General features: G+C 34.7%; 2 protein-coding genes across 2 annotated transcripts; one reads left to right on the top strand and one right to left on the bottom strand.

Moving 5' to 3' along the window:
* Positions 1–26,092: 26,092 nt before the first annotated feature.
* Positions 26,093–26,807, bottom strand: LOC120172070. The gene is made up of 2 exons (XM_039179639.1): positions 26,454–26,807; positions 26,093–26,344 (listed from the first exon to the last, which is right to left on the bottom strand). The coding sequence occupies exons 1-2, from the start codon at positions 26,805–26,807 to the stop codon at positions 26,093–26,095; spliced, it is 606 nt and encodes a 201-aa protein (XP_039035570.1).
* Positions 26,808–53,839: 27,032 nt separating this feature from the next.
* On the top strand, positions 53,840–57,002 carry LOC120172003. The gene is made up of 4 exons (XM_039179588.1): positions 53,840–54,311; positions 55,577–55,813; positions 55,957–56,174; positions 56,524–57,002. Exons 1-4 carry the CDS (start codon positions 54,018–54,020, stop codon positions 56,699–56,701), a joined length of 927 nt encoding a protein of 308 aa, XP_039035519.1. The 5' UTR covers positions 53,840–54,017; the 3' UTR covers positions 56,702–57,002.
* The last annotated feature ends 15,087 nt before the right edge of the window (positions 57,003–72,089 follow it).

Below are 72,089 nucleotides of genomic sequence, written 5' to 3'. Positions count from 1 at the left end.
AGGGAAATCTTGAAAAGTAAATAAATTCGTGTTCAAGATGTATCTTCTCGTTTAACGAGTTTGCTTAATCTCGAAGTGGACAAATATATGTTATAAAATTATCGTTAAAGTAACCTTAGTTACTGATTTTGTTTCAAAATATTAATTCTGTCTGATAATAAAATAAAAAATAAAGTATAAATGATTCTTTATCTATGAATTTTCTTCCATATGTGGTTGTTGCATATAGTAGAGAAATTAAAGAGTTAATGTGATTCTTTCTATGTTATGGTATTATTGGAGAATATTATTATGGTAAGATTTTGCTCATAAAAGTAAATGAAAGCATTAATCACGATATTATTACTATGGTATTATTACCATATAACTTTTGGCTTTTAATATGGAATATTAAATATGGCATAAATAAAGAATATCATTAGTATTGATAATTAATATTAAATGTTATAATAATTATTGATCGTGTTTTAGAAATACTATAAATTTTATTATCGTACTATAATTTCTTTTGAGAAATTTTGTAGCTATAAACGGATTCGGAGTTTAGTCCAAAGCTATTGATTTTTGAGTTGCTAAAAGTAAAATAAAATGATTAATTCTTTTTTATTATTGAGTTGCCAAAAATAAAATTAAAGTATTAATTCCTTATGATTATTTAGTTTTCAAAAGTAAAATCAAATGAATAATTTCTTTTTTATTATTGAGTTGTCAAAAGTAAAATCAAAGGTGAAGACACTAAAATTTTGTTCTTATATTATATTTTTATATATATTTTTCCCCTTTCTCAGGCCCAAATCCAACAGATGGCCAAGACCGTGGAACTCTAACCTAGTCAGCTAGGGTTTCCCAAACCCTAGCAGTTTCAGCCGCCTCTCACCAGCGCCGCCTCTCCAAGCCTCACGAGTCCTCATGTCTCACGCCTTCCACTCAAGAGTCTAAGGAGTCGTGCGAATCCTCGCCACCCACGCTTCTCTTGGCCGGTTTTCTCGCTGCCGTGAACTCCTCAACAAGCAAACAACACGTCGACAAACGTGGATGCATGAAACACAAACACAGAGCATTAGTTTTTTACTAGGATTTGAAATCCTAAAATAGGATTTTCCTTTGATATAAATAACATGTAATCAGTACCATTGTAAGGGGGTCGGAAAATACGAAATACAAGCAGAAGATCACTAGCAATTTTGAGCGAAAATGAAGCTTTTCTTTTTGCAAAATTTCGAAAGAACAAAAGGTAAAGTTCTTACCTTTTGATGGTTATCTTGCATGCTCGTTCATTTGCTTCTCTTTCTTTTCTTATTTTTTACTCAAAATACGCTAAACACGCCGATGAACAGGGGAGGTTTTCGAAATTTTTGAACCCAGATTTACACCCCGAGGCTTTGTTTTTGAGAAAACTATTTAGATTTTCAAAACGAGGGCACCGAGAACTCTTAGAAAAATGAAAACTTTTTTGATTTTGCCGCCGATGATGGCGGCCGGTGAGGCGGCGTGGTGCCGGATTCTGAGCTCACATGAATCCCACGACGGCGTGTACATCTTTTTTGATGAACACTTGAGAGGAAACAAAAAAATGGGAAGTGTCTCTGGCTCGCGAGGGAGGAAAAAAACTCAATTCCTTTTGATTTCGACCCTCAATCAGGGTTTTCTTTCAATTCAGTCCCTTTTTTGGATTTTAATTTTAATTTTTTTTCCTATTACATTATAATATTCATATATATTTTATAGTATTTTTTTTCTTTATTTTTACATATATGTGTCATTAGTATTTTATTAATTTTATTTATATGTTATATTATATATGTATGTATACATGTATTTTATTACTTTTTTATATTCTTTTTATCTCTTATTATTTGATTTATTTTTCTGAATTTTTATTCATTTATCTTTGTTTTCTTTATGTATCTTATTCTATTTTGTCTTTATTTTTCACTTCAGTTTCACTATCTCAATGTTAATCGTGTTGAATGTTCCCCCCCCCCTTTCATTTTATATGTTGTTAGTTATATATATATTCTTTTTTCCTTATTGCACTTTCTTTATTTTTTTTTATTTTCGTCACCTTTGTTTTTCTAACACTTTTCTTGATTCTTTAAGAGTACGTTTTCAAAAATGGCTAAAGGTGAGTAATTTGGATCGTCATTTTACCTTTTAATTTAAATTTAAATTTTCTTAATTTAAGACAACTGGAAATTACGTAGTACCGAAAGGGCAGTTCAAGGGTGCTAATCATTCCTTGACTGTATTCGACTCCCGAATCCGACATATCTTTGGTAAGACGCAGATCAAGTAAGAAATAAGGTATCCGATTAACCTATTTATTTTTAAATAAATAATCGGTGGCGACTCCAATCATATTTTTCAAGTCGAAGCCCAATTCTGGGGCCCAACCGAAAGACGGTTGCGACAGCTTGGCGACTCCGCTGGGGACCAGGTAAGTAAGTCAGGCTAAAGTAATTTCCAGTTGTCTTTTTAATGAAAGTGGTAAGTTTAAATTTTAAGGTAACATTTCGATCCTTATTGCTTACTTTTGATTATATTTTTCCCGAGTAAATAGTTGACTGACCGTTTTCTAATGATTTCAGCTTCCCGAACTTTTTTCATCTAAGGCTCTAAACCTGAGCTCCGAACTCGTTTTAAGTGGGGGTGAAAGCGACGCATTCGTGTGAATTTATTCACCGCATATGCCTAGCAAGTAACCTTCGGGATTCATATACCTTATGTCTTCGTGTGAATTTATTCTCCGCATAGACATAAGGGAATGTGTCCTCTCGAGTTTAACTTAGTCCACACAAGCCTGTGATGGGTTTAGGACTAAGGGTCTGGCAAGCCCAAGGGGGCACCAGCAAGGAGAACTCGGGTACCATTTTTTAGAACCTAAACCGGGAGATTTCGAAGAAATAGAGCCTACCTCAAAACCACATTCCAAAACCTAGGACATTTTTTTTCCTAACCATTTGATTTTCCTTATGTTTTTTTTTCTTGCCATTTATTTTTTGTTATTTTTATTTATTTCTATTTATTCTTATTTTACTAACTGTTTGCCTTTGTGTTTGTTTTTTGGCATTTGCATCATAACAAGAGGTCATTGATCCCTAAAAGGTGTTTGTTATACAAAATAATCTGAATTAATGGATAAAGGTGTTGTAATACAAGAGATTAAAAACCCTGAGGTACGACTATGGTCCGAGAAGACTCAGAAAGAAAAGGGAGACATTCTTCAAGGAAGCTATGTGTCAGAACTGGTTAGCTACGCCTCTATTAGCCTGAACCAGAATGACGTGCAAGAGCTTCAGGACATCTGGGGCAGTTGGAAGAATGATCAGAAACAGAAGTTCAGCCAACGATACGGTGACATTGCATTATTGCTTCATATCAAGTTTGATGAGCCTTTGATCAGAGCCTTGGTTCAGTTCTGGAACCCGGGATACAGTTGCTTCACTTTTAATTATGAGGACATGGTACCCACCATTGAGGAGTATACTACATTGTTGCACTGTGAAAATATCAGACTGGAGCGAGCTTATATTAAACACATCAAGAGTCAGCCTTTCAAGATTGCACTAGCCAAGGTTGCCGGGGTTGACGAAAGATGGGTAACAGACCAAACTCGATGTAAAGGCAATGGGGAAGGAATTGCCTAGCTTCATATCAAGCAACTGATGAAGGACCATCCCGATGAGTGGAAGGCAATAGACCTATTTGCATTGGGTCTGTATGGTCTGATTATATTCCCGAAGACTTTGGGATACATTGATGCTGCTGTGGTGGAACTATTTGAGCAACTCCCGAAACGAGTCAACCCAGCACCGACCATCTTAGCTGAGACTTTCCGATCTCTCAATCATTATAGAAGAACTGGTGGAGGAAGGTTCACAGGGTGTGTCCAGCTACTCCAAGTCTGGATTCACATCCACTTTTGGAAGACTAATGGGGTTGTCTACCGCCGATTCAGCACTACCTATTCACCATTGGAAGAGTTCATCACTATGAAATGGCATGAATGCGCTTCAAAGAAAAAATGGATGAAGGTCTTTACGCATCTTTAGGACCAGGATATTACCGGGAGAGCCCCTTGGTTGTTCCTCAGTGACGTTCTTTTTTGATGTGGGGATTCCGACACTATGACCTTACTTGGACTTTGGGGTGTAGTTAGGTATGCTCCATTATTAGCACTTAGACAGTATGGGGCACGTCAGTTTGTCCCAGCAACATACGGATTATCTACATCAGAGTTTGTGTATCACGGTGACAGTTATAAGAAGAAGATCAAAGAGATAGCTGAGTCATGGAAGAAAGTATCCCGGATGGATGTTGTGGCTGCTAAAGACATGTTCACGCTAGACTATTTAGAGTGGCGAAGATTGCGGAAAAATGACAATACCCCGGTACCAGACTGTGAGGACACACGGACCATGGAGGAGCATCTCAGGCATGTCCCTTATGAACTTGAGATAGCTAAGGCGGAGTTTGAAGTTGTGAAAAATGAGTTAAAGAAGAAGGTCAGAGAGCTTGAAGCCGAGTGCTACCAGTGGAAGCTAGATGCCGACTCTCAAAAAGATCGAGCAGATAAACTGGAAAGAGAGCAGAAAAGAGTCCGTTTTGAGCTCGAAGATTTAAGAAAGGGGTATCAAGATACTGTCAAGGATAACTCCAAGTTGAAAGTGTCCTCTGAGTACTGGAAAGATAAAGCCCATAGCCTGAAAAGAAAATTCGAGGGGACTGATGAGAGAACTTGGAAGGAATAGATGAAGACTACCCAAAGACGCTTAGCAGACAGTCAGCATCAAAACCAACGCTTGAGAATCCGAATGGCTGATATGGAGAAACAACATGAGAAAGATGGTAAAACAATAGCTGAGTTAAAAGCTATTGTAGATGGAATCAAAAAGCAAGCGAACCAGCTTCAAATAGTGCCCTTCGACGGAGGTTTGCAATGGCGTTTCCGTTGGGAGCAAGCGCAACAAAGGGTGAAGGCCAGAGACGCAGTCATCCAAGACTTCCTGGATCAAGTAAAGAAGGCAGCTCGCCATCTACATGGCCTGGCAAGGGAAGCTGGAGTGGTTCGACAAGGTATACAACTAGTGACAGATGAAGGAAGAAGACTTGTCAACTTACTAGAAGCTGTTCGGGGTTTAGAGGATTTAGTCCGAATGTACCTTTGATTGTTTTTTATGTCTCTTACAAGATAAAACATTTTTGTCTAAATAAAGATTATTTATAATAATGAACACTTTTCTGGATCAGTGCCTCTAAATCGCATACATCATACATTGCATACTTTGCATTATATATATATATATATATTATATTTTCCATGTTTTTACATTCATATTAACTAAATGAACATGTCTCAGAAAGGGAAAGAGCAAACACCAAGCTTACCGCCGCAAGCATTGAATACGCATCACCCGCACAATACCCTAGCAAAGAAAAGACAAATGGAGGCCAGAATGGAAACAATCGAGGAGAACATGGCAAGTCTATAAAAAGAACTAGAAGATAAGATGGCTCAAAACAGTCAGAACACTCTGGAGTCCATCAAGAAAAACCAGGAGTCCTTGGTCGACCAAATAGTGGCCATGTTATTAGGTTTACAGCAAACTAGTGCAGTAGGGGGAAGTCCCTCTGAAGGGGTAACCATATCGCCAACCCCACAGGTGGTTATTTCACCCGAGATCTTACCCAGACCACAAGAGAATTCTTCTGCTGTCAAAGGAAAAGTATCATCTGCCGTAAGGATGCAAACTTCCAAAACCAATCTTGATAATCATCCAGATGATTACAATATCCCGGATTTCAATAAAGATGACAAAGCGAAAAAGGTGGAAGAGAAGATAAGGATGTTAGAAGATCAAATGAAGATGATCCAAGGGGATTATGATTATTATGGAGTAGATGCAAGGGAACTGAGCCTGGTTCCAGATTTGGTGCTTCCGCCAAAGTTTAAAGTTCTTGAGTTTGAGAAGTTTGATGGGAACAGCTGCCCATCAACCCATATTACTATGTTCTGTCGAAAAATGACAGGATATGGAGGGAGTGACCAACTCCTGATCCACTTCTTTCAGGAGAGCCTGTCCGGTTTAGCTATCCGGTGGTACAACCAACTCAGCCAAACTCATATCAAGACATGGAAAGACTTAGCCAAATCTTTCCTGGAACAAATATAAGTATATCAATGATATGAGACCAGACCGGGTTATGCTACAAAACTTGGAGAAGAAACACAACGAGAGTTTCCGACAATATGCACAACGATGGAGGGATTTGTCTGTGCAGGTTCATCCACCATTGGATGAAAAGGAAACTAGAAAGTTGTTTGTACAAACCCTGAAGGCACCTTACTTCGGGCACCTGGTGGCAATTACATATGGAGGTTTCTCGGATTTAGTCATGGATGGTGAAATGATCGAGTTGGCCATTAAACAAGGAAAAATTGAGGGAGGAGACTCCAGTAAAAAACCTTCAATGAAAAACAAAGACCGAGAGATCAACAATGTCAACACTTATAATGTCAACAAGGGTGTTACGGTCTTAAGCTCAAAAACCACTGCAACTGTACCGTCTGGTACTTCTACCCAAGCTCAAAGAGAACCAAGAAGAGAAAGGGAGCAGTTATATCACATTCCCATAACGTACAAAGAGTTATACCAATAGCTCTTCGACACTCACGCGGTGTCGCCTTACCCAATGGATCCGATGAAGCCCTCGTATCCGAGATGGTATGACGAAAACGCTCACTGCGAATATTATGGTGATGTGCAGGGGCATTCTATTAAAAATTGTCTCGCATTCAAGAGGCTTGTACAACGAATGCAGAACAAAAATTGGATCACTTTCGACTCTGAAACACCAAACATCGCCCAAAATCCCTTGCCTAATCATCCCGAGACCGGAATCAATGAAGTCACAACGGAAGATAGTAGGAGAATCAAAAACCAGTGTTTCAGGAATCAAAGCTCCTTTGGCTTGGGTATGGAACCAAATGGTAAAGGCATGGATTCTTGCACCCCAGTCATATGCAGTAAAGAATGAAGGTGGTAACTATTGTTGTTACCACAACGAAGAGGGGCATAAAGTGCAAGAATGCTCCGAATTCAAGACGTTAGTCCAGCTCATGATGGACCAGAAAGAATTGGAGTTTTACGAAGAAGTTCAGGATTCCCCAGAAGCAGACATTTACGCTACCGAGGGATCATCAGACAAAAGACTCGGGATGGGTAGTCCTTTGATCATTACCCCTAAGGCAAAGATGATAACAATAATACCACAAAAAAGAGTGGTGATCACGGCACCTCGACCTTTTCAATACAAGGATAATCGACAAGTGCCATGGAGGTACGAATGCCAGGTGAGCACTTCCAAAGAATGTGACAGCAAGGTGGGGTAGAGATTACTGGAGCCCTTCAAGGAAGATGTGTTGGCTATCAATGAACCTATAAGGGAGGAAGAAGCTAAAGAATTCCTCAAATTTCTGAAGCACAGTGAGTACGGTATTGTAGAACAACTCCACAGCTTGCCAACACGCACTTCAATGTTGGCACTTTTATTAAGCTGAAAAGCACATCAGGAGGCACTGTTGAAAGTACTGAATCAAACATTTGTTCCACAAGATATACCAGTCAGCAAGATGGATCGACTGGTAAATAATATTCAAGCTGATAATCTCATCTCGTTTTCAGATGATGAGATTCCATCCGGAGGAAGAGGCCGAACGAAGGCATTACGCATCACTACCTACTGCAAGGGGCATGCTCTGCCAAGCGTATTTATTGACAACGACTCAGCTCTGAACGTAATGCCTTTAGTCACTTTGAAAAGGCTACCAATAGATGCCTCTCATATGAGAGCCTGCCAAAATGTGGTCCGAGCATTTGACGGAACCAAGAGAGAGGTAATTGGCAAGATCGAGATGCCGTTAACCATCGGACCAGCCACCTACAACATTGAGTTTCTGGTGATGGATATTATGCCTTCTTATAACAGTCTTTTGGGAAGGCCATGGATTCACCAAGCTGGTGCAGTACCATCCACACTGCACCAAAAGGTTAAATTCGTTATTGACGGGGCCTTAGTAATTATCAATGCTGAGGAAGACATTGTGGCAAGTGTGACCACAGAGGCCCCATACATCGAGGTAGATGAGGAGGCGGTGGAATGTTCATTCCGCTCATTGGAATTTGTGAATGCCACCTTTGTGGCAGAAGGGAGAACGATTCCTAGACCCCGGCTTTCCCGATGTACCAGAATGAAGATCATGCAAACATTGGGATAAGGTGCAAAGAATGGAAAAGGGTTTGGGAAGTTTCTGCAAGGGAGGATTGATCCGGTCCTTCCTATTTCAAAGCCAGACGGATTTGGGCTTGGCTTTCAGCCCAGCTACCATCAGAAGAGAAAAGAAGTTCAGAAGAACAGAGAGAGAAGACTATCCAGGTTGACTGGAAGTGAACTTCAATGGGAACCCATGACATTCCCGCCTCTCTGCCACACGTTCAAGTCAGGTGGTTATGTATTTGAGACCACTTTGTCAGAGTTAGAAGCGGATTTGGAAGATTTAAGCATCAATGCCATAACTACTGGAAATGCTGATGACACAGTTAGATCTGGGATATGCCCTCTACCACCTGGGTTCGTGCCTAGCCGTTGGTCGGTCGAAGAACTACCTGTGGTTTACAAGAGTCTTTCAGAGTAATATTCGAACTATCCCTATTTGCCTATACCCGGGGCATTAGGTGATCTTTTGTAAGGGTTAATAAATATTAGGTTCAAGTCCAATAAAAGATTCATTTTTTTCCTCTTTTCATGGCAAACAAATTTTCCTTTTTTTGCTTTTGAATTCATTATTCCGATACCTCATTTCTACTTTCCCTCGAATTTAATTCTTGACTATTTCGCGTGGGATATTTTCCTCTCACACAGGCACATTTACCCTTCTTTCAGATCCTCAGATAACAATAATGTAGGCACTAATGATCCTGATCTGGAGGTGGATTTTGAATCGGCTATTTGTCTCGGGGAATTTGATGAATGCAACACTGAAGAGGAATGCATCTTGCCTACCGAATTGTTGAGAATGGTAGAAAAAGAGGATAAGCAAATACTGCCTCATAAAGAGACAATCGAAATTTTGAATATGGGTACTGAGGAAGACCGAAAGGAGGTTAAAATCGGCACAACTCTTTCGACAGAAGCAAGACACAACCTGATAGTCTTACTTCAGGAGTACAGAGAGGTGTTCGCTTGGTCATATCAAGACATGCCGGGATTAGACACAGATATGGTAGTCCACAAATTTCCTATCAAACCATAATGTAAACTAGTGCAGCAGAAACTGAGAAGAATGCGACCAGAAATGCTCCTTAAGATCAAAGAAGAAGTCAAGAAATAATTTGATGCCGGTTTTCTTCAAGTGGCCAAATACCCGGAGTGGGTGGCCAACATAGTACCCGTGCCAAAGAAGGATGGGAAAGTACGCATGTGTGTCGATTACCGGGACCTTAACAAGGCAAGTCCCAAGGACAACTTTCCTCTGCCACACATAGACACTCTGGTGGACAATACAGCCGAGAACAACTACTTTTCATTCATGGATGGATTTTCGGGGTACAATCAGATCAAGATGCATCCTGAAGACATGGAGAAAACCACTTTTGTCACAATGTGGGGAACGTTCTGTTACAAAGTGATGCCTTTTGGATTAAAATACGCTGGGGCAACATATCAGAGAGCCATAGTGACCCTGTTCCACGATATGATGCACAAAGAAATCGAGGTTTATATCGACGACATGATTGTCAAGGCATAGATCGAAAATGAACATGTCGAGCACTTGAGAAAGCTCTTCCAGAGGTTGAGAAAATTCCAGCTTCGACTGAATCCTAGTAAGTGTACTTTTGGGGTAACATCCGGGAAACTGTTAGGCTTCGTGGTCAGCAGAAAAGGCATTGAGGTTGATCCTGACAAAGTTAAGGCTATCCAGAATCTACCTCTACCTCGAACACAAAAGGAGGTATGAGGTTTTCTGGGCAGGTTGAATTACATAGCTCGATTTATATCTCAGTTGACCGATAAGTGTGATCCAATCTTTCGACTTCTCCGAAAGAACAACCCTGGGGCATAGGATGAAAACTGTCAGATTACGTTCAAGAAGGTGAAAGAGTACTTATCTCATACTCCTATCTTAATGTCCCCCATCCTAGGCAAACCTCTGTTCTTGTACCTATCCATATTTGAGAACTCAATGGGGTGTGTCCTGGGTCAACATGACGAGTTTGGAAGAAAAGAAAGAGCCATCTACTATCTGAGCAAGAAGTTCACTGATTGCGAGGTCAGATATCCTCCTATTGAGAAAGTTTGTTGTGCTTTAGTCTGGGATACAAAAAGACTCCGACAATACATGTTATATCACACCACGTGGTTAATTTCCAAGTTAGATCCGTTAAAATACATGATGGGTGTACCTGCTCTATCTGGAAGGTTAGACCGATGGCAGATGTTATTGTTTGAATTTGACATTGAGTACGTAAGCCAGAAAGCCATAAAAGGAAGTGCCATATCGGATTTCTTAGCAAGCAGAACCAACGAGAATTATGAGCCACTAGACTTTGATTTCCCATACGAGGACTTGATGGCTTTATCTTTAGAAGAAACAGATACTTCAACAGACAGTTCCTGGAGAATGTACTTTGATGGGACATCCAATGCATTAGGACATGGTATCGGGGTAATATTGATCTCTCCAGGAGGGAGTCACTACCCATTTACCAGCAGACTGAACTTCGACTGTACCAACAACATGGCAGAATACGAAGCTTGTGTCTTGGGAATTCGAGCTGCACTGGGGCAAAATATAAAGACCCTACGGGTATACGGAGATTCAGCATTAGTAATCTATCAGCTCCGTGGAGAATGGGAAACCAAAGATATAAAACTGATAGAATATCGGAAGCTAATATTGGATCTGCTCGAAGAATTCGATGAAGTCACTTTCCACTATGTGCCAAGAGAGGAAAATCAGATGGCTGACACTTTGGCTACCTTGGCAGCCGCATTCAAAGTTGACACGGAGTCTGAAATGATGCCAATTGACATGAAGTCGTATGAGTATCCGGCTCATTGCTACCAGATTGAAGAAGTAAAGGACACTAAGCCTTAGTATTACGATATTTTGCAGTATATCAAGCATCGAAGTTACCCAGAGGAGGCCACTGAAACAGATAAAAGAACCATTAGAAGGATGTCAGTTGGATACGTCCTTGACGATATGGTCTTGTACAAGAAAAGCCATAATCAAGTTCTGTTAAGGTGCGCCGATGCTGAAGAGGCAAAAATGATAATGGAAGAAGTACATGACGGGGTTTGCGGAGCACATGCAAATGGACACATGATGTCGAGACAAATAATGAGAAGCAGATATTTCTGGTCCACACTGGAAAGTGATTGCATCAACTATGCTAGAAGATGTCATAAATGTCAGATTTACGGAGATAAAATAAATGTTCCACCACATCCGCTTCATGTCATGATGTCACCATGGCCTTTCTCTATGTGGGGCATGGATGTTATTGGACAAATCCATCCGAAGGCTTAGAATGGTCATCGTTTCATCCTTGTAGCCATCGATTATTTCACTAAGTGGGTAGAGGTTGCTTCCTATATTAATGTCACTCAATCTGTTATCTGTAAGTTTTTGAAGAAAGAGATCATATGTCGATATGGTTTACCTGAAAGAATCATTACCGATAATGCTACAAACTTGAATAATAAAATGATGAAGGTTGCTTGTGAGCAATTCAACATAAAGCATCACAACTCTACTACCTACAGACCAAAGATGAATGGTGCAGTAGAAGCAGCAAACAAAAACATCAAAAAGATAGTGGAGAAAATGACCGAGACCTACAAGGATTGGCATGAGAAGTTACCTTTCGCCTTGTTCTCTTACCGAACCTCAGTACGAACCTCGACTGAGGCAACTCCATTTTCACTGGCTTATGGAATGGAAGCGGTGCTGCCCATTGAAGTAGAAATTCCGTCACTATGGGTCCTGACAGAAGTCAAACTGGATGATGCAGAATGGACCCAATCTAGATACGATCAGTTTAATTTGATAGATGAAAAAAGACTGAAAGCCATTCCGTGGTCAAATCTATCAAAAATGAATGATTCGAGCACATGACAAGAAGGTACGAACGAGAATATTTCGTGAAGGAGATCTGGTGCTAAAGAGAATTTTGCCAGTTCAGAAAGATTTCCGAGGAAAATGGACGCCAAATTGGGAAGGACCCTATGTCGTGAAAAAGGCCTTTTCCGGAGGGGCCCTTGTCTTGGCTGAAATGGACGGACCTGACCTGCCACATCCCATCAACTCAGATGCAGTTAAGAAATACTTCGCTTAGGATGAAAACCTGAGAGGGCGTCCTAAGTCAGGAAAAAAGGAAAAATATTTAGGGTGAAAACCCGAAAGGGAGCCCTAGATAGAAAAAAGAAAAAGAGCAAAAAGGTGGGTTCAAGATGAAAACCCACAAAGGGCATCTTGCAACCCAGGATGGGTCCAAGTTGAAAACCCGAAAGGGCGATTTGGATAATTCAAGAAATCCAGACAGTTGAAACTCCCCGACATCTGAATTTTCCGCATACTCAACAAGTCGGAGAAAGGTTGCACTCTCCTGAAGATCGTCGCATTTTTCAAAGATCCTTTGGCAAAGGCTGTATTCAAGGTCACCTAACGGCTTTTTAGCTCAGAAGTGCCCACATTATTGAAATCTAAGACATTCATTTACACCTCATCACTTCTTCATCTTCCGAAATGTTTGTCATGTATTATTTGTTCTTTTTTCCTCATGAATAAAAAACCATCCTTTTCTTTACACCAATTCCTTTTGAGCCTCTTGGATTGAGCTTAAACTTAATGATTTATTTACTTTTGCAAAAGATATTTGCATATTACTGTACAAAGGTTCATTGAAAAGTAAAGGTACTCGGAAGCCGATCAAGGCTCATGCATTTAATTGAGATGGTCGAGAAGCATTTCCCATATCAAGGATAAAAAACGAACATCAGATTGGAACATTTGAAGAATTCAAGATCATGGATCGAAACCTCATGATTCCATAATCAAGATTTCTAGACAGGCCTTAGCTAGAGTCAAAATCAACTTCGCAGCGAAGGATATCTAGCTCGAAGCCAAACACCCACGATTTCAACTCCACGACGGAGGATATTGTGCCACTCAAGATAACACAAGTTCAACTTCACAACGAAGGGACGGCTGGTCGTCAACGAATAATTTTCCAATTTTAGAGCCGATTTTAACTCCACGACGGAGGATATCGTGCTACCCGAGACAACACAAGTTCAACTTCACAACGAAGGGATAGTTGGTTGTCAATGAACAATTTTCCAATTTCAAAGCCAAAGATATTGGAATCAAGACAGCACAAGCTCAACTTCACAGCGAAGGGGCGGCTGACTGTCAACAAACAATTTCGAAGCCAATCTCAACTTCACAGCGAAGGATATTGGACTCGAGACAACACAAGTTCAACTTCACAACGAAGGGACGACTGGTTGTCAACAACAATTTCCTAGTTTCAGGATCAATTTCAACTTCACAGCGAAGGATATTGGACCCAAGACAGCACAAGCTCAACTTAACAGCGAAGGGGCGACTGACTGTCGAAAAACAATTTCGGAGCCAATCTCAACTCCACGGCGAAAGATATTGGACTCGAGACAACACAAGTTCAACTTCACAACGAAGGGACGGCTGGTTGTCAACAAACAATTTCCCGATTCTAGAGCCAATTTCAACTTCATGACGGAGGATATTGGCCTCGGAACAACGTAACTTACATTGGATTTCAACTTCACAACGAAGGATATCCAGTTCTCATACACAACTTCATAGATAGACCCAACTTCACGACGAAGGAGTCGTCTGTAATACGGCAACACCGAAGTCTTCAAGTCGAGTTTCAGCTTCACAACGAAGTATCTTTGGCTAGAAGACAATCCATGAGTTACTTCCAATACTCCGAGTTCGATTTCAACTTCATGACGGAGGATTTCGTATTCAGAATTTTCCAGTTTGACTCAACCTCACGACGAGGGAGTTATTTCAGGATTCAATCCAAATCAACGAATCAGTCTTAATATCGGATTTCAACTCTATGACAGAGGACATTCGATAAGGACGAAATTTGTGTCTTTTAATCTTTGCTCTATTTTCGTTACACGATAATGAGCAAAGAGGGGCAGCTGAAGACACTAAATTTTTGTTCTTCATTATTTATATTATATAATATATATTTATATTATAAATTTTATTATATATTCAGCTATATAATATATACATATTATTTACATTTTTTTCCTCTTCTCTTTTTAGGCCCAAATCCAACAGATGGCCCAAGACCCGTGGAACTCTAACCTATGTCAGCTAGGGTTTCCCAAACCCTAGCAGTTTTAGCCGCCTCTCACCAGCGCCACCTCTCCAAGCCTCACGAGTCCTCATGTCTCACGCCTTCCACTCAAGAGTCCAAGCAGTCGTGCAAATCCTCGCCACCCACGCTTCTCTTGGCCGGTTTTTTCGTCGACGTGAACTCCTCAACAAGCAAACAACACGTCGACAAACGTGGATGCATGAAACACAAACACAGAGCATTAGTTTTTTACTAGGATTTGAAATCCTAAAATAGGATTTTCCTTTGCTATAAATAATATGTAATCAGTACCATTGTAAGGGGGTCGGAAAATACGAAATACAAGCAGAAGATCACTAGCAATTTTGAGCGAAAATGAAGCTTTTCTTTTTGCAAAATTTCGAAAGAACAAAAGGTAATGTTCTTACCTTTTGATGGTTATCTTGCATGCTCGTTCATTTGCTTCTCTTTCTTTTCTTATTTTTTACTCAAAATACGCTAAACACGCCGATGAACAGGGGAGGTTTTCAAAATTTTCGAACCCAGATTTACACCCCGAGGCTTTGTTTTTTAGAAAACTATTTAGATTTTCAAAACGAGGGCACCGAGAACTCTTAGAAAAATGAAAACTTTTTTGATTTTGCCGTCGATGACGGCGGCAGGCGCCGGTCAACGGCGGCCGGCGAGGCGGCGCGGTGTCGGATTCTGGGCTCACATGAATCCCACGACGGCATGTACATCCTTTTGGATGAACACTTGAGAGGAAACAAAGAAATGGGAAGGGTCTCTGGCTCGTGAGGGAGGAAAAATGAGAGACAAAACAAATTTTTGGGTTAAATACCAAACCCAGCGGTGACCCGCGTATCGACCCGACCCGGGGAGGATCCACGCGTTTTCGTCAAAAATAGGGGAAACTACGTTTTTGGTCCTCACGTTTTTTTTAAACTCAATTTGATGCCTATTTCAGATTTTAAACTCAATTTCCTTTTGATTTCGACCCTCAATCAGGGTTTTCTTTTAATTCAGTCCTTTTTTCGGATTTTAATTTTAATTTTTTTTCCTATTACATTATAATATTCATATATATTTTATAGTATTTTTTTCTTTATTTTTACATATATGTGTCATTAGTATTTTATTTATTTTATTTATATGTTATATTATATATGTAAGTATACATGTATTTTATTACTTTTTTTATATTCTTTTTATCTCTTATTATTTGATTTATTTTTCCGAATTTTTATTCATTTATCTTTGTTTTCTTTATGTATCTTATTCTATTTTGTCTTTATTTTTCACTTCAGTTTCACTATCTCAATGTTAATCGTGTTGAATGTTTCCCCCCCCCCCTTTCATTTTATATGTTGTTAGTTATATATATATTCTTTTTTCCTTATTGCACTTTCTTTATTTTTTTTTATTTTCGTCACCTTTGTTTTTCTAACGCTTTTCTTGATTCTTTAAGAGTACGTTTTCAAAAATGGCTAAAGGTGAGTAATTTGGATCGTCATTTTACCTTTTAATTTAAATTTAAATTTTCTTAATTTAAGACAACTGGAAATTACGTAGTGTTAATCCTTCATTGACTGTAATCGACTCCCGAATCCGACATATCTTTGGTAAGACGCAGATCATGTAAGAAATAAGGTATCCGATTAACCTATTTATTTTTAAATAAATAATCGGTGGCGACTCCAATCACATTTTTCAAGTCGAAGCCTAATTCCGGGGCCCAACCGAAAGACGGTTGCGACAAAAGGATTAATTCTTTTTTATTATTGAGTTGTCAAAAGTAAAATAAAATGATTAGTTCCTTTTGATTATTGTGTTGCCAAAAGTAAAAACAAAAGATTAATTTCTTAGGATTATTGGGTTATAAAAATTAATATCAAAATATTAATTCCTTTCTATTATTGTGTTGCGAAAACTAAAATCAAATAATTTGTTTATTTTGATTATTGGATTACAAAAATTAAAATAAAAAAATTAGTTCCTTTTAATTATTGGGTTGCTAAAATTAAAGAATTAATTTTTTTATTTATGTTTGTTAAATATAATCGAGTTGCCGTTATATATATTTTTTAAACTAAAAACGTAACTGCAAAGCTCTACAGTCTTCCACCATGTTCATACATTTCATTTATTGCTAAAGCTAATCGACTGTTGTGTTTAAGAAGAGTATGAACAAAATAAAACATCTTCGTATTAGTGGAAAAATACCAAAAACTAAATATACGAAATCAAAACTAGACGAAGAAGAAGAAACATGTGCACATGTTTTCTTTATGTTCATCATGATTCTTGAGAATTCCTCAAATTTTTGTTGCATCGCTAAGCACCTCAGTCTAAAATATGGGGCAAGCCTTGTTGATGCTATGCCATCTGGTGCCACATCTGACATGGTAGAAATGTTTGCAAGGAAGGCTAATCTGTCTCTCACCTCTTTTATATTCCATTTGGCAAATTACACGCGTCTCTCACCTAAGTCTAACACATGGGGAAAACCTTGTTGATGCTAAACACCTCAGTTTAACGATATATATGTTTTAGGTTTTAGTGCTATTAATCTCATCATTTAACAAAATATATAAAATAGATTGTTAATTTACTTTTTTGAAATTAAATGATTCTATTTTGTAAAAGGAAATAAATTGTTAAATTTATTTTCTTAAGAATCTTGAATAAAGAAATAAATTATTGAATTTATTTTCTTATGAATTTTAAATGATTATATTGTATAAAAGGAAATAAATCTTTGAATTTGATTTTTTTGGATAATTTGGTTTTTATTACCCAAAAGAAGGAACAATAACGAACTACAATAAGTACAAACTACCGCGAGTTAATAAAAAACCAGGCTCCTGATGTCAACCTAGGTAGCGACCATAACAAAACAATTAGCCAAATTAAACAAAGGCAGAAGTAAGAAGGCAAAACAAGAAAGAACGGCTAGGCAGGCCACCACTTTACAAACACTACCAGAACTAGCCAAGTTCCATTCCATGCAAAGCTGCAGATTAATGCTGTCAGCCTTGTTAATATTGCAGCCACTTATCCTATCACCAACAGATCTTCTGATACTATCAAAAATATTATCAGCATACCGAGAACAGCCTCTAAAGCGCCTGAAATTTCGTTCTTCCCATACAAAGTATAAAAGGCTAATCCAAGCTAGTTTCAAAATACTAACTAGCAAAGATTCACCCCTGAAATTGGATGCTGCCCAATCCAGAAAATCACTCCAACACAAATTCCTGTGGGGGATTCTGTAGGTCTGCAGGATCTTTCTCTAAATACCACTCACAAAAGAACAGTCATTGAAGAGATGGTTCCTGTCTTCTAACTCAATATTTCATAGGTCACAAAGCCCATTCAATTCCATTAGCATGTTGAGGAGCCTGTTCTTGGTTGGAAGTCTATTCAAAACAGTCATCCAAGCAATAATTGACATACTTGGAACATGTACGGGAAACCAGATTAGGTGCTCCCATCTGACCTTCTCCCTCTTGTCTCTTAGCTTCTCCCACACCCATTTACTTTTAACTATGCTCCAGTTCACCACACTACCAAATAAATCTGCAGCTTCATTTTTAAGTTTAAAGAGTTTCCTCAAGATCCAACTGAGCTGAGGCTTGGGAATGGCTTCCCAAAAAATAGTCCCCTTCAGAGCATATTCATTGATCCAGGCCACCCAAAGTGACCCTGCGTTTTCTAAAATGTTCCTGATCAGCAAGAAACAACACACTTTGTTCCAACAGCTGAGGCTCTTTAAACCCAAACCCCCATCTGATTTTAACCAACACATTTACAACCAACTAACTCTAGCCCCCTAGCGGGGATGTCTCCCCCTTCTAAAAAAACCTCATACAAAGCTGCTCAACCTGTTTAATGACCTCATTTGGCAAAACCAACTGCCTACACCAGTAATTAGGATATTAAAAATCACAGATTGAATAAGTTGCAGTCTACCACCATAACTCAGCCTCAACTTAGACCACATGCATAGCTTGCTTTTTATCTTGTCTATTAAAGGAAGACAATCCTTAGCAGATAATTTTCTAGTGACTAGAGGCACTCAAAGATACCTGACAAGAAATCTTCCCAATTTGAAACCAGTAACTGCTTGCACCCTACTCAAAATATCATTATGCACCCCAAAAGCAAATAATTTGGATTTACCAACGTTCAGATGAAGGCCAGACAGCTCATAGAAAACCCCTAAAACTCCAACAACACCCAAAATGGAGCTCTCATCCCCATGGCAGAAAATAAGCAAATCATCAGCAAAACTAAGGTGGGTGAGAGAGACACGTTTGCATTTAGGGTGGAACCGAATTAGACCATTCTTAGCAGCAACATTTAGCAAATGGGACGGAACATTCATAACTAGGATAAAAAGATATAGGGATAGTGGGTTACCCTGTCTGATCCCCCTTCTCCCTTTAAAAAGCCCACTAAACTCCCATTAAAAGTAACAGAGAATCTTGCACTAGTGGCACAAGCCCTGATCCAAGCTCTAAAAACCTCAGGAAGCCCCAGGGCAGCAAGAACTTTCATCAAAAATCCTAACAAATAGAGTCAAAAGCCTTCCTAAGGTCAACCTTAATAGCACATCTAGGAGACAATGACCTGCGAGAGTAGCCCTTAACTATTTCCTGAGCTAACAGGGTATTGTCTACAATGCTACGACCCTTAATAAAAGCAGACTGATTAGGCAAAATCATGTCTGGAAAAAAAATCTAGCCAAGCGGTTAACAATGATGCCAGTAATAGTTTTATAAACAACCGAGCAGCAGGAAATAGGGAGAAAAATCCTTAGCCATACCTGCATTGGGAGTCTTAGGCACTAGAACAATGGTTGTAGCATTAAAGGCAGGCAGCAAGAAACCAATCTGGAAAAACTCTTTAATGGCAGCCAAGAAATCCACTTGAATAATATCCCAGGCCACCTTGAAGAAATAAGCAGTATATCCATCAGGCCATGGACTCTTCTCATTCCCTTGTTTAAACACGGAGACTTTGATTTCCTCATTAGAGACCTCCTTCACTAAGGAGACGGCAATATCACAAGAGATTTCGTACCACAGAAGTCCCTTAATAACATCCACATCACAGCTTTTGACACCCGAGTCTTCAACGCCAAGTAACTAAGTATAGAACCTAACCATCTCAGGAGACATGGCTTCAAAAGTATCCAGCCTGGAACCATCCTCAGCATAAAGCAATCTGACAATACTTTTCTTTGTCTTCCTCATTACATCAGAATGAAAGAATTTAGTGTTTCTATCATCCTCTTTAAGCCAATGGATTTTGGCTTTCTGCTTGTAGAAGGAAGCTTCAGCCACCTCAAGTTCATGAAGCTCATTATGGAGGGTCTTCTCAACATCAATGTAGCAGCCAGCGTATGAAAGGTTAGCAAGCTGAACTTGCTCGAGCTGGTCCCTCTTTTAATCTCAACTTTAGACTTTTCATCTTAGCAAAAAGTCTGCACATAACAGTGCCAGGGACTTCAGTCTACCAAGACTCCTTAACAACATTCATGAACTCCCCATGCCTAGCCCAACAGTTGAAAAACTTGAAGGGCTTGGGTCTATTAGCATGATTTTCCTTAAAGAAGGATAACAAAGCAAGGCAGTGATCCGAAACCCCTTGAGTTTTAAATTCAACAAATGAACTAGGGAAGTCTTTAAACCACCTAGGGTTAATAAAGACTCTATCTAACTTGCGGGCTAAAAAATTCCCCTCTTACCTATTGGACCAAGTAAATAAAGGTCCCGACAAAAGGGTGATCAGTGAGCTCCAAAGAAGACAAGCAATTCCTGGGTGCCTCCATATCAACATTGTCATAGGGGCCTAACCTCTCTGAATCAGAACTCTCAACAACATGGGAAAAATGTTGAAATCATATCCAATAAGCCAAGATGACTCCCCCACCATACTTTCCACCTCATTCAACTGCCTCCAAAGATGCAGCCTTTCAGTACCAGAATTATTACCATAAACAGCTGTAATGACACATCTATGACCACTAACCTCACCAACTATGGACAAAGACTGATCAAATGCTTTCAAAATAGAAAAAATTAGACCTATCCCTCAAAAATCCAAAGCCTGCCATTTTCAAAATGTTCATGATTTGAGTAACTATCCCACTCCAAAAAATAACAACCAGTAACTCTATTCATATTAGCAAACCTCACCCTAGTTTCCATAAGGCAGATAACATCAACATTGAGCTTACCAAGCCTCAAGAACACCTGTTTTTGTTTCAGAGGGCAATTGAACCCCCTGCTTTTTAAATCGTTGAATTTATTTTATTATGAATATTATATGATTTTATTTTGTAAAAAGAAATAAATAATTGAATTTATTTTCTTGAAAATCTTGAACGATTCTATTTTAAAAAAGGAAAAAAATCGTTGAATTTATTTTTATATTTTGTAAAAGGAAATAAATCGTTAGATTTATTTTCCTATTTTATAAAATAAAATAAATCTTTGAATTTATTTTCCTAAAAATTTTAATTATTATGGTTTGTAAAAAGAAATAAATCATTAGATTTATTTTCCTATTTTGTAAAGAAAATAAATCGTTAAATTTATTTTCCTGAGAGTCTCACATGATTCTTGTTTGTAAAAGGAAATAAATTGTTACTTCTCATAACTTACTATCGATGACTTCTGTGTATCATTCTCTTCATGTTTTCTCTTTCTAAATTTAGCCGGGAATTACGTTACTGTCTATATGCAGAGATTTTTACACAGAGACTTATTTGCAGGGATTACTTCCCATTACAGACGCACGTATGAAAACTGCATATGATGACTGTTCAACTATGTATTTATTAATTTATTTATTTATACATGCATTGGATTTTTATCTTTATTTTTTAATTTTTCTGACTGCCGGAGGTCTTCTACGGAAGTTGTTCTCAACCGGGCATTGGGGGCAGCCTACTACCCTACCTCCCCCTTACCCCCTTACCCCATTGCTTATGGGAATAGGGTTTTGTTGTTGTTGTTGTTGGATTTATTTTCCTGTTTTATGAAAGGAAATAAATCATTGAATTTATTTTCTTATTTTAAAAAAGGAAAAAAATCGTTGAATTTAGTTTCCTATTTTGTAAAAGGAAATAAATCATTGGATTTATTTTTCACTATTTATTTCACTATTTTGTAAAAGAAAATAAATTATTGAATTTATTTTCCTAAGAATCTCAAATGATTTTGGTTTGTAAAAGGAAATAAATCATTTGATATATTTTCAGGATTTGTATAAGTAAATAAATTATCAAATTTATTTTCTTGATAATCTTATACGATTATGGGTTGTAAAAGAAAATAAATCGTTGGATTTATTTTTATTTTATTTTTTGTAAAAGAAAATAAATCATTAAATTTTTTTGGAAAATTAATTATAATTATACTTTAAAAATTAATAAATTAATAAATTTATTTTCTTGATAATCAAGTATGATTTTTTTGTGAGAAAGAAATAAATTGTTAAATTTATTTTTTTTGAAAATCTTAGTATATTTGTAAAGTGAGATCTTGAAAGAAAAATTTGTTTTAGAAGTTTAATTTTGACGTTTTAATTGGGTTATTTGATCTACTTTTACAAAAAAAATATTTTATTATCTTCATTAATGATAGTAAAAAGTATTGACATATATTTACTAAGGAGCAAAACTGAAGCTATAGAGAAATTTCTTCTCTATAAACCCAAAGTTGAAAACCAGCTTAATGAAAACATTAAGAAGGTAAAAATGATTATGATAGTGAATAAGTTGATCCATTAATTGTCAATATTGTGATATTATTGATAAAGTGACACCATCATATTCTCCTAAATTAAATGGAGTAGCAAAGCGGAAGAATTAAATATTAAAATAAAATGATAAATATAATGCTAAGAACTTCTGGGTTATCACAGAACATGTGGGGAAATTATTTTTCAGCTAATTAACTTTTAAATAAGGTTCTCCGAAAAGGAAAATGACAAGTATGAGTTATAGAAAGCTAGAAAACTTTTCTACAATTACTTAAAAATGTGGGGTGTCTTGTAAAGATAATGATCTCAATATCAAAGGAAATGAAAATAAATCTCAAATCGGTGGATCGTGAGAGAATTGAGATATCTTAGATATACTCAAGATTATAGATTGCATTATTCCATAAGAATACTCCGATGCTAGTTGAATATAAAATGTTTAAGATATCAAAGGCACAAATGAATGTGTTTCACATTGAAAAGAGGATTCATGTCACAAAAATCCTCAAGAAAATTGATATAACCAGATTTATGATAAAATTAGAGTTTGTAGCTCTAAAGAAGTCTGGAGAATAAGCTAAATGACTTTAGAATTTCTTGAATTTCTTTAGTTGAGTTTAGGAGATTAGAGAAACATTCATCACAAATAAGAAATAAATAATGGCTGATATGATGACGTTGACGAATACCACGATTCAGAGTAAAAGAATAACCAACATTGTCGTTTAAAATAACAGAGTAAGAGACAGTTCTCACACAAGACATCACAAGAGCAACGAATCAGACAGGAAATCCCAATCTCAGCTTCATTTTCTTAATAAATAGCTATTCAACACGATCATATGCCTTGCTCAAATTATGTTTTAAGGCAAAAGACCCATATCTTCCAAATTTCTTCTTTTTCAAAGAGTACAAATATTCATAAGCTATGAGAATGTTATCAGTGATTTGTCGACCTTGAAGAAAGGCTCATTGGACTTCGTCAATGTAAGCTTCCAGTCCAACTCAAAGTCTATTGGCTATCACTTTGGCGACAATTTTATATCAAATGTTGCATAGACTTATTGGCTAAAACTAGGACATAGTGCATGGATTAAGAACCTAAGGTTGAGAACAATATTTGTCCCCTTTATAGGAGTCATATCAAGAGTTCCATTCAACGCTTCTAAACATAAGCTTGTAACCTCACGCCCTATCACATGCCAATACTTATGAAAGAAAAATGCTGGAAATTCATCTTTTCCAGACGCCTTTAAAGGAGTCACTCCTTTTACCGCTTCAATGACTTCCTCGGATTTAAATCCAGATTCAATAATTCTCAAGGATTCCATTATTATTGAGGAGTGAACAATTGCCCATAAAACACCAATAACTATGGCAATCCTTTTTTTGGACAATCAATTTCATTACCCAAGAAAGCAGAAATATGCTACAAGAATACCAATCCTTACAAACAGTGTCACACGCTAGCTGGGAGATCTCTGTGAATCAGTAAAATAAAATAGAACTACCACCCGATTAAAGCAAAAGACTACAAAGAAACAGAGGAGTAAAGAATCCACAACTATGAAATACCCCAACTATCACAGAGGGTAGCGTTCCTAAAGTCAATTCTGTTAATAGGTCAACCATCCAACCGAATCTGAATATCATCTTTAATGTCCTCCAAGATAGCATTCATCGGTTTAGCCATTCCACCTACAACCTGTTATTCCTTTCTTTCCAGATGGCATACACGTAGCTCGTCAATGCAAGCTTAAACACTCTCGTAATGAGGGATTTTCCTTTAAAGCAGTGAGCAACCCATGATAACTCACCATCCCAGTGGCTTACTTCACGGTTAACACCACAAAGTAAAAGGCTAACCTTCGATAGATTTTAGCATAATCACATTCGAAGAAAATATGGCTCCTAGTCTCAGGCACCAAATCACAAAAAAGACACATATCATTCTCAATGACTATGCCCATTCGCAGCAATCTCACCCGGGTAGGGAGCCTATCCAAGATAGTCATCCACAAGATTATGATGTGCTTAGGAATACGCCCGAAAAACTAAACCATGTGATGCCATACAAACTTGGGGGCCATGGTGCGCATGTCCTCCCAAATCTGCCTCATGCTGAGTTCATTTCCTCGATCAACAAATAGGCGACAGACAGTAGGCCTTATTTTTAACTTCTTGAAACACCAGCTAGCATTTGTAGGTGGATTCATCTGCCAAAAATCTGAATTTTTGATTACATAGGAACGAGTCCAAGCCACCCATAAGGAGCCCTCCTCTGCCAATAAGCTCCTAATCAATTTCACAGAACAAGCCCTGTTCCAGCTAAGGATATCAATAACACCAAGGCCCCCTTCAAACTTTGGTAAACAGATCTGCCTCCAGCTCACCCGAGCTCCCTTGGTGGGCAGATCAGCTCCCTTCGAGAAGTAGCGAGAGCACAACTGCTCAACTTTCTTGATCACCCCAAGAGGAAGCATAAACTGTCTGCACCAGTAGTTGGTTAAGCTAAACAAGATAGCACGCACTAACTGCAGCCTGCCAACAAAACTCAAGTGTTTGTTAACCCACAGATTCAGCCTTGCTCTGATTTTATGAATGAGACTTAGACAATCCCTCTCCGTGAGTTTTTTGGTCACCAGAGAAATCCCCAAGTATCGAACATGGAGTTTACCTAATTTAAATCCAGTGATCTCACTAATATTATTGCATTGAGTAGCAGTTAACCCAGCTATAAAAATCTCACTTTTGCTAACATTAAGTTTCAACCCCGACATAGAATAAAAAACATCCAGCACAACTTGGACACTACTAATGGAATCAATTGAGGGTTTGCAAAAGATAAGAAGATCATCTGCGAAACAGAGAAGAGTTAAGCCAATCCTTTTACACTTGGGGTGAAATTTAAAGATCCCCTTGAGAGCATCCAAGTTCAAAAGACTAGATAACACGTTCATGGCAAGAACAAAAAGATAGGGTGAAAGAGGATCACATTGCCTAACACCTCAAGCACCCCTAAAATAACCAATTAAACTACCATTTATTACAATCGAATAACTAGGCTTAGTAAAACAAGCACAGATCTAGCCAATAAATTTTCCAGAAAGGCCTAGAGCAGTGAGTACAACAACTAAGAAGTCACAGTTAAGTGAATCAAAAGCCTTTTGTAAATCCAACTTCATGGCACATCTAGGGGATATGTTCTTTCTACTATAGCCCCTAACAACCTGCTGTCCAAAGAGGGTGTTATCCACAATACTCATCCCTTTAACAAAAGCAGTTTGGTTCTTTAAAACCATGCTAGGAAACAAAGAAGAAAAACGCCTAAATAAAATCCTGGCAATGGTCTTATAAATCACTATGCTACAGGATATAGGCCTAAAGTCCTTGACTAAGCTAGGGTTAGGCACTTTTGGGATAAGGACTACAACTGTGGCATTAAAAGCAGGGAGGATAAATGATATGTCAAAGTAATACCTGATAGCAACAACAAAGTCCCCACCCACAATGGACCAAGCTTTCTTGTAGAAGTAAGGGTTATAACCATCAGGCCTAATAGACTTATCATTTCTTTACCCCCAAATGACTTCTTTAATTTCAAAAACAGACACATCTCTGCATAGATCATCATCAGCTCCCACAGGGAGAGAATAATTGAGAAGGTCCTTAATAGTTGAAACATTACTGCCCTGGACATACTCATATGCCAAACTTAACTGATTCTGAAAGAACTGAATCACCTCATTGGATACACCATCAAAAGAATCCAATCTAGCACCAGATTGATCATAGAGGACTCTAATTTTGCTACTCTTCATTATGCTAGCCACCAATGAATGGAAGAATTTAGTCCCTTGATTCCCCTCCTTGATCCAACTAACTTTGGCTTTTTACTTGTAAAAAAGCAACTCAGCCTCTTCCAGGTATTTCAGCTCTCTCTCAGCTTGGAGTTCACTGTTAATGTTGATGCCAACAGAACCCAAGTTAAGATTTGCAAGCTGAATACTCAACAGTTCATCTCTTTTCTGCGTTACCTTATTCGAAATATCATTGAAATTGACTCTATTGAAAGCCTTGAGAGAACATTTCAACCGTTTCAGTTTTTGGAACAAAATATGAGTTGGGTTTCCATCAATTGGTTGCTGCCAAAATTCCCTTACAGTGGTCAAAAACTCAGGGTGCAATGCCCAAAAGTTAAAAAAACTTGAAAGGTTTAGGCCTAGCAGCATGGGTTGTCTTGTGAAGCCAAACAAATGCAGGGCAATGGTCTGAGTCACCAGAGGCCTGAAACTCCACAACTGAATCAGGAAAAGCATCAATCCATATAGGATTTATCAGAACACGATCAAGCTTGCGGGCTAAATAGGCATCATGCTGCTTATTCGACCATGTGAATAGGGGACCAATGTAAGGATGATAAAAAATCCCCAGATTTTCCACACAATTCCAAAAATCAGAAATGTCAGCCAGGGTCGGAGAACTAACACTAACCGAGTTTTCCTCAGGATTTAGGATGACATTAAAGTCACCACCTATCAGCCATGGCAGATTCCCCATGGTGCAACGCAAAGAATTAAGTTGGTTCCCATAAATACCTTCTGCCATTTCCATCATTCAAGCCATAAACAGCAGTCAAGTAAAAAGTGTTTCCACCAAATGAACCTCTAACTGAAACACTTTGATCAAAAACAAAAACAACAGAGCAATTCAAACTCCTATGCCAAAGCACCCAAATTCGACCATTGGCTGTGTGATTATAGTTACAGCAAGTATCCCAGTCACTAAAACTACAGTTTAAAATAGTCACAGAGTTTTCTACCTTAACTCTAGTTTCCAGCAGACAGAGAATGTCAATTTGGCAGTTAGTAGCCCATCTCATCACTTTCCTTTGCTTGCGAGGATTATTGAATCCTCGAACATTCAAAAAGTAAATTAACATGAGGGAATGAGGGAGGAAGAGGCACCACCTATATCCTCAACTTTCTTTACTTTATCTACCTGTTCCTTCTTCTTTGACTTCAAGTCCCGAACCAGTTTAGCCACACCAAATGAAGCTACTCGCTGCTTCTTACCAGGGTCCTCAACATGCTGTAAATTTTCAGGATCAATGGAGCTGAGAACCTTAAATTTGTTCTTGAAACCTCCCATGGCAATTTTACCTAGCCTACCTCTCCCACGCTTCATAGGAGGATTACTTCCAGAAGGCCCCTCTTGAATAGTCTGCTTAGCATCACTTTTAGCTACTTCCTCAGTAACAGTTCGAGCTTTGTCTAGACAGGTTTTTACAACCACTTCAGAATTACACAGAGTAATCTGCTTAGTGTGAATGTTACCCTCAATAACTGGGCCAATATTTTTCCCCTCAATCCCAACTACACTATTATTTATTGTATCATCTTATTTTGTCTCTTGTACAGTAGTTTTAACCCTCCATTCTTGTTTCTTCCCCAGAGGATAAAATTTCACAGAGTGTCCAAATCTCCCACACTCAATACAAGACGCAGGTCTCCAAGGCACAACGACCATAATTCGGGCAATAGAGTCATCACACAACAGCACATCTATATAATCTGGAATCTTGGAATTTACAGTTACTTCTATGCAAACTCTAGCAAACTCAAGTCTCTCCCTAGAAGCTATAATAGAGTCCATGTGTAAAGGCTTACCGATTGCACTTGCGATGTAGCTGAGTCCTCCAGAGGAACATTAAAAAGTTGAATCCAGATTGGCATGCGATCCAATTCGAAGTGCAGCTCCTTCAAATTTGGCTCCCACTTCCTAAGGAAGAGCGGTTTGTGCTGGACATGCCAGGGACCATTCTCTAAAACCTAGTCCCTGGCAGACAAACCAGAAAAAGAAAAAATAAATAAGTTTGATCCAACCATGCTCACCTTCATCGAAGCAGTTTTACTCCACATCAGTTCGATTGTCTTCTATAGCAATCCAAAATTAGGAGTTGAGCCAATAAATTGCCCAACTAGAGCAAACCTCCATTCCAGAATCCCCTCCTCAAATATTTGCTTCGGAGGCTTCACAACGAACGAGCCCTCAATCTCCGTCAAAGGAAAAAATTCTAATACCTGCTCATTACCCGCCACAAACAATTTCCTTCAATCCGTAGTAGAACCAGCAGACATCGCCTATCAAAATCCCTAAAAAAACCGTAAGCAGAAGCAAGAAAGAGTCAATAAGATCGAGAAATCAAGAAAGGAAGGATGGCTCGTCTTCAATCGCTGTTAGTCCTGCTAACATGCACCGAGAGAGAAGGCTTAACGTACGCCATCCTTTGAACTATGGCCATCTTTCTTTTACAAGAGAATGCACATTCGTGAAAGTAGGACGTATTTCAGTCTTCGTATGGAAGCCAATTGACACGCAATCGTTATTGTCAGTGGATTTTGTCTTTGTCGGCTTCCAGATTAATAGCTAGTTTGACATCCAGAATATCAGTCAACACATCTTCATTAGGTTCTTTTGCCTCTAGCTCATGTAATGGAGAATCAAGGGAAACAGACTTTGCGAGTTCTCTTATTTTTATTCTTCTTGTTTCACTTGCTCAAGGCAGTCTCTAAACGGCTCAATTTGTCTGGGAGATGGTTGTGATCATTATCCCAAAATTATTTAATAATTATTTCACAATATTCTTCGAGGGACCAATCAGCATCAAAGCGAAAAGGTTGTGAAATACGATGACCCCTGGGTATTAAGTTACCTTCAGTGTCCATTTAGTGATAAGAGAAGGTATGGGGAAGATGCTTTAGAGAAAAATCAGGAAATTTCCCACCAATCGGAATTAGCCAGACCTCCGTCGAGGCGTTCCCATCAATTTCATTTAAAGTGTCATGGAAGGCTGTCATACTTCTTTCAAAGCGAGTTCTACCTCTTTTTAGTGTGAAGAAACAACAATCTCATTAAAATCTCCCATGACGAGACACGGCAAGGATTGATTGCTTCCTAATTGACGCAAAAGGTTTCAGGAATCTCCTCTATTACATTCAATTGGATTTCCATCAAATCCTGTGAACCTCTACTTCTTAGAGACATCAATTGTGGAAATAATATCATCAATATAAAATTGGGAGTAACTTCCCAAAGAAACAGAAATACCATGATTCCATCCCAAAGATAAACCACCCCGAGAACCACATGAATCGATATCTAAACCATTAATAAAACCACATCTTCTACGGATTCTTTCATTCTACGTGTTCTAACTTTTGTTTCAATTAGAAACGAATTTTGGGGATGAATCATTCGTGAGAGGAGATACACTTGATTGTAGGATTGGAAATTTTATCCTTGAATTATCGCATGTGATCTTTCCAAGATTGGACACGTTAGATTCAGCATCATCGCGGAGCCACCTGCTCGTCGGAATGGTATTTTTCCGGGAAGGTGTTCGTAGAGAGTTGTCCCATCAAAAAGGAATGTCCTTTGTCGGAGAAGTAACTTGGGTGAGGTAGAAACTTTCCCCGTGCCTCAACTTTCCACGGATAAAGCAAAATAGTCACAAAAGAGTGGTTTCCATCCGATAAAAGAAGCTTTTTTTTCTTCTTTAGAGGCTTGTGAATATCTAAACGTACACGAAGTCTCATAATTCTTTTATACCCGAAGGAAACAGCCTGAGTATCATACTCTAAAATTTTTCCCATGAATTACCCAGTTGTTTAGCAATATGCTCAGACATGAAACCAACTGAAAGGGAGTGGACCAGCATCCAATAATCAACCGTGTTTAGAGAGATTGTTAAGGGGTCTTCGCCTGTCCGTAGTCGATGGATTATGAGAAGTTGGGAGTTAAGATTCTAAGGACCATCCTGTTCTGCCCGATCTGCATCCACAACAAGATAAAATAAAAAAGAAATCTGAATCTGAGAGTATAAAGAGTGTTGCCCTCATTGATTGGAAATGGATTATACTGGAAGTATGAAAAGTCCTACAAAGCAATCCTCGAAAGATACTCTTAGCTTTGAAAATGGAACTTTAATGCGCAACTCAACTTCTTCATCATCGAGAGAGATAGATTAGCAAAAGACTGTTCCATTGCAAATATTCCACCCAGAGAGAGCTTCAATAGAAAATGAATAGAAATGAAAATAAACAGCGTGTCACAAGAGCAGAAGAGAGCCTGTCACAAGAGCATAGTAATAGTAATTTTATAAAACAAAAATGATGCATATTTATTTTAGGAGCTTATAGTTTGAGGTAGATAATTAATGCATTAGAGCAAAAATTAAACATTCTACTATATCTATATATATGTGCATTGAAATTATGCATATTTATTTTAAGAGCTTATATTTTGGGTAGATAATTTTCTTTTTTTATGCAGGGTGGATATTTGATATATTACCAATAATTTTTTGGGAAAAGTTTACAAATGATCCACTTATTATAGAGTGTTATTTTGTTGAATCCTCCGATTATTAAAAGTTACAAAATGATCTCTGATTATATGGCACTATTTCGTTTAGTTTCCTTACTGTTAAAAATTGTAAAATAGTCACCAAACTATTTATATGTTTCAAACTCATTTTTTTGTTAAAAAATTTGACAGTCATCTGAGTTGCACATTAACATCCTGACTATGAAATAATATAATTATATTTTAATGATGTATACTAGCATTGTCTTTGCTTTCAAGCATTGACTTAATGACATAATATAAACAGAAAGTAGGTCCATAAAATACAACTCAAACGATTCTATAATCATATTTTATCATATCTCGATCAATAAATCAACATTAAACATAGATGCCCATCAATTTTTTAACGAAAAAGGATGAATTTGGAACATATAAATAGTCAGATGATCATTTTGTAATTTTTAATAGTTGGAGGACTCAAGAAAGTAACGCCTTAAAATTAAGGGACCATGTGTGTACTTTACTCTATTTTTAAAAAGATATTGTCAAAAACTTTAAATTTTATAAGCAAAATTTTAAAACTATAATATGTTTCTCATATTTCAGTTCTTAGCCAATGATCTATTAAGATTAGAGGTGGCAAACAAGTCATTTGGATCGGGATCGGGTTCGAGTCGGGTCATTTCAGGTCAGATTATTTTGGTTTGAGATTTAATTCGGGTCAAGCCTAGGTTGGGTCGGGGTATTTTGGTTTTGATTTTTATTTGAGTTTATGGTGAGTCGGATCAGGTCAAGTTAAAATCAGATACGGTTGGTTGTCAGGTTGGGTCAATATCGGATTAGTTGGTTTTTGGGTCGGGTCAATGCCAAATTGGTTTATTTTAGGTCGGGTCAATATTAAATCATTCAATTTTTGAATCAAGTCAATATCGGATTGATAAGTTTCAGTTTAAGTCAATCTTTAGACTTTTTGGGTCAATTCGGATTGAGTTAAATATGAGTCCAATCAAGTATATAATTTAAGTTCAAGTTCAACTTTCAAACATTCAATGTTTCAAATTACATTATAATGTATAGATGATAATTTGACCTGAACCTATAAGATATATTAGATTTTGTGACTTGAATTTAATATTGATTCAACATGAAAAGTTTATGGTGCAACCTATTTGGAGAAGAATTAAATTTTAAATTTATAAATTCTATTCTCAATTAAAATTTTAATTAGATGTTTGATGTTTAATTTTAAATATATATTTTATTAAATTTTAAAAAATATTATGATAATTATAATCGAATGAATATTGATATAAATAGTTTCATAAATGAATATTAATGTCGTTGTTAGGTATCTCGAATATCGCAAATTTCCGTCTATCATCGTTGGGTCATTTGCTGAAATTTCTCTAAGATTCAAAGTGACTAAAGTGTCCCTTCATGCTTGGATATCGGTAATATATCTAAAATCTTGAATATTAAATGTCTTTGTTATTGAATACTCTGTGGATGTTTTTGGACTCTTAAATTTCCTGGTGTATCGGTCTTGAACGTTAGATTTGATCCGTTATTTTACCGAACTCTTTAATCGGGGATTGTGAAAGGCGGGTTAATATACGGCAGTACCAGATATATTAAAATGTATTTAATAAATTCGGTTTAGCGGTACCTATTATGTTGACAACTAATAATATTTTAGGTAGAAAATATGAAAAACTATTAAAAAATTTGGTAACCGGTAAACTTTGGTTATCGGTAAGTATCTATCCTTTTTATAAAAGTGTCCATACTTTTAACATATCAAGTAAATCTTATCGGTTTTGTCATAATGAATCTGGTTTTGTCATATTTTTACCTGTTATATTGTAAAGTATTTATCCTTTTTATAAAAGTGTCTATACTTATTTCACTGTGAAAATATATTTATTATTATCTTTGGTTAATATTGTTAAATTTAAATTCTAAATAATATTTTATAAAATATCAAAACAATCAAATAATTTTGTGTGTAAATGAAATTATTAAATTAATATTGTAGGTGGAAAACATGAAACACTATTAAAAAAAATTGAAACATAAATTACATAACTTTAAAAAAAGTATATATCATTTTTATAAAAGTGTCCATACTTATTTCACTGTGGAAAACATATTTATTATTATCTTTGGTTAATATTGTTAAATTTAAATTCTAAATAATATTTTATAAAATATCAAATAATCAAATAATTTTTTGTGTAAATGAAATTCTAAATAATATTGTAGGTGGAAAACATGAAACACTATTAAAAAAAATTGAAACATAAATTACATAACTTTAAAAAAAGTATATATCATTTTTATAAAAGTGTCCATACTTATTTCACTGTGGAAAACATATTTATTATTATATTTGGTTAATATTGTTAAATTTAAATTCTAAATAATATTTTATAAAATATCAAATAATCAAATAATTTTTTGTGTAAATGAAATTATTAAATTAATATTGTAGGTGGAAAACATGAAACACTATTAAAAAAATTGAAACATAAATTACATAACTTTAAAAAAAGTATATATCATTTTTATAAAAGTGTACATACGTATAAAAATAGGTCTAAGTCATGAAGAAATATTAAAACGATATACCAGGTAAAAATATGATAAAACCGGTAACAAAATGATAAAACCGGTAAAACGTTACCGGATATATTGAAAGTGTCGATACTTTATATAAGGATCGACACTTTGTGAATTTAAAAGAGACGCAGTTTTAGCGCTTATAATGTGTCGATACTTTAAAAAAAAATATCGATCCACAACGATATAACAGGTAAAAATATGACAAAACCGGTATCAAAATGATAAATCCGGTAAAATGATACCGGATATATTGAAAGTGTCGATACTTTCGTAAGTACGTGTAATAAATTATCGACACTTTCAAAGAAATAGGTAATTATCCTTTCGAAAGTATCGACACCTGACATAAAAGTATCGACACTTTTGTATTTGTATCGATTAAATATAAATAACATATCCGATCAAAATATAAGCTAAATCTCCTCTGAAAATAGATAGAACGGACGAGTATTTGAAAGCGAAGCGTAATTGTTGCTGCATTTCAGAAGGCGTTTCTAAAGCGAAGTTTGTTTGTTTGTTGCTGCAGTCGAATCGAAAAGTATGTTGTCGAAACCCTAATTTTTTATTATTACAGTAATCGTGATAGGGTTTTTATGTGTTGTTTGGGGTTTTGGAGTAAAGAAGCATTTGGGAACGATTGCATGTAGAAAGTGATATTCAAGGAAAAATATAAATGTCGATACTTTTATTAAATATTATAGGTAGAAAATGATATTATAGGTTGTATAAATGTGCCGACACATTTTGGTGTGGCCATTCAAATTCTTTTGAAGAAAACCGTTTTACCACAAGAGTAGTTATCTATATTTGTATATTGAATAAAGTGTATGTAACAAAATAATTTGATTTGCGTAAACTGATATATGAAGGAAAAATGGAGTCAATGGGTTGGAAAATTGTTGGTGGAGCAGATGACTTTGAAATTGAGGCCGAGACTCGAAAGCAACCCAAGGGTGGATATATGTACTTCTAGTAAGTATTAATGTCTTTTTGTTATTATTGTTGAAATGGTAATTGGATTAAAGTATCGATAAACTTTAAATTGATTACAAATTTTAAATGTTGACAGTATGGCCGAATGCAAAAGGATGAAGGAAGATGGCACACAGAGCGGTTCGATATGTAAAATGAAATTGACGTTGAGTAGTATTTAGTGTTAATATATTGATTAAGAAACGTTTATGTTTTATATTAGGTGACAAAAGATGTGAGGTCCAAATGGAATTCAATGAGTGATGCTGAAAAGGAACCTTACATCACACAGTCAAGGAATGATAGTAAAGAATACAAAGAACGGAGGAAAGCACATGAAAATAAGGTATTCATTAAACTTGTAAATACGTTGATACAAAATATATAAGAACTATAACATTATATATTGTTAAAAAATGTAGGAAGTGTCGACAAGATGCATCATTAAAAGGGTGAATTTATTAATTAAACACCTTAAGGAGAAGGGTCAGTTGAATGTGCTGGGAGAAATACGTTTTGGATCGTTGGTAGGAGTAAGGGATCGACCTATTCGGAGGGAATTGTGTCGATCATTGATGGCGCAATTTGATGTCAGGCAATGTATTGCTAAATATGGTGATTTTTCATTTCCTCTCGGGATCCCATGTGCTGCAGCCGTATTGGGGGTAGAAAATGAAGGCAAAAGTGTTGTAGAAGTCTGTCAGAGTAAGGACTGGAAAGCACTTGCCTCCAAATATGGTTTGAAGCATAAGGTGACATATGCTGAAATTGAAGAGGAAATAAAAAGTGGATCTTACGTTGGGGATGAGCTGAAGGCCAGAGTTCTATTATACCTTGTCGGTATCTTTCTTTGTCCAACGGGTAATACGTCAACGAACAAAGAACATATGAAGCTCATTTGTGATGAAGGCTTGAAGGGTGAATTCAATTGGGCTGAATATATCCATTCGAGATTGATTGAATCAATAATCACCTTTAAAAAGGGCAGCCAGAGATACCTCAAAGGGTGCATAGCAATCTTAGAGGTAAATGAGTTGAAGAACTTTTTTGTGTTTTTATATAAAAATATAAATTTTATTATAAATGCATGTTGCACTGTTCGATTTTTGGTCGGGCTGTGAGGCAGTGCCGACTTATAAAAGAACCGGAGTGGCACGCATCCGTGCATAGGGGAAGGAAGAGGTGGTTAGAGTGATGGTGAAGTTGAAGTTTGATAGAGCGAAGAAGCAAGAAAGGGTAATAAATGTAATTAAATAATATTAAGAATATAATCAATGTCTTAATATTGTAATTTAATTTTGAAGGTTATTGGCAAGGATGTAGAGGAGGCAGTGGAGGCAGAGGAGAAGAAATAAGGGATGGTTGTATTGGGGGATGACGGTGAGTGGGACGACGGTGAGGGAAAACGTAGTAACTTCGACATTTTGATGTCTGAATTGGCTGATATCAAAAAAATCCAATTTGAAATCATGCAAAGATAATCAAGAGTCGAAGAGAAACTTGAGAGAGTTGAAGATACACTTGAGAGGCATAAGGGGGTAGTGGAAGGAAAAATAGATGGAGTGGTGAAAGAAGTAGAGGTGTTGAGGGGTGAAGTGGTGAAAGAAGTTGGGGTGTTAAGGGGTGATATTAAGATGGTGACGGGTGAAAATTTTGAGGGAGTGGTGAAGGAGGTTGTGGAATTGAGGAGTGAACTTACAGGGGTGAAGGGGGTGGTTGATAAATACTTGGATGAAGGAGATCAATTGAAGGGTGAAATAAAAGAGATGAAGAGCTATGTAGAAAAAAATACGATGAACTGAAAAAATATGAAGAAGAAAAGAGGGAGGAGGAAGAAGAAGAGATGGAAGAAGTGAGGAGGAAGGAAGTCAATGTCATTTATACACCGGAGAGTGTTATAGCAGCAGATTTGGATTCGGAATGTCCTGCACCCCAGAAGAAGAAGCAGAAGGTAAGTTGAATAAAAGAAAACTTAATTTGATTTTTATTATGTTGTTGTGACAAAAATTTGTATGCAAAATTATAGGTTGAAAAAGCGGATATTCCAAGCGGAATTGATGACATCGAAGCTGCAATTTGTGATTATTTATGGAATAGCGAGTTAGAATCGGAGTAAGTGAAATATATTGTTTCGTGAGTGATATTTAAATATTTCATGACAACATATTAATCCTAATGATTCATACAGATATTCTGTAATCTCAATGGGAAATCAATTCGCTACTGTATACGACATTGCAACGTTGAAGCCTACGGAATGGGTTGGCGGTGTAGTAAGTAGAAAGTAGAAAATGTTAAAACTTATTGAATATGTTCTGATTGTGTAATTAATTTTGTTAGGTTATCGATTTGCTCGCCTGGACAATATGCTACGATTCTCAAAAGTCACTCCGGAGGATTGGCTACCTTCCATACCTCTTAGCGGTGAGTTAAATTAATAAATGTTGAAAAGTAGTGTTATAGACGGTAAATTAATAATGTTTGTTGCGTAATTACAGCAACAGGCGTTGGATGCCAACAACAAAGAAAGTGTTGAGAGTATTTCTACCTTCTGGGGTCTCATATTGGATAACTATGTGAAATTCACCGACTGTGAGAAGGTAAGACACCATACCAATTGCAAATGATGTTTTCGGATATAGAATGTTGAATTTTGTCAAATTGGGTGTGAAATTTGTTGCAGATCATGATCACAATAAACTACCATAATTCACATTGGTATCTGTTGGTGTTGGATATGGTAGATCGTGTTGCAACAATATATGATAGTATGTTTACAACTGAAGCAGCTAAACAGAGAGTGAAGGATGCTAAGAGATTGGTATGTATGTATGTATGAAAGGAAATTATGTAAATTATAATGCATAATTTTTTTGGTGCATAACTTCTTCTATTTTAACTATTTTAATGCAGATTAAAATATTAGATTCTTATAATAAGAAACGCATTTGGGTTGAATCCTGTGGATCTCTAGGAAAGTATCCCTTGAAAAATTTCAAATTTGTGGAGCATAAGAAGAATAAGCAATTGAATGGGTATGAGATGTTATCACAAATAGAAAGCTTAATTTATACAGTATTCATCATAATTGACATGTGTGGTTTTCAAATTTTGTAACAGACATGATTGCGGCATGTATGTGATGATGTGGATGGAATCGATCGGTTCTACAGGGGCAACTGGTGATTTTGTAAGTGGATAGAAAAATTCGTTTGTGGTAAAATTGTTAAAAGTCGTAGATTGAATGCTGTAGTTGACAATACTTAACGTTCTGACAATTTGAATATAGGTTGTTGGAGACTGGGATCGATCGCAAATATTAAACGATCTCGTAAGCCACAATCAAAATGAACGAAGACAGGAGATAACAAAAGCTGCCATATTACATAAGAATAACAAAAGGATGCAATGATGTAAATGTAGGGTTAATTTTGTATAAGATTTATAATTTTGTATACGATTTATATTTTTGTATGTGAATATAATTATGAATGAGATGAGAAAAGTTAGCAGTATGTTGTTGTACATGTTTCTTATACACATTAAGGGTCATGTTGATACTTTGAAGTAAAAGGCAAAATTACAATATGGCCAACAGGGTGCAACAATAAAGTGTCGATCCATATATAAAAAGTGTCGATCCCAAAAACATCGAAAACCAAAAGTATAATATAATATGTAATTTTTCAATCTAACCGGTACAAGTATACCGGTTTTATGAGAGAATATGTCTAAATAATGTGTCGACACGTTTTAGTTTGTGTCGATATTTTTGGTCCAGAATGAATGGAAAACAGGGTGCAACCATAAAGTGTCGATCCATATATAAAAAGTGTCGATCCCAAAAACATCGAACCCAAAAGTATAATGTAATATGTAATTTTTCAATCTAACCGGTACAAGTATACCGGTTTTATGAGAGAATATGTCTAAATAATGTGTCGACACTATTTTAGTTTGTGTCGATATTTTTGTTCCAGAATGAATGGAAAACAGGGTGCAACCATAAAGTGTCGATCCATATATAAAAAGTGTCGATCCCAAAAACATCGAACCCAAAAGTATAATGTAATATGTAATTTTTCAATCTAACCGGTACAAGTATACCGGTTTTATGAGAGAATATGTCTAAATAATGTGTCGACACTTTTTAGTTTGTGTCGATAGTTTTGGTCCAGAATGAATGGAAAACAGGGTGCAACCATAAAGTGTCGATCCATATATAAAAAGTGTCGATCCCAAAAACATCGAACCCAAAAGTATAATGTAATATGTAATTTTTCAATCTAACCGGTACAAGTATACCGGTTTTATGAGAGAATATGTCTAAATAATGTGTCGACATTTTTTAGTTGGTGTCGATATTTTTGGTCCAAAATGAATGGAAAACAGGGTGCACCCATAAAGTGTCGATCCATATATAAAAAGTGTCGATCCCAAAAACATCGAACCCAAAAGTATAATGTAATATGTAATTTTTCAATCTAACCGGTACAAGTATACCGGTTTTATGAGAGAATATGTCTAAATAGTGTGTCGACACTTTTTAGTTTGTGTCGATACTAATTTAAATATCAAGTGTTTTTCCACCGTTCACTATATATAGTACTCTTAATCGAGAAACCCTAAACATAAAGGCAAGCAGGCAGAAGATAACTCTTCCTCTTTCTTCTATCGTTATCATAAGTGACGATCAGATATTCAGGTAAATTTATCGATATTTTATGGGTTTGATTGATTTCTATATTGGAGTTTTTTTCCTGAATGTGTTTGTCTTCCATTGTAATAGCATCCAACCAAAATGGCTCCAAAACGTCAGCGTCAGAAGCGAGGTCTTTCTCAAAGCTCTTCTCAACCCAGTTCTTCTCAACCACAACCTCATTCTGTAACAAACGATTCTTCTGAGGAAATCAGGTCCTTCGAAACTTTGAACTTTAGATCCGATATGGAGAAACAAATATGGCAGACGAGTTTTAAAGTAAGGAAGATTCGTCCCGAACGTGTCATTGACCTGGGTTTCTTGTTTGATGATAAATATGCATTTAGTTTTAAATCCATATTTACATCTTGAGGTTGGCTTGAATTCCTTGGTGTAAAACCAAGATATTATCCCAACCTAGTTAGAGTCTTCTACAACAATGCTTCCTTACAGCATGAGCCTAATAAGACTAATATAATAGGAATTAATACACATGTCATGGGGAAGGATATATATATATCTCCAGAAACTATTGCGGAGGGTTTAGGTGTAGCGAATATAGGGGATTCAGATGAAAATGGTGTAGATTGGTCTACAATTAAACGAGTTGCTAGAAATAGCCCAATTCACCTCGATGTAGAGTCGAGAGTGTTTCACAAAATGCTCACATGGTATATCCGGCCTAGTGGGGGAAAACATTCAACGCTTCGAGACAACGATTATTGGTGGATAGCAAAGTATAAATCCAAAACGGCTCCAAACATTGCAAAACTCATATTTAATACAATTGTATATATGGTCACAAAGGGAGCAACAATTTCAACTACACTACCATATGGATGTGTCATCACCCATCTGTTGAAGAAGAAGGAAGTTGATTTTTCGCATGACGCCCCTGTTCGATTAACCCACAAGATTGACATGGTATTTATTAAAAAAGCGGGATATGATTTTGTTGAAAAACTCGGTTGGAAGCGTGTCAAGGAGGTCGGATTAGATCAAGAGAGGGAGGAAATGGACCCCGTTGGCCATGAAGAAGAGCAACCAAGTGGAGACGCAATGATGGAAGAAGCTCCAGTTGCAGAGGATGTCACAATTAAGACCGTGATGGAATACATGGTCAATTTTGGGGAGCATATTGATTCCCTTATGAGTGGAATGCGATCCGATATTTCATCATTGCAATGTGAAGTCTCCATGTTGCGTAACGAATTACGTCAACGACATCAAACGAGTTAGGTAATTCATTATCTATGTTTCTTAACATTTACACGTTCTGAACTTTATTTTATTTTCTTTTAACAGATGTGGACAACCAAGCGGTCGCAGAAGATGAAGCTGACGATGAAGATGACGATGATGATGACGATGAAGCTGACGATGAAGATGATGACGATGATGATGATGATGATGAAGATGATGATCCAAACAAGTATATCGTGTCTGCAACGCTGCCTTCAAGAAAACTTTTAATTTTTGATCTCAATGGTGTCTTTGCCTACATCCCAAGACTGCCTGCAGGTTTTAATTCTATTCTTTTGTATCCATTATTTTAACATATAAGCGTAGAACTTTAATCTCATTTTCTTCATGTTGTAGATGTTGTCCTCAGAAGAGGATTATTTGAATTTATGCAATTTTGTGTCGACAATTTTGTTGTTGCCCTTTGGTCTTCAAAGATGAGGTTAGAACATGTTTGAAGCAATTGAATTACTGTAGTCAAAATCGTTAATATACATTTGAATGTTAACATTCAAACTTGATTACAATCTCAGGCATAACGTCGACCGTGTACTTGAGAAACTACCTATATTTTTTGAGCATTTTCTATTCGTGTGGGTAAGATGAATGTCATTACAGTTTGCTGGCTTTTCGTTGTCTATGATTCCTACATATTTATGTTCGACTGTTTGTGAACAGGATCAAAAAAAATGCAAAACATACGATTCTGTTACCTACTGTAAAGATCTCAATGATGTTTGGAACGCGTGTCCAGATTTTAACGAGCTAAATACACTTTTGGTCGATGATTCAGCGGAAAAAATGATTTATAATCCGGTAAGTTGCATTTATGCAATATGTTTTTCCAGTTGAACAGGTGTTCAGACATTGATTATTTTAGCAACTTATGTGTTTATATAGAAATACAATTACATATGTCCACATACCTTTGACGCTGCTTCCCATTCGAACGACAATGCTCTAGGTATGACACAAATTTATTCATGTTTATGCGAATTTAGTTTATTGTTAGTAAAATTGCACCTCATTAGTTTGATAATTGAAATTATTTATGTATGTCCTCAGAAAAAGGCGGAAACATACGAGAGTATTTGGAAAATTTGTTGAATGCCTCTAATGTTCCGGACTTCGTTAGAAATAACCCTTTTTCATCGGATTAATTTTGTTTGTTGGTACATTAATTGAACATTCTTGTGTATTTATATTTTGGTGTGATTATATTGTGTGTATATTTTCATTAATTATTCCATATTTGCTTCTATGTGTACATATACATTTGAGGATTGTTGAAATATCAATACTAATGTATTTTACATCTGCTTGCAAATGTATCAAAACACGACTATAGCATTGTTTTTGATGATATCCACAACAAAGTGTCGATTTAAAAAAGTGTCGACTGAAAAATGTAATAGACAATTTTGTAATATAACCGGTATAAATATACCGGTTTACTTATAAAATAGGTAAATATAAGCGTTACCTATTACATAACTTACATATTATTAAATTAAAAACAATAAACATATATATTACATATTTATTATTATCTTTGGTTAATGTTGTTAAATTTAAATTCTAAATATTATTTTATAAAATATCAAAACAATCAAATAATTTTTTGTGTAAATGAAATTATTAAATTAATATTGTAGGTGGAAAACATGAAACACTATTAAAAAAATTGAAACATAAATTACATAACTTTTAAAAAAATATCGATCCTTTTTATAAAAAGTATGGACACTTTCAATATAATAGGTAAAAATATGATGTAATAGGTAGCGCTTATATAATGTAATAGGTATCGTTTATATAATGTAATAGGTAGTGATTATATTGTAAAGTATCTATCCTTTTTATAAAAGTGTCTATACTTTTTTCACTGTGGAAAACATTAATTTAAGGTTATCTTTTGAATGAGTTTTAAGATATTAATTTAGTAATTATAGGTGTCTAATGATTTATTTTTTACGTTACGATATATATTATTATTAAATTAAAAATTCTTAATATTATTTTATAAAATATCAAAACAATCAAATAATTTTTTGTGCAAATGAAATTATTAAATTAATATTGTAGGTGGAAAACATGAAACATACTTAAAAAAATTGAAACATAAATTACATATCTTTAAAAAAAGTATCGATCCTTTTTATAAAAAGTATGGACACTTTCAACATATTATAACAAAATAGGTAAATTTGCAATGCTATCGGTATAAATATACCGGTTTTATGCGCGAATAGGTCTACAACCTATATCGACACTTTTTAATATTGTGTCGGTACTTTATGTCCAGATTGGAAGAAAAATGTGTCGATACATTGTCAAAAAGTGTCGACATTTACACATCGAAACCCATAATTATAATGTAATAGATAATTTTGTAATATAACCGGTATAAATATACCGGTTTTATGCGCGAATAGGTCTACAACCTATATCGACACTTTTTAATATTGTGTCGGTACTTTATGTCCAGATTGGAAGAAAAATGAGTCGATACGATTTAAAAAAGTGTCGACATTTACATATCGGAACCCAAATTTATAATGTAATAGATAATTTTGTAATATAATCGGTATAAATATACCGGTTTTATGAGCGAATAGGTCTACAACCTATATCGACACTTTCTAATATTGTGTCGGTACTTTATGTCCAGATTGGAAGAAAAATGTGTCGATACCATTTAAAAAAATGTCGGTAATTTTAAGTAACGCGGTTTTTCTTCCTTCATTCAAAATATTTATATGTACATACAATAGGAGTCATGTTGATACTTACGATATATTATATGGAGATCGTTGTCATTCCATTCCGTCTTCGAAAAAATCAGTTGATGTAGGCTGTGTGCTTGTACTCAAACTGAGCTTGACTTGAGGACATGTTAGTTTGTTATATCCCTCACCGTTGCAGTACCCACATCGCCTAATTTTCTTCTCGACCTTGTTCTTCGGCACTTCTTTTCGCTTGCGTTGTTTTCGTTGAGGGTCACGAACATTGTTTACTACAATGCTCTGGTTGACTGAATGATTCAAACCAAACGAGTTTTCTAATTCTTCTATTAGTTTTTTCATCTCATATCTTGCGGTTTTGAAAGACTCGTCTGTCTTTGATGCAATGTAGCATAACCTACTTGACGTTGAACGTAGAGCAGCGAACCTTGCCATTTGCATCACTTCTGGAGACACATTCAAATCAACATAGCTGGGTGTAGAAGCCTTCGCATCATTAGTCCACCTACTTTGAATCAAAGTCCCGGGCAAATATGTGTAGTCCAATTGCTTCAAAATGTGAAGTTGATGGCGACACGGAAGTCCAACGGTCTCGAATTTTTTGCAGGAGCAAATTAGAGTTTTCGTATGAGAATCAAAACTAATTTCAAATTTCCTATTTTTTTCTGTGTACTTTGACAAAATATAATGTTGACATTCATCTGATAAGGACTTAATCTCTGCCTTAATCCGGTAAAATGTCTCCCGTATAAGTTCATCTTGGAACACACGAAAAGATTCGCGGGTAAAAATTGCAGCAGCATGGCTTTCAAGGTCGACCAGTTTTGTGATCTGGAAGGGTTTCGTATGGGAACTTAAGTAATCCGCTTTCAACTCGTTCATACGCATTCTACTAATTCCATCTTCAATTGCACGAACAACATCTAAATATGTCTTCTTGTGTTTCAGTGCAATAGCTAGTGAAGCATTCATAGACTCGCACCTTTGTGTTGAGCGAATATTGGCAAAGAAATGACCGGTTAGATATGCTTGTGCCCATAAGTGTCGTGTATTTCCCTTCTCAATCACCCATGGATGCTTTTGGACGTTGAATTCTGAAACAACCGAACGCCATTGAATATCAAATTCCTTGGTTGTCCATCAGGAAGCCATGCATTTTGAGAATGCTGCTGTAAAATTTGGGTCACCAATGTTAGCTTGTGCATTACGAGAAAGATGCCAAGAACATAATCTGTGCTTAGCATAAGGGATAACAGATTTGATAGCCCTCTGCATTGCCCTATCCCCATCGGTTACGACGGAAATAGGTGATTTATTCATCATGGCTTCTAAAAAATTCTGTAGCACCCACTCGAAAGATTGAGACGTCTCGTCAGCGATTATGGCAGTGGCAAACACAATTGTGTTATGGTGATGATTGACACCAATAATAGGCATAATTGGTCGACCATACAAATTATCTTTGTACGTTGTGTCGAACGCAATTACATCACTGAAGCATGTGTAATCCGATCTCGATGTAGAATCCGACCAAATAAGATTATACAATGCCCTCGATTCGTCTACCGAGTATGTCATAAAAAACCCAGGATCATCATGTTTCTTATAATCAAAGTAGGCAATAAGCGCATTCACATCCCCATCGACGATTTCTTTTGCTTTACCTCTTTGAAGTGCATTGTAGAGGTCTTTATGTGTAAATCCAACATTATGATAGCCCCATTCCTGCTGCGTTAAATAGTTCATTACTTGTGACGTGCCAACACCGACCTCTTTCAATGTTGTTGCCTCATCGATATCAGCCTTACTTACAGCTCTATTAGAACGCATAAATGGTGTCATAGCAGGTGTGCACAATGCATGATTATGTTTCTGATCAGACTTACTTATAACTCACTGATCGTTTGTATTTGTTGCTGTAACTACGACTCTAGCCTTACATCATGTTCTTGTGACTGGCGTATGAGCACGTTGACGATCAACAGTATTGACTTTTGATACTCGAAACCCTTCTTTGGAACAACAAAATTCTTGTGTCTTCACATTCCCTTCCACGTCAAGCCGTGTTGTTCCCTTACGTGCACTAAACCCATATTCCCGTGCGAATCCCTTGTAAAAGTGCCAAGCTTGATCACGTGAACAGAAGAGCTGACCAACCAATCTGTCAGATTCATCAACATTATGTACTTCATGGCATTCCTCGGTTGGCTTAACATTGTCTACATCAGTATTATCCATGGCAAAAATTTTGTTGTGCAAGTTCAGTGCTCCAGGAGTTGATGGAGATATAAGCAAAGGTTCATTTTGAACATGTTTCAATCGTGCTGCTTTCAATAAGATGTGGCATTGGTAGTGGTAGTTAAAGGGTGGGTACAACATTAAATTCGCAGTACATATTTAGGTATGTACAATAACTACAAGTATATATTATCATTAAATTTAGGTATGTACAATAACTACATATTTAGGTATGTTTGTTAACTACATATTTAGGTATATACATCTTTTGAGTGAGTTTTAAGATATTAATTTAGTAATTATAGGCGTCTAATGATTTATTTTTTACGTTACGGTATATATTATTATTAAATTAAAAACAATAAACATATATATTACATATTTATTATTATCTTTGGTTAATGTTGTTAAATTTAAATTCTAAATATTATTTTATAAAATATCAAAACAATCAAATAATTTTTTGTGTAAATGAAATTATTAAATTAATATTGTAGGTGGAAAACATGAAACACTGTTAAAAAAATTGAAACATAAATTACATAACTTTTAAAAAAAGTATCGATCCTTTTTATAAAAAGTATGGACACTTTCAATATAATAGGTAAACATATGATGTAATAGGTAGCGCTTATATAATGTAATAGGTATCGTTTATATAATGTAATAGGTAGTGGTTATATTGTAAAGTATCTATCCTTTTTATAAAATTGTCCATACTTTTTTCACTGTGGAAAACATTAATTTAAGGTTATCTTTTGAGTGAGTTTTAAGATATTAATTTAGTAATTATAGGCGTCTAATGATTTATTTTTTACGTTACGATATATATTATTATTAAATTAAAAATTCTAAATATTATTTTATAAAATATCAAAACAATCAAATAATTTTTTGTGCAAATGAAATTATTAAATCAAATAATTCAAATTGAAAATTAAACAACAAATCAATTAAACATTGTTGTGGGTACATTATTTGAACATTGTTATGGGTACATTATTTGGAAAAATAATGTTCCGGACTTTGTTAGAAATAACTCTTTTTCATTGGATTAATTTCGTTTTTGTCGGTACATTATTTGAACATTGTTATATATAAATTTGTTGTGTATGTATGTTTTGGTTTGATTATATTGTATGTATATTTTCATTCAGTTGAGATGGGTTATGTATAACAAAACAATCTATCTCTTCCATGTGAGTACTTTATTCCAACCATGTGACAAGTGTGACAACTCCATCAACTCACAACTCAGCTTTGAACTCAATCAATATTATCTTTTAGCTTGATGGTTCATAAAGCATGTTACTTGAACAGTATGAATCAATTATGCAATTTTCATGTTCAATTTAACACTGCATTTCAAATTCATTTAATATGTAATTGGAGTTTGAATTTAAATTTCAATTTGAGTTTGAATTTCAATATATATTTCGGCTCCACTATAAATATTAGCCCAAGCTAATATGCATGTTATCATTGATTATTCCTAATTTCCATTGTTTTTTTTCCAACGTTTAAACGCGAGGGAAATCCCGACCATTGTATTTTTTGGTCAACTTTAAAGCGTCAGAAACGTTTCGGGCGTATGATCTGGGTGGTATACAAGAAATGTAACAAATAGCAACTAAAATCATAAGTCCGAAATGCTTCTGAGTACCACCCAAATCATAAGTCCGAAATACTTCCGATGCTCATCAAAATCCAAAGCTCATATGGTGCCAAGCAAAAGGAAATCAAAATCCAAATCTCATATGATGCCAAGCAAAAGGAAATCAAAATCTACAACTTGAGTTTGAACATTGATATGATATGTTCAGTTGTTATCATGTTGGGATTTTCTCGTTTTTGATTGCCTGGATAGTTGTTCTCTTGCTTCTTCAAGTGTCCTTAGCTTGTAATTTATAGCTTGGAATGTGTTTGATGTTGTATATATTATTATTAAATTAAAAACAATAAACATATATATTACATATTTATTATTATCTTTGGTTAATGTTGTTAAATCTAAATTCTAAATATTATTTTATAAAATATCAAAACAATCAAATAATTTTTTGTGTAAATGAAATTATTAAATTAATATTGTAGGTGGAAAACATGAAACACTGTTAAAAAAATTGAAACATAAATTACATAACTTTAAAAGAAGTATCGATCCTTTTTATAAAAAGTATGGATACTTTCAATATAATAGGTAAAAATATGATGTAATAGGTAGCGCTTATATAATGTAATAGGTATCGTTTATATAATATAATAGGTAGTGGTTATATTGTAAAGTATATATCCTTTTTATAAAAGTGTCCATACTTTTTTCACTGTGGAAAACATTAATTTAAGGTTATCCTTTGAGTGAGTTTTAAGATATTAATTTAGTAATTATAGGCGTCTAATGATTTATTTTTTACGTTACGATATATATTATTATTAAATTAAAAATTCTAAATAATATTTTATAAAATATCAAAACAATCAAATAATTTTTTGTGCAAATGAAATTATTAAATTAATATTGTAGGTGGAAAACATGAAACACTATTAAAAAAAATTGAAACATAAATTACATAACTTTAAAAGAAGTATCGATCCATTTTATAAAAAGTATGGACACTTTCAATATAATAGGTAAAAATATGATGTAATAGGTAGCGCTTATATAATATAATAGGTATCGTTTATATAATGTAATAGGTAGTGGTTATATTGTAAAATGTCTATCATTTTTATAAAAGTGTCCATACTTTTTTCACTGTGGAAAACATTAATTTAAGGTTATCTTTTGAGTGAGTTTTAAGATATTAATTTAGTAATTATAGGCGTCTAATGATTTATTTTTTACGTTACGATATATATTATTATTAAATTTAAAATTCTAAATAATATTTTATAAAATATCAAAACAATCAAATAATTTTTTGTGCAAATGAAATTATTAAATTAATATTGTAGGTGGAAAACATGAAACACTATTAAAAAAATTGAAACATAAATTACATAACTTTAAAAGAAGTATCGATCATTTTTATAAAAAGTATGGACACTTTCAATATAATAGGTAAAAATATGATGTAATAGGTAGCGCTTATATAATGTAATAGGTATCGTTTATATAATGTAATAGGTAGTGGTTATATTGTAAAGTATCTATCCTTTTTATAAAAGTGTCCATACTTTTTTCACTGTGGAAAACATTAATTTAAGGTTATCTTTTGAGTGAGTTTTAAGATATTAATTTAGTAATTATAGGCGTCTAATGATTTATTTTTTACGTTACGATATATATTATTATTAAATTAAAAATTCTAAATAATATTTTATAAAATATCAAAACAATCAAATAATTTTTTGTGCAAATGAAATTATTAAATTAATATTGTAGGTGAAAAACATGAAACACTATTAAAAAAATTGAAACATAAATTACATAACTTTAAAAGAAGTATCGATCCTTTTTATAAAAAGTATGGACACTTTCAATATAATAGGTAAAAATATGATGTAATAGGTAGCGCTTATATAATGTAATAGGTAGCGTTTATATAATGTAATAGGTAGTGCTTATATTGTAAAGTATTTATCCTTTTTATAAAAGTGTCCATACTTTTTTCACTGTGGAAAACATTAATTTAAGGTTATCTTTTGAGTGAGTTTTAAGATATTAATTTAGTAATTATAGGCGTCTAATGATTTATTTTTTACGTTACGATATACATTATTATTAAATTAAAAATTCTAAATATTATTTTATAAAATATCAAAACAATCAAATAATTTTTTGTGCAAATGAAATTATTAAATTAATATTGTAGGTGGAAAACATAAAACACTATTAAAAAAAATTGAAACATAAATTACATAACTTTAAAAGAAGTATCGATCCTTTTTATAAAAAGTATGGACACTTTCAATATAATATAATGTAATAGGTAAATTTGCAATGCTATCGGTATAAATATACCGGTTTACTTATAAAATAGGTAAATATAAGCGCTACCTATTACATTATATAAGCGCTACCTAGTATGTTATTGTACTTTATAATATTTCCGGTTAAATAATATAACATAACCGGTCTAAATTTTAACCGGTCACTTGTTTAACCGGTCACGCCGTATATTAGCCGTTTTTTAGGCGCCGCACCGCAGAACTACCCCTTTAATCGAGACCTCACTTGAGGAATCAATCTAAAATGTTAATTTATTCTGATATAAAGGTTCATAAATAACTTTCTGATACACCTGAAATTCTAAATGGTCTTGAAGCATCAATATCTGAATGTGTTTTTAGATTCGTTAACAATTAAACCCTTTTAATAGAGACCTCAATTTTGAAATCCGATTCATTTTTGTGTAAGTTCATACTTTATATTCTTGATAATTTCCAATAGCCTTAGAAATTTATATGGATCCTCTAGTGTGTTCCCTACTGACAAAAATGTTTTCTCTAATCTATATAAAGTACACTTTCTGATATATGGTTTCTGATTTCTGAAACAAGGTACAATTAGCTCCTGATTTTTGATATTACTGTCTGTTATCTTATCTATTTTATTGCGGTACTGTCTGGGTATATGTCTGGAGACTCTGAGGTTTAACTAGCTGGTAAATCCTTTCTGTTCTGATCATTCATATTGGACTCCTAAATCCTAGGGGTCTAGGGTAGTTCTTATGGATGACTGTTATGGAGTATTGTATTTGGTGTACAGTTGGAGGGAAACTCTGTATTTTAAATAAAAACCCAACTTATGATTTCTATTTTTTGATATCATTGGTTCTATCTAAAACTATTTTATTGGGGTATTCATTGGGTAAGATCCTGGAGCCTTTGACGTTCAGTTAGCTGGTAAATCCTTTCTGTTCTTATCATTCATATTGGACTCCAAGATCCTAGAGGTCTAGGGTAAGTCCTTATGGATGATGTCCTGGGGAATTTCACATAGAGTAGTAAATCCTTTCTGTTCTTATCATTCATATTGGACTCCAAGATCCTAGAGGTCTAGGGTAAGTCCTTATGGATGATGTCCTGGGGAATTTCACATAGAGTATTCGGATTGAGGGTACTACAGTTATTTTAAAAACTTGTTTTATTAAAATAACTACTACTTCTTTCAAATATGATTACATTTTATTGTGGTTTTGAAGGAACACACTATATGTTTGTTTCAATCTCTGAACATGGTCCTCTGAATGTTTCCTCTGAGCTATAACCTACTTGTATGTTACCTGAAGAAATATCAGTGGAACCTCAGCTCATCACGAAAACTTGTAGATGCTTGAATCAATGAGAAAATATTTTATGTTTGTTATTTATTTGCATGTCCTTCATCATCACTTGATAGTTCTATATTACTGAGCTCCCAAAAGCTCACTCTTTTACTCTCCATTTCAAGTTAAAAGAATCGATCCAGTGCAGCTATCGACTTCAGTAATGGGAGTTCATTCAACTTGGCTTGTAGAGTACGGTACAAGCGTAATTAGGGCATGTATGTCATATTTGATTTTTATACTAAGTCTAGAACTTGTATGATTTTAATTCTATTTGTAATATATGAATGATTTTCTGAACTTGTATTTTATTTATAAAATTATTTTATAATTTTACATGTTTTAACAAAAAAATTAATTTCTCATGGATTTTTATTGTGGGTCGCTCTGGTGGCTCTAATGTGGCACATCAGATCGGATCGAGTCACCTGTATCGGTATGAGGGTGTATCGGTTAGATATTTGGTTCACTTTTTTTTAATTTCTCAAAAAGGTCTAACCATAGATAATGTATTCAAAACTTCTACATAATTTTCAATTATTGAATCTTTTTTTTCAAATTAAATTGAATACAATTATACCTCAGAAATTAAATGTCATGTTGAACCAAATTGGCAAAACAATTACAACAAATGTTCTAAATAAGTGATAACTACTCTTTCAGTCCTTCATTAGAAACCTCTCTTTTATGGTCAATTTAACTCGCATTCAATCCAACAATTCATGTTCTAGATAGGCGATTGGAGACTCGATGATGACTGGAGACTCGACAATCAACTAAATATTGTGATGACGACGGCTAAAGATTAGGGTTTTCTAAACCTTAATTTTTGTAGGCCGAATGGGATTTGAGCCATATACCAAGCCTGAGTTTAATCTAGGCTATTGGGTTATATGGGTATAAAATGGGTCAGCTCAGCTGTTTGTATGTGATGGACATTTACAATTTATTTATAATTGGGTTGTTTTAGAATATTTGGATATTTAATTTGAGTTTTCCTTTTTTTTATTTGAAGTAAATAAAAGTTACAGTGATATAAAATTTATTATGTGGAGGTGACGAGTATTAATACTATATATATTTTTATTGAAACGTGTCCACTTCTCGTAACAAGTTCTAATAAAAATTATATAAGTATATTTTTGGAACTCATCATCTCATGTGATGAGTTTCAATATAAAATATTTTTTAACTCGTTACTTCATGATAAGTTCATCCTCCACTATGATAAATATTGTATATCCTAAAATAAATTTTGACCGCTCTAACACGCTAAATCGAGTTAACTAAATTAACCCCAAGCAAACACCCGATTCAAAACTTCAAGAATCCAAGCTAAACCCATTAAATCCATCAATTCCAGTAACGAGAAACCCAATAATATAATTTGCTCAAACGAACTAAAATTGACCTTTAACCAATCCAATTTAAGATATTCGAATAAAATCAGAGTATTATATTGATATCATATATTTGAATATGTGATACATATATCTTAAAATCAAATTAATATTTATATTCGATTCATTCAAAAAAAAAATTTATTTTATACGATATATATTTGTTATAATTTTAATTACTTTAAATTATTAATAAGATGATTAATTTTATAATTAAAAATTTTGAACAAAATTTATTGTCCACTGATAATAAATAAATAATACATTATATTAAGAAAAGTTAAACATTAACATGAAAATAAATCCCAATAAAAAAACATAAGAAAAAATGACGGTAAATACCAAAATACATAAAGTTAATTGCATCACATGTCTATGTTCTCAAACTATAATTTTTTTTAAAATTAGTTCTTAAACAGTTAAATATTTTATTTTCATCCTTAAATTATTACTCTTATTCTAAATTAATCCTTACAATTTTGAACATTCTAATTTCATCCAAAATGTGTAATTAGTTTCAAAAATAGCTTAACCTAAACTTTTGGGGTTTTTTCAAACATATAATAATATAATTTGGCCTAATGATTTTGTTAATAAGGGGTGTGATTAGTATAAACATATATTTTGGGATGGAATTGGAATGTTCAAAAAGTTTGGGGCCAATTAGAATGAATTTCATAGTTTGCGATGAAATTAAAATGTTCAAAAGTTTGAGGACTAATTTAGAATATTAGTCATAGTTTAGGGATGAAATTAAAATATTTAAACTTTTAAGGACTAATTTAAAATGAGAGTCATACTTTGAAAATATATGATACAGTTAACTCAAGGGTACTATTCATTTATTACTTAAACTATTAATTTTGGTACATTTTAATATTTAAGCTTTCAATTTTTTCCAAAACCATACCAAACGTTTAGTTTTCATTTCATGCTAGTATCTCATCATTAAAAACTTAATGCGTTTAGTATCTAAACTATTATTTTTTGTCTGTTTTAGTATCTAAACTTTTAATATTTTCAAAAATTATTGTTAAATTTTGAACGTTAGTACTAAAATAAAACAAAAATTAAAAATTTTAATGACAGGTGCTAAAAAGAAATAAACTTTAAGTATGATTTAAAAAAATAAAAATTCATGTATTAAAACAAATCAAAACTAATAATTTATGTACTAAATGCATAATTTACCTACTCAAATATATTAAAGCAACCGATATCAACATTACGTGGCGTGTTTTGGTGGAAGGGGCAGCGAGTGGGGGACTAAGAAAAAGAGACGATTTCAATTTGTGGAAACCAGCCTTTTTTTCTTGCACACGTGTCCTATCCTAATTGTACTGTCATGCAATATCCAGCACATCACTATGTGACCGTCACAACATACCAATCCAACCCTCCCCCTTCCTTTAAATTATTTTATTTTTTGGACTCTAGCATTTATCCATTAAAATAATTACGTAAAGTTTAATAAATTAACCATTTATTTAGATCAAATCAATGCGTCTAAACACATCGTTAAAAATAATAATTAATAATTACGATTATGAAGTTTATATGATTTATGTTGAAACCTTCATACAATTTAATTAATCAAAATCGTTTAATTAATTAACAAATAAAATATAATCATTATATCGAGTAACGAATATAAGTTAATATGCACATCCTTAGTTTAAAAGATGTTTTATTAATAATTAGTTAATCTATTAAATAAGATATTAAATTTTGTAAAAACAAAAATTCAAATTCTGATATCCTAAACATAGCTAATTGAATTGGGATGATAAACTGTATTACATGGCTTTATAAAATTTGATTTGGATTAATAGATTAAAATATAAATGATTATATGAAAAATGTTTTTTTAAAAAGACGAAAAGGCGAGTCAAATCCGTGTTGAGTGTCGACCATTACATTTCCCAATCCCGAGTCTCAACTCGGTGGAAAACTCAGTTTCCCTAGTGTCACAGTGTGTTTGCAAGTTGCAACGTGTCCTTTTAGAACCGTTTATCTGACGCCGTTGCGGCTCCAATGGCAGATCCTAAATTACAAATCATTGCCTTTCCTAAGCTTAAAACTCCCAATTTGAGAACGCAAAAAGAAAAATAAATAGGCGATTTGGTTTTCTTTTAAATTGTTATAATTTCTGTAGGTTTGCTTTCTTTGCTTAGTTGATCCTCTTCTCTGCTTTCCACATTTTCCTTCCCTTGTTTTCTCAGTAACCAAACAATAAATTAGGGTTCTTGCTCTGAGATTCAATGACTTATCATGATGGTAATATCAATAGTGAGGGGGGAGAGGTGGTTCCAGAGATTAAACTAAGAGTTGAGGGTGATGATGACGTTGTTAATGGAAAAGGGAAAACTTTGAGACAGCGATTATTAGAAGAATGTGAAGCAGAAGAGAGGGATTTGTTGGTACATGAGCCAGCTTTTTCTTCCATACGGAGAAGGTCTATTTGGTTTTGGATCAAGCTGGGGATTCTATTTACATTTATAGGTTTATTGACTGCTGTTTTCTTCAAATGGGTTGGCCCCTTTTTAATGGATAAGGTTTTTACCCTGAATTTCTGGATTTTGTTGGATCTTTTCTGCACTTGCAATTTACATCACCTCGTATAACTAATTATGTTTTCTCATTTGCATTCTGATCCATGTAGATTCTTAATTTTGAGTTTTGGGGATATGATTTCTTTTTTGGTTGAATTTGGGTTTTTTTTTTTCCGTTTTGTTGATTGCACGTATGAAACTGTCCATTGAAGAATGGGTTTCTTTCCTGTTTTCAGCCTGGGTCTTGCAAACTTGCTCAATTTGCTAATTTCAATCTCTTTGATTTTGAGTGCTGTTATGGGGTTATGGACCTGGTTGCAATTTGTTGGTTGCGATATTGTTATTTGATTTCTGCATATTGGATGCAGGATTTTATGTCAGGGAACGAACTTATAGAATTTTAGGCTGTGCGTGAACAGATTATATTTCAATATAACATATGAAGAAAATTTCTAAAATACCTTCAGGCCATCCCTAATCACATGTTCTATCATTGTATATTATGGTGATAATTGCTGGTTCGTTCTTGAAATAGACTGAAACTTTCTCATTGGTGTACTTAATGTTATAATTAACTAAGCATACTGTTTAATCAGAATTTGCAGGTGACCATGCTTTTATCTTTAAGTTAGAAAATTTCATCACCCTCCGTGGTGATTATAGGCAGGGGGCTCTTCTTTTTAATAGCAGGCTTTTCCTTATTGTCGTTGAATTTGATATATTTCACTGCCTGCTGACAAAACTGTACATTATCTGTTTCTATATCTATCCATCTCTCTCCCTAAATATCCCTTCTTGCCACAGTATTGCACTTCCTATGTTCATTTTCTTCTTAAGCTTCGACAGGGCAACAACATACCCTAGTGGTTCTTTACATTAAAAAGTTTATGGTTTGATAAGTTTTTGTTCAAAATTTGCGCTTTTGGACTATTAATCTTTACTGGAATAAGCATTAAATTTTTACTGCTGGAATATTTGTCTAAGTTGTGCAAACCACAATCTTGCAACTTCAGTGGTCCCAGCTAGTTTTGAAACAGATCGAATGGCCACTTAGATTTGATTCATTTCTAAGATGCAGACAGGGCAGTGTTCACTCAAAACTGTTGATTTTAGTGAGTTTGTATTTATTTTCCATGTTCTTCTTGCAAAGCTAAGGCTAATAATCATTATTTTCTTCAGAGACAATTAAGGATTGTTCATTTATCTCTTCTAGGATATCTTTCCACTTTCTAATTTTACTAACTTGACTGATGACATGATGACTGCAGGAGATAATGCCTCTAATAAATTGGGAGATGAAAACCTTTAGTACTCCGGTGCTGGCACTTCTAGTCTTTGCTTCAGTGGCATTATTCCCCACAATACTCCTACCATCTACGCCATCTATCTGGTTGGCAGGGATGAGTTTTGGTTATGGTTTCGGATTTCTGCTAATCATATCTGCAGCTGCTGTGGGTGTATCACTTCCATTCTTTATCGGCTCTCTTTTCCTTCACCGAATTCAAGTGCGTACTTCATCCTAAGATTTTATTTTTCACCCTTTATTAACTGAAATTTTGCTCCCTGTCTGATTCTGCCTGGGTTTGTTTGCGTGTCTTTGCCAATGTTGCGATTTGCAATGACTTTACCGTTTTCTGTTTTAATGCAGGGATGGTTAGAAAAATACCCTAAGAAAGCTGCCATTTTGAGAGCAGCTGGTGAAGGAAATTGGTTTCATCAGTTTAAAGTCGTAACATTGATCAGGATCTCTCCATTCCCATATATGATATATAACTACTGTGCAGTTGCAACACATGTTAAGTATGGTCCTTACATCTTGGGGTCTTTGATAGGAATGGTGCCAGAAATTCTTGTTGCAATATACACGTAAAATCTCTCTCCGTCCCTTCCCTTTTTTTAGTATTTAATCTCGAGCTTGTGTTTACTAATGTGTTATTTGCACGTGATATTTGATCATTACAACACAGTGTGTGTGCGTTTGTACATACCTTACAAGCTTAGACCATTGCCTGATTCAGTCAGATAAATAAACCCAAAAAATGATGCAAACGAAGTGCATGAGTTGTATTTTTGGGGAGTTACAGATTTGTAAGTTTTCGGTTTAGTAAAAAAAAACCTGAGCTTGCTGTATTAGACGTTAGTTATTGGCAACCTGCAGAGTAGATGCATATATATTGCATGCCTTCTGAACTTTTTTGGGTATTGATCATCGCAGAGGTATCCTTATACAGACGGTGGCAGATGCTTCGCAAGAGCGACAGTCCTTATCGGCTCCGCAGATTTGGTTAAATGTTGGTGGTTTCCTTTTAACAGTGGTGACAACAATTGTTTTCACGGTTTATGCTAAAAGGCAACTAAAAGAGCTGCAAAGTGAAGAAGTGGTATTGCAGTAAGCTGCAGTTTGGTTTAGAGAACAAATATCTCTACCCAAGCTGGATGAAGTCTTATTTATTGAACAACTTCATCCGTATAAGCAAAATGTGCGACAATATTGATCCTATGTAACATGAACAAGGAGTGACACGAAAACCAAAGCAAACCAAGAGAGAATTCACTGCAAAATGTTTGACTTCCATTTATTACAAAAGTTAATTCTCTGTCTCCCCAGCTTATAATTGAGATTTGTATATTAATGGGAATTCTCTATCCAGGAAAGCTAAAAGTGGACGTAGGCAATATTATGTACATGATTCAATGTCATTTTCTTGTTGACTTGCTGAGTATTTTACTTTTTCAGAATCCATGCTTTTATTTTTGGTAACAGAATGGTGCTATCGATGTGTTCATCAATTTATATTATTGTATTGGATTACACATGAGCAAGCTTTTTTTTTTTCTATATTCAACCCTGGGTGACAGGTAAAGAAATGTTTTTATTTAAAAGAGGCTCTTCTGGTTTTAACATCGAATTCCAACCTTAAATAAATGGTGGGACAATTATGTGATCCCCTTTGTTATCCTTAAATCATTGTGAAAGGTATTTCAGGCGGAACTTTCACATGTCCGCGTAAACTTGTGAATCTCTGGAATATGTTCAAGTCTGTTGGAAAATGTTTCATGGGGTACCCCCCTTTTTTTTATTTTACAATGCAAAAGGATTATAGATTTCGATATTCAAACTTCAACTTTACTTGTACATGTTTATATGATTCAAAGTTGTTTTTGAACAAACTAAGTGGAGGATTAGAGTCCAAGACCTTGGACTCCAACTAAGTACCAAAACTCTCAATCAAGCTTTTTTGTCACAAAAGCAAATGGAAGTTAACATAAAAAAAAAAGGTTTGGTCAACATAATGCCCCTTGAGAATGCATACAAGTATAACTCAATTGTGCAGATGTATGGTATTCTGCATTTTAGTACATCTTCTGTTATCTTTGCCGGCATACCGTGAATAGTTAATGGGATATTCAAATCCTTAGATCCAAATGACGATCAGAGAAGAAATATATTGCACAGTGAGGCGTTTCATACTTCTTAACAACTATAATTCTAAGTTTGGATGAGGAGATCCCGAATGGCATTTTGAACTGTACAAGCCTTTTTTAGGCTTGGGGTTCAACATGCTAAATGGGATCATTACAGTTAATATTGTCAATTGTATGCAAAAGTGTCTCAGGCCTATCGTATGAATATGATATTTTGATTATTAGATTTATAGTTATTTTCATAATTTGTATATCTTTGGTATATTAATATATTTAAATATTATTGTTAATTATTCTAAATATTCTTCATCGATTATTATTATAGGAATAATAATAAAATAAAGTTACTATAAAGTTTGATAGATATTCATGAAATGAGTATGTAAATGAGATTTAAATCAAATTTATAATTATTTTTTTAGAAAAAAATATTGGATTGATTTATTTTGAGGTAATACATGGATCAATGTCCTATGTTAATCTTCAACCGTCATATAAATGTTATGTCTTGATATAGTCTAATGTTATTTTTAATCGGATGATTATTAATGTTATGCTTGAACATGACAAAAGTTATGTAGTGAGATTTGAGTGGTCAAGATGTAATTTATCTCTCATGTCATAAGAGAGACATCTCAAGGCCTCTCGATGATTGAGACCGAAAAATGCATGTCCATGCTCAAACGAGTTAATGAAAATCAATTTCATTTGTTTAGTTAATTCAATTGGGTATCGAGAAATTGAAGGTAGAACGATATAAGATTGACATTTTTCTTGCCTTATATTCTATCAAAACATTGTGAGATAAAAGAATTATGACATGAGCTGCATTAAACTTGTTTCGGATGAGCTTTTTATTTAACTAAGGTAGTTATAATGTCTTACCAGAGTTCACTTATAACTTGTATGATCATATATGATTTTATCTACTATCGATGTTAATCGAACTTATATGGTTGCACACTAAAGAAGGAACAAAAATAATTATGGTTATTACTCTCAATAATAATTTAAAATAATTAGATTATTTTAAATTATATTATAAACAAATTATTTATTATCTGAATTTAAAAAAGTTAATTTCATATACTTTTGACCTAACATTTTATCTATTTATTTAATTTAAAAATATTATTTTTCTATAAATCTGGGATGAATGTATGTTAGTATTTATTTAAAGGCTTAATCATTTGATAACAAATATTATACGTGGGGCTCAAACTTGAAACTTCAACGGATAACAAAGTCCCTTTATCTTCTGTACCCAACTTCTGAAAGAGTGCAGCCGAAGAGGAAAATATAGAGACAGTTCCTGAGAGTGTCTTGTGCAAATTAGAGGCTTTCTCTGAAGAAGAGATAATGTCATGGCACAGGGAGAGGAGCTAGGGATTGCAGTAAGGAGTTGAGAATTGAAAATGAAAAAGGAATAGCTAAACACGTGCGGGAAAAAAAGGCATTGGATCAAAGAAAGATGGGCTCAAAATAGATATGGGCTGCACAACAAACCAGATAATTACAAGAGATAGACTAAGAACCAATGAGCAATGCATCATCAGCCAGCATTAACAACGGTGGAATCTATTCAGTTAACAAGGACGTCCAGCTGTCAGCAAAAAAAAAAATCATTAGTACAGGAGAATACCTAGGTTATATATGCACTGTAACCAACAATGGAAAAGCTTTATGAATGAATTATTTAAATTCTTTCTGAAAACCCAAATTCTCTCCAATTTCATGTGTAACTGGAAGAGTACAAAGGCAAACAGATGAAGGAAGCAGAACACCGGAAAATATGCGGTTAGCACCAACGCTCTTGTTTCGTGGTCTACTCAGATCATGGGTAGAAGTGATTGGTGAACCAAAGCCTCAGGAAAAGCCTAAAAGGCTTCACATTTAAAAAGAATGAGAAAAAGGTAGGAAAGTATAGCAAAAGAAAGACAAGTGTATCATATCAAGGACGGGAGCCTTTGCAGGGTTTCTTGGTTATGAAGTTAATTTAAAGAATGTCAAGTTGCAACTACAGTATAATGAGATATTATATTCTTTCACTGCGCATGTGTTAGCACAGTTACAATACTCCTCCAAGATAGCGTTGTAAGAGAAATTTAACAAAGGAGTTGTGTGTGTCATTGATATTATCATCTGCTGTTTCTAAACCTCTCTAGTTCTCCAAAACTGCTGAAACAACCTGGTGTTTCAAGGGAAACTTTAAACAACCTTAAACAAAGTATATTGGAACATGAAAATCGAAGCATATGAAAGATAAACAGATACAAGGTACTCTATAAATACTTATAAGATGCACTTAACACACACACGGGGCAAAGCTAAAACAAGATTATGATAGGTATTCTATAAATTCTTAAGTTTACTCGTGGTTATAAAGTGGCCTTTCATTGATTGTCATATTGTTCCCTGTTTGTAGGTAAAATGTCTTGGCATTAATAGTTTTTTTTTTATCCCGGTGTAAGAGTCTTAGATGGAGTAAGATTACTCATTTCAATAAGCCAAAGGTTCTAAATTAATTATATTTTCCTGTTTGGAGTCGATGCCTTTTAGTAGTGATTGCTTTAAAAAAGTGTAATCACTTGGAACTCCACATGAGATGTTTTTTGGACCACTTTTTTGTTCTTCTCCAACATAGTTTCTCACCTGAAGAGTGACATCAATCCATTTTAAACGTCATTCAAAGTAAGTTGTTCCTGTTTTGTAAAGGGAAAATCTTGGAACCTAGCTCCTGATTCTTATCTCAATTTGGTAATGAAATTTAATGGCACTGCACCAGCATCGCATTCCATACCACATAATGGTGCCAAGAGATAGAAATGCGTACAAAATATATTTAAACTGAAATATTAAGGGTCCAAAGAAAACTCACGTATTGAGTTTTCCTTCTTTATTCTTGAAGAGGTGGAAACCTAATATTAAGGACAAGTCATTATAGTCTTTGGACTTGATAAATTTTCCCAACATAGTCACTAAACTTTGTTTTGGTCCATACTAGTCCTTCTCATTTTAGTCTTTTTGATGATGTAGAGGCATACCTAAGACCCAATTGGGATTTACGTAGGAATTTATAGATTGTCCACCAAAAGTGATAGTGATAGGATTCGAACTTGATCTTATAAGCACAAATTCCTAAATCCCAACCACTTGCACCAATACTCGATGTGTCACATCATTAAAATGACTAAAAATGGGCAAAAAATTCTGAGTTCAAGGATCAATGTGGACCAAAAAAGAAGTTCACTGACCAAGTTGAAAATTCCAGAACGCTGACGGGATTTCAAATTCCTACTTAAAAGTGATTACAGAAACAAAAGTTGAAATAAACAATACCTGGAGATGGCAAATGGTGAGCCCTCCCATTTCTTGAGCTAAAAGACAATGTTAAATGTTTATTGTTTCTAGCCCAAAAAGAAGTTGGTCAAAGAAATATCCTTATTGATTTGTACACATGGAACTATCCTCATATTTATCTAAATGCTCTGACCACTTAAGATGCAGACATCCAAGTTTGACTTCTATACATTCCTCAGTGCATGCTTTGTTTTAAAGATGTGCATACTTTTAATGTTTCCATTGACCAAATAATTATTATCTGGAATCAGACAACATCATAAATATATTTGTTTCAAAGACAGATTGAGAAAGATCAGAAAATTGTCAAGTATTTTATAAACTAGGGATGCAAACTCTGTTTAAACATCAAAGGGGGTCAATAACTGTCTGATAATGAGGCTTTTAGGCCCTTAAGTCTTAAGTAGTGTCGACACCGTTTTTCGCTCGGGTGGGGAAAGACCGATACCGACTCTGGGAATTTTTTCTTTGAAAGGATTTATCGAAATGTGAGGAGTCACCACCAATCATTTAAGGTGTGATTGAGACACCATAAAACCGGGTGATTTTAATAAAACGTTTTATCTTTATCAAAATATCGAGTTTCGGGGTCTGCGAAAATCCAGAAATCAGGTTCAAGAGTCGGTTACGCGTAGGGAAGGATTAATACCCCACAAGCGCCCAAAAATTAGTACCTAGTTGATTACCCTATATTTAAAATCGGAAATTTTGAGTTCGATCTTTATTTAATTTGAAAATCATTATGGATGCAAAGTTGAAAAGGATATTCGATTATTAAGACCGATAGCATTCGCTCCCAAGCGTAAATGCGAGAGATAAGCTGTTGTGCCTATTAACCGAATATTGCATTGTTTTTAGAAAACCATGATGCAGTCTTTGAAAAGGATGTCGACCTATTTCAGGAATCACCAGTAGTCACCCCCTGAGCATACTTGCGGGAGATAAACCATTAATTCCCTAATAAGTGAACATTACCTTAGATTTATAAATAAAATGCAATCAGACAAAATTTTATTCATCCTAATTAAACTAAAAGTAAATTAAGGCTTTTTCTAACTTAAGGTGTCAAATTATGAAAGTTAAAGGACTTAAAGGCACAAACATAGATGTGTAGGTTCTAATATTAATCATATTTGATTTTAATCAATTATTGAATCGAACAATCGATATGGTCCTTCGAGCATTTAGGCAAGGAACAACTCGAATTATCCCCTAAACTAAAAGACTAGTTTAAAATCTAGCTAAAAATGAATGCTCTATTTAATATATTTAATTATGTCAAAATTAAAACACTAATCGCAGTTCGGGACTAAAAATGTCAAGAACTAAAATATCGAGTTCTAAGAGACTAAAAGTTTGGGGACCTAAATCAATAATTTCTAAAGTTGAGGACTAATTTAAAAGCTAATTTTTATCTAAATGATTAAACCTAAAGAATTTTTAGAAAATATTAATTATTAATAAATTTTAAAAGTCGAGTAATCGATTCGAGTAATCGGGCATCTTATGCGAAAACTCGACTCGAATTTCTCCCTAATTAAACTAGAGAGTCGTCCTAATTGCTAAGCTTGATTCGAATGTCAAAATTAAATCTAAGAATCCACATGAAAAAAAGAAACATTTAATAAACTTAATTAAAAACAATAAATAAATAACATAAATAACATAAATAAAATAAACCTAAATAATAAGACCTAATTGCATAAAATAAAATAACAGTTACTAAAATGCAAGAAAATAAAAGTTAGTAGTTAAATAGGAAATAAATAGTGACCAAAATGCAAAAATAAAAATAAAAATAGCTAAATCAGAAACTAACAAAGACTAAATTAAAATAAAACAAAACAGAATGATAAAATTACAATAAATTAGAAACAAAAAGTTCAGTGACCAAAATGTAAAAACACGATAAAGTATGGGGTACTAAAAAGATAATAACCAATGTTTTTAAAACCGGACCGGACCTTGAATCGGTGAAGGTACTGGTTCACTGGTTCAACCGGGTTCAATCGGATTTTATATAAAATAAATTTTTTTAATTTTACATAATATTCAAAGCAATATTAATATATATATATAACACTTTTTTTATGTTTACAATATTAAAATGTATAAAAATATCACAATTCATAACATATATAAGTTAAAAAACATAAAATCAAGTGAAACAAAATGATTCAAATCAACTACAACATAATATTGAAGGTAAAACATATTAAATAATAAATATAATTATATAACTATAATAAAAAAATAAATTTGGGGCTGAAAAAATCATAACAAACGATGTCGTTTGGCTTAATTTTTTTAAAAACAATCTCACATGGCTAAGAAACATAGAAGAGCATCCCAACTGACTTCTATAAATACTAGAGGTAATTTGACATTCAAAATCATGAAGCCTTTTGGTGAACACAGAGCGAACTATTCTTTCGCTTCAATTGAGCTCAAATTTCAGGCTTCAATCGAGCTTCTAAATTTTTTTTAGTTCGAGCCTTTTCGAGTTCAAGTTTTAATATTATATTTCGAGTTCGAGTTGAACTTGATAATATTTAGCACGTGAGTTTTTGAGTCGAGTTGAGCTTACTTTTAAAGTTTTCGAGTTCGAGTCGAGCTCAACAGTTTTTTCGGTTTTCAGCCGGTTCACCCCGGTTTTTTCGGTTCTCAACTGGTTCTACCGGTTCTGTGCTCATCTGGTTTTGGAAGTTAACCGGACCAGACAGGCCACCGGTTCAAGGTTCAACCGGTCGATTCAACGGGTCTGGTCTGGTCCGGTTTTAATAACATTGATAATAACCCAAAAAGTAATAGACATGTAATAAAATAGGGAAATTACAGAAACAGTCCTCCTAGATGATTGTTTTGTAAAAACACGCTAAAGGTGGTGACCACATTGTGATTTTCCCTAAAACGTTCTCTATAAATAACAATTTTTTTTATAATTTTCATTTTTTTGGTTTTAAATTTTTTTAGAGAGAGGGTAAAATCGGTCGTCGTCGGTGGCTCACCCTTCTCCGGTCGTCGTCCCGTCTGTCGTCGACTACCGCCGCGACGCCATCGTCCCCGGTAACAATTGGCCACAAAATTTTTCATTCTTGCTCATCTCATCACAGTGGTCACAAATCTGAGCTTGGTTTTGCAAGAATCGGCCCAAGCTCCACGAAAACGGCTAAGAAGGCCTCGACCTCTATCGTCCCGATCTCCGCCGTTGGATTTCCTCGGTTTTCAAGTATGTTGCTCACAAACTCCTCTTCTCTCTTTTGACTGTTTGGATTAGCGAACGGAGACGCCGACCCTGTCGAAGGTAAGGTGCTCTCTTTTTTCCCCTCTCTTTTAGTTTGTATGTTTAGTGAAAGTGAAATATCAAGAATAATATATAAAGTGATGTTATTTTTCTTTCATTAGAAAAAAAAATGGAATCCTTACATTGTTGTGTGCTTTGCGTTTTTATAGTACCCATATTTACATATCAAACAAATAAAAAAATTGATATATTTGTTTGGTGTTGGTGTAGTCGGTTGGTGCATTTGGTAGGGGATGGGCAACAGTAGGGTATGGCCGGTTGGTGGTGGGTATGCCCTTTTTTTTATTAATTTATGTAATAAAAAATTGGTGCTTACAATTGCCCCTCCTTGCTCATTGATGTGAAACGGAAATAGAGCAAAGATATAAAACATCAATTTCTATCAGTTCGGCCCATCCGTGTAACTTCAAGCTCCAATTTCTTCTCATCATGATTTGTCCATTGTAAATGTTCGTCCCTCAAGTGAGGCATCGTTGATTCGAAATGTCGTGAATCGAGCCAAGGTTGAATAAGTTCTTCTCATGAATTCTCTACTGGGAACGTTGGTCCCTCATGTGAGGCGTGGATGATTTGGAGTGTTGTGAATCGACCAAAGGAAATGTGAATAAGCTCTTAATTATGAATTCTCTACTGAAAATGTTGCTCCCTCGAGTGAGGGGTCGTTGATTTGAAATGCCATGAATCTAGCAAAGGAAATGTTAATCCCTCAAGTGAGGCGTATTTTGTTTTAAGAAAAGCAATTTCAAGTGAGATAAATCTTCTCTTTCGAGTGAAACAATCTCAAGCGAGATAAAATCTTTTATTTCGAGTGAGACTATCTCAAGCGAGATAAAATATTCTGTTTCAAGGGAAACTATCTCAAGCGAGAAAAAATCTTTTGTTTCGAGTGAAACAATCTCAAGCGAGATAAAATATTCTGTTTCGAGGGAAACTATCTCAAGAGAGACAAAATCTTCTGTTTCGAGTGAAACTATCTCAAGCGAGATAAAATCTTCTGTTTCGAGGGAAACTATCTCAAGCGAGATAAAATCTATTGTTTTGAGTGAAACAGTCTCAAGCGAGATAAAATCTTCTGTTTCGAGTGAAACTGTCTCAAGCGAGATAAAATCTTCAGTTTCGAGGGAAACTATCTCAAGCGAGATAAAATCTTCTGTTTCGAGGGAAACTATCTCAAGCGAGATAAAATATTCTGTTTTAAGTGAAACTATCTCAATCGAGACAAAATCTGGTTTCAAGAAAAACAATCTTGAGTGAAATGAATATTCTTGTTTCGGGTAAAAATTATCTCAAGCGAGATGAATCTTGTTTTAAGAAAAACAATCTGAGTGAAATGAAATGTATTTTTTCGAGTAAAATTGTCTCAAACGAGACAAAGTTTGTTTTAAGCAAAAAAATCTCAAGTGAGATAAATGTCTTATTTCGAGTAAAACTATCTCAAGCGAGACAAAGACTGTTTTAAGAAAAATAATCTCAAGTGAGATAAATGTCTTCTTTCGAGTAAAACTATCTCAAGTGAGACAAAGTCTGTTTTAAGATAGGATTTCAAGAGAAATTTTAATAGTACCCTCGTGAGAGGGAAAAATTAAAGTTTTCATTGCATAAGATGATGGATGTTTGATGCAAATATGCAAATTCATGTATGTGTAATGCATGTTTTTCTTGATCAATAGCAGTGAAAAGGTGCTCATGCAATCTTGGTTCTCTTCGTCTTCATTCTCCTCCCACACCAAGTGTATCATTGCATCTTTTTGCAAAAAACTGCTCCTCTGACTCTCTAACATTCAAATTCTTTGCCCCAACTTCTAATTATGAGTTTCTAGGTCTGAGGGACCTATGTCAATTTCCAGGCTAAAACTCTCTGGAGAGATTGTCCAGTTTAAAAATATTTTTTTCTTTTTATTTTCAGAATATGGAAAACTTGTTTAAGAACAATATCCTTCTTTTAGGCTCACAATTGAAGGAAATCACAGAACACGAGTTCACTAAATATCAAAAGAATCAACATCTATTTTAATCTTTCAAAGTTATACCTCTTTGACAAGTGTCAAAATTGATGAGTTAGTTTTAAGTTAGATCCTTAAAGTTTCTAAGGTTTCAGTCATCGAAATGTTATTTCTTTTTCGGTCCCTGTGAACCTGACGACATGCCTTTCTTCTTTGGCTTGGCAATTTAATCAGATGCGGAAAAAATGACGCAACTAGTATAGTCAATCACTAGAGTTTCTAGAACACTTTTGTTTCAGTTCTCTGAAATCTTCCATTTGTTCAAGCTTCATAGATTCCTCTAGCCAAGGTAGTGCAGAAATATTGGTCTAAAAATGAGATTTTTGAGTGCTCGTGTGAGTTCGATTATAACAGGTGTTCCTTAACTCCCTTAGTCCATATTCACCAACACTCCTTATTTAGTAAATTATATTTAATTTGTCATTGTTTGGCTAGCTGAATTCAACTTTATTGTATTTATATATTATAATTGCCTTTGTTTGGCTAGCTAAAGGATTCACGTCGTCACAAAGTTTTTGACATGACAATCACAGTGGAGCAAACACCGAATTGCCAAATATCTGATCAATGTCATGATTTGAATGTAATCAATTCATAAAGCCAGGGCTTTCAAGTGTCCTCTATAACCAATTGCTTTAGTGGAATAGCTCAGTTTTATTGTATATATATATATATATATCTCCAGGGTATACAGATTCCATTTCATAAGCTTGTTAAGAAGAACCTATTATAGTCCCAATGTTTGTCGAAGGTCAGCAAATATCATCGTTAGAATTCAATTTCCAAGCAATTGACCTAAACTAGATTCACCTACTCGACCATTCCATCTGTAAAGATCATGATCGTCATTGAACGTTTTCAACATAAGTGTAGTCTAGGTAGTTTTGCAATGTCATACACAAGAGATGCCCCATGTTATCTGCTCCTATTCATACCTGAATGCCAAGCCTTTTGATCATTTCCTCATGAGAGGAGAAGGCTATAGTAGTCCCTGCAAGAGAAGGGTATGGGATTCGAATGTATCATCTGTGGTAAGGGTAAGAGGTCCTTGTTTTATCAGTTTTCAATCTTGTCATCTTGTCAAAGATCTATAACTCTGATTCTTAAAAGAGCTTTTAATACAGTGGGTATTTAAAGAATTTTGAGTCTGAGAATTATTGGTTGCTCATAACCTCAGAATGTAGCATTTTATTAAAAATGTTTGATTGTCAAGTGATTTACAAACTTTTTAACGAAAAGAGAAAGAAAAGAAGTTCAAACAAGACAATATACGAGTGCATCAAAAGTTCGTAGTAGTTGCGATGATTTTTCTCAGTTTTCATAAAATTGCCCTATCATCCTTCGAATGTCCATGCCCCTGAATCGATTAAATTTTGAACCTTGCGCTTCAATGCCCCACCATTCTCATTGAGGTGCCTTAATTTTCGGATGGTGATAGTGTCACGTCCGTAGCTTTCAATTCTTTTCTAGGAACGAATGGGGTGACTTTATCTCACCTCAAAACCTTTATCACAAGATTCTCCACAAGTTACTCTCAAGACCCGTGATTAATGCATGTTGGGATGCAATGTATACCATGTAATGTACAATGTGTATATACTAATGCAAAAATATAAAGATGCACATGCAAATGCAAAGATACAAAATTAGGAGTGCAAAATACGAGATGCAAATGAAACCAGGAATTGATCCAAAAAATAATTGTTCCTTGAACAATTCTTGAAAAATCAACAATCTATCGGTACACTGGGAAGTGAAAATCTAGTCCATCTGTAAGTTGTCCAGCTCATGCGAGCATTTGGGTTTTCCATCATCTTCAAAGCTTCTACTTCGTCTCATACTTTCAGAAATCTTTTGAGCTGGTTCGTGATCTTCAACTGTTAGCTTCAGCGTCGAATTGTCTCGAGTCCAACTTGTTACCGCAGCAAGTATACGTCTGGCTTGTCTCCTTAGTAGGCATACTCTCTCTTGGCGCTACTCGATCTATATAGAGCTTCTACAAAATTCTATCGATCCCAGCGAAAGGCATTGTTGTGGGCATTTTTTTTCAAGAACCTTCTAAACGATCAGTTATTTAAGGGATCAATACCTTGAATGATATGCATGTTCATGCAAAAATGCAACAGACCAGACAAAAAGAAATCAATGTTAGTAGAAACAAGACAAAAAGAATCAAGTTAGTTGAAATGATTAGTTGAAATGATTAGTCAAAGAAATAATCTTAGCAAAAATAATTAAATTCGACTCAAAGTTGAGACTGAAAAATAAACCATACAAAGAAAATTAATAGTCCTAACCGTATGCGTTATAGTTCTCCTAGGTTATCCACATGGCTCTAGTGGGGTAGGTTTACTAAATTCTCTATATGAGGTTGGGTTCTAGTGAAGGTTCCCGAGCCATCTTTACAACATGCTAAGGTTGCCCCCGATTCTGGCCCATTACAGACTTGCGAATCGGATTCGGCTCAGGGGATCACAAAACTAAAAGCATACCTCAGAACTGATATCCGGAAGCCCAATACTTTATCATACCCGCACAAGGAAGCCCAATACTTCTCGTGAGGTGTGACGTTTCTCCATACTTAGGTAAACCGGGTTTGAGCTCGAGTTTAAAGCTATGATATGCAACAATCCTAAATATTCACAGAAGTGTAAGCATTAATCAGAGAGAAAATCTTTTTTTCTTTTAAAATAACATAATGAACCGTAAATTAAATAAGATCGAACTCATAATTTCCAAAATCATAAATGCATGGTAACCAACTTGTGGCTCGACTCTTAGTTTGTTTTAAAAACAAAGTCCCCAGTAGAGTCGCCAAGCTGTCGACATCGTTTTTTGCCCGGGCGGGGAAAGACCGATACCGACTTGGGGGTTTTCTCTTTGAAATGATTTATTGAAATGTAAGGAGTCACAACCAATCATTTGAGGTGTGATTGAGACACCATAAAAACTGGGTGATTTTAATAAAACGTTTTATCTTTATCAAAATATCAAATTTTGGGGTCTGTAAAAATTCAAAAATCAGGTTCGGGAGTCGATTACGCGTGGGGAAGGATTTGCACCCCCACAAGTACCCAAAAATCAGTACATAGTTGATTACCCACCCTATATTTAAAATCAAAAATTTTGAGTTCGATCTTTATTTAATTTGAAAATCATTATGGATGCAAAGTTGAAAAGGATATTCATTTATTGAGACCGATAGCATTCGCTCCCAAGCGTAAATGCGGGAGATCAACTATTGTGCCTAATAACCGAATATTGCATTGTTTTTAGAAAATCATGATGCTGTCTTTGAAAAGGATATCGACCTATTTCGAGAATCACCAGTAGTCGCCCCCTGAGCATACTTGCGGGATATATACCATTAATTCCCTAATAAGTGAACATTGCCTTAGATTTATAAATAAAATGCAATCAGACAAAATTTTATTCATCCTAATTAAACTAAAAGTAAATTAAGGCTTTTTCTAACTTAAGATGTCAAATTATGAAAGTTAAAGGACTTAAAGGCACAAACCTAGATGTGTAGGTTCTAATATTAATCCGATTTGATTTTAATCAATTATTGAATCGAACAATCGAGATGGTCCTTCGAGCATTTAGGCGAGGACCAACTCGAATTATCCCCTAAATTAAAAGACTAGTTTAAAATCTAGCTAAAAATGAAGGCTCTACTTAACCTATTTAATTATGTCAAAATTAAAACACTAATCGAAGTTCGGGACTAAAAACGTCAAGATCTAAAATAACGAGTTCTAAGAGACTAAAATTTTGAGGACCTAAATCAATAATTTCTAAAGTTGAGGACTAATTTAAAAGCTAATTTTTATCTAAATTATTAAACTTAAAGAATTTTTAGAAAATATTAATTATTAATAAATTTTAAAAGTCGAGCAATCGATTCGAGTAATCGGGCATCTTATACGAAAACTCAATTCGAATTGCTCCCTAATTAAACTAGAGAGTCGTCCTAATTTCTATGCTTGATTCGAATGTCAAAATTAAATCTTAGAATCTACATGAAAAAAGAAAAATTTAATAAACTTAATTAAAAACAATAAATAAATAAACAACATTAATAAAAAATAAACCTAAATAATAGGACCTAATTGCATAAAATAAAATAACAGTTACTAAAATGCAAGAAAATAAAAGTTAGTAGTTAAATAGGAAATAAATAGTGACCAAAATGCAAAAAATTAAAATAACAATAACTAAATCAGAAACTAACAGTGACTAAATTAAAATAAAACAAAATAGAATAATAAAATTTTTAATAAATTAGAAATAAAAAGTTCAGTGACCAAATGTAAAAACACAAAAAAGTTTGGGGGCTAAAAATGATAATAACCCAAAAAGTAATAGACATGTAATAAAATGGGAAAATTGCAGAAACAATCCCCTAGGTGACTGTTTTGTAAAAATACACTAAATGTGGGGAACCACATTGTGATTTCTCTCAAAACTTTCTCTATAAATAACAACTTTTTTATTTTTTCTTTTATAATTTTCATTTTTTTGATTTTAAATTTATTTAGAGAGAGGGTTTCCCCTCTCTCTAGAAAACTGGCCGTCGCCGGTGACTAACCCTTCTCCGGTCGCCGTCCTGTTTGCCGTCGGCCATTGTCCACCAAAATATTCGGTCTTGCTCGTCTCGTCACGGTGGTCACGGATCTGGGTTTCATTTTGCGAGAATCGGCCCTAAGCTCCACGAAAACGGCCAAGAACGCCTCGACCTCCATCATCCCGATCTCCACCGTCCGCCGTTGGATCGCCTCGGTTTTCAAGTATATTGCTCGTCGACTCCTCTTCTCCCTTTTGATCTTTCGGATTAGCGAACAGAGACCCCGACCGCTGGCGAGGCTCTGGCCAAAGATAAGGTGCTCTCCTTTTCCCTCTCTTTTTTAGTTTGTATGTTTAGTGAAAGAGAAATATCAAGAATAAAATATAAAGTGCTGTTATTTTTCTTTCATTAAAAAAATGGAATTCTTACATTTTTGTGTGCTTTGGGTTTTTATAGTACCCATTTTTACATATAAAACAAATAAAAAAAAGCTGATATATTTGTTTGTAATAAAAAATTGGTGCTTACTAGTAGAAAAAAGAAAAAAAAAACAGAAAGGCATGTCTTTATTATCACAAAACTTAGTTCATAATTCCTTATCCCACCGCAAATTATAGCAATATCGGAAATAAATGTCAAATTTTGAAGTGGGTTTTCAAAAGGTAGAGACCCAATTTTCGAAACTCACTCCAAAATTTTGACATTTATTTCATAATTCTTAATTTTGTTAATTGACTGTCGGAACATCCTTAAGCATTGGTTCAATTATGGAATTCGACATATATCTATTTCACTTTCTACAAGGAGGATATGACGCCTACTCTGAAAGAGTACAACTCTCTATTTCATTTTGAATGGGTAAAGATAGATAAAATTTACTCAAGGGCACCAAAACCAACGCACTTCAAAACTAAGCTAGCAAAGATTACTGGAATGGGAAAAAAATAGGTGGCTGACCGCATTCAATACAAATGAGGATATGAGTATTTCCCATGGCCACGTATTAAAGAAAAACTTTAAGCATAGTGACATCGAAAAAAGCATGTAAATTTTTTCCTTAGGTATCTATGGGTTAGTATTCTTTCCAAAAGTTCTTTACCATATAGGTGCATCTGTTGTTG

Source organism: Hibiscus syriacus, unplaced genomic scaffold (genome assembly GCF_006381635.1).
Source record: "Hibiscus syriacus cultivar Baekdansim isolate YM2019G1 unplaced genomic scaffold, ASM638163v2 tig00111841_pilon, whole genome shotgun sequence".
NCBI lineage: Eukaryota > Viridiplantae > Streptophyta > Magnoliopsida > Malvales > Malvaceae > Hibiscus > Hibiscus syriacus.
The sequence above is the reverse complement of the archived record's forward strand: the minus strand, read 5'-3'. Positions and strand labels throughout refer to the sequence as shown.

What these genes read in the sequence shown, in the direction of transcription:
- LOC120172003 (XM_039179588.1), top strand. Translation starts at nt 54,018, where the DNA reads ATGACTTATCATGATGGTAATATCAATAGTGAGGGGGGAGAGGTGGTT. An exon ending in TTTTCCTTCACCGAATTCAA is followed by an intron (nt 55,814 to 55,956) that starts GTGCGTACTTCA and finishes GTTTTAATGCAG; the next exon opens with GGATGGTTAGAAAAATACCC. An exon ending in ATTCTTGTTGCAATATACAC is followed by an intron (nt 56,175 to 56,523) that starts GTAAAATCTCTC and finishes TGATCATCGCAG; the next exon opens with AGGTATCCTTATACAGACGG.
- LOC120172070 (XM_039179639.1), bottom strand. Translation starts at nt 26,807, where the DNA reads ATGGCAGAAGGTATTTATGGGAACCAACTTAATTCTTTGCGTTGCACC. An exon ending in CAGACCATTGCCCTGCATTT is followed by an intron (nt 26,345 to 26,453) that starts GTTTGGCTTCAC and finishes GAATTTTGGCAG; the next exon opens with CAACCAATTGATGGAAACCC.